A 55,590-nucleotide genomic window follows, 5' to 3' on the forward strand; every position below is an offset into this window, starting at 1 on the left:
CACGGACGAAGACTGAGGATGCAGCCGACGAAAGATGTATTTGTGATAATGTTTATTTATATGTATTTTTATATTCAGGAAGGTAGAGGTACCGACACTCCTAGCTGTGAGGTATGCATTAAGACTACAAGAACAACTAACCATATTTCCCAGACCCTAATTTGGCATTCACAATATGAGTGTAAAGGTGATGTGTCTAGGTGTAGATACTTAAATGTAGAGTATAGTGTATGCCATTTAGGGATAGGAGAACCTAAGTGCTTCAATCCAGAGTATCAACCCCGTACAATTTGGTTGACTCTCAGGAATGGAGATCCTCAGGGGACCCTAATAAATAAAACAGTGTTAGAATCCGTACATTCTTCGGGTGTTCTGCTATTTGATGCATGTAAAGCAATATCAAGTGGTAGAAAGCCGTGGAATGTATGTGGGGATCTTAGATGGGAGAGAACGTATGGGTCTAATGATAAATATATATGTCCCAGTAGTAAAAATAAGTATGTGAGTCCTAGATGCCCAAATAGGGATTATAATTTTTGCCCATATTGGTCTTGTGTGGGGTGGGCAACTTGGGGACAGACAGCAGACAAGGACATGATTGTGACTAAGTTGCCTACCAATCCATACTGTAAGTCTATGGAATGCATTCCAGTCCATATTCTTATAAATAATCCTGACCAATTCTTGGATAGATATGGTAATTTATTTGGGTTTCAAATATATGGGACGGGTTTAGACCCTGGGACAGTATTGTTTATAGGGATAGAGACCAATACGGTAACCTCCCAAACTCATCAGGTATTCCATTCGTTTTATGAAGAGATGAGTATAGATAATAAGATCCCCCATAACGCTAAAAACCTGTTCATAGATTTAATACTTCTGTAGGAGAGTTAACTTGTCTAGGGCAAAAAGCTTATGATGATGATACAAAGAATACAACTTGGTGGTCGGCTTCAAATGTCTCAGAACCATCTAACCCGTTTGCAAGATATGCCAATTTAAAGGACGTATGGTTTGATTTATCTATCACATCTAGTTGGAAAGCCCCAGCAAATTTGTACTGGATCTGTGGTAAGAAGGCCTATTCGGAGTTGCCACAGGACTGGGAAGGGGCATGTGTGTTAGGTATGCTCAAACCATCCTTCTTCTTGTTACCTATTGAAACAGGTGAGACTTTGGGTGTTAAAGTGTATGATGTGAATCATAGAAAGAAAAGGGGACCCATAGAGATAGGTGCCTGGGAAGATGATGAATGGCCTCCCCAGCGTATTATAGATTATTATGGGCCAGCCACGTGGGCAGAGGATGGTACCTTCGGATATAGAACCCCAATTTATATGTTCAACCGCATTATAAGATTACAGGCGGTGGTTGAGATTATTACTAACGAGACATCACAAGCGCTCAATCTTCTAGCGAAGCATAATACCAGGATGAGGACAGCGGTGTACCAAAATAGATTAGCCTTGGATTACCTTTTGGCAGTAGAGGGAGGTGTATGTGGGAAGTTTAACCTGAGCAATTGCTGTCTTCAAATAGATGACGAAGGGCAAGCAATAGCTGAGCTTACTAGCCATATGGTTAAACTAGCGCATGTGCCTACTCAGGTATGGAAAGGGTACAATCCAAGTGGTTGGTTTGGTAACTGGTATGAGCAGTTTGGAGGGCTTAAGGCATTGGTAGGCGGAGTCATACTGATTTTAATGTTGTGTCTACTCCTGCCATGTCTTATTCCCTTAGTAGTTAGGTCTGTGCAAAGCCTGATAGAAAATATAGCAGAAAGGAAGGCTGCAGCACAGATAATGGCTATATATAAATATGAGGCTCTAGATCAGGGAGAAGCAATGCAGGAAGAGGAGTGTTGAGGGATTCACATCATAAGAAAAGTCTGGTCTGGTTCATGGTAACCTGAGGTGTATGCAAACCAAGGTTAAGTGATGCCTCAAGTAATTGTGAAATATCAAGAGGCATCAAAGGGGGGAATGTGGTGGAATCTCAGTAAAAATAAATTTAGTAGGCCGAGATTACCACGTGGCATGTGTACGTGCATATGCTGTCGTATCGGTCGGTTGGTTGCACGTGGCAAGATACGATCAGTAGTGTACGGAGCATGTGCGAGAATACAGGATGTAGTATTCCCCTCCTCCATTATGCTGGACAAGCCATGCGGTCAAGCAGGAAGTTAATTCTTATTTGTTTTGATTGGTTAAGAGAATGTGCGGGTGGAGCTTAATATGGGAGGAGTTATGTGCCTATATAAGGAGCCTGCACTATTGTCCGGGGCTCAGAACTTGTTGTATTTTGGTGACATTAGTCCCTCTGAGTCCCGATCGGTGAACCGAATAAAGAATCTCTTCCTTCCTGAAGAAACCTGTGTCCATCTCTCTGTGCTTGGCTTCCGTCAGTTTCTCCGGTATCAATTTGACTGCACCCCACAGCCACCGCGTGCCAGCCAGAAATGTCGCTTTTTGGGGTCTTTGCAAAATATACAGACCCTCTGAAAGTAACAGATCCGTTTTAAGAAAGATAAGAAAAATAAAACACATTATTAGAGTTGGTTATCCCATTCCTCTAATTGACTCCTGAATGATAACTGCATGGTTTAACCTATTAGCCATGGATTAGCCATGGATTATTATGAAACAGGGTCTGCCCCAGATTTCCTTTGGTTCCCACGCCAATGACGGCCAGTGCTGAGTGACAGCATGCTGCACTCCCTGCTCGGGCAGGCCTGGCTGAGTAAGGCGGAAGGTGACACATTTCCCGCCTTAGATAGTATTTCCCCCCTCCTCCCCCTCCTTTTCGAGTGTTACTCCGCCCCCATCCCTGGCGGCTGGCGCGACCCCGCCACAGCGACACGCCCTTCTCTGTGGGTGCGCGAGCGCGCACCGCGGGGCCGCGCCCAGTCACAAGCGCGCGCGCGCGCTGAGCTCACCTGACTGACAGGGAGGAGGCGGAGGCGGCAGCGGCGGCCCTGCGAGATGACATAAACCCAAAAGGCTTTAATGGGAGGAGGAGGAGGCGTGGCAACCCGGAACCGGAAAGGGTGAGGAGGAGGAGGAGGAGGAGGAAGGAAGGAGGGGCCGGAGCACCGAGTAAAGGGTTGCCTGAAGACCGAAACAGGGAGCCGGCACTGGAAGGGGGAGAGTCCAGGCCCTAACACCTCATCAAAACACCCGGTAATTAAACTCGCCTCCTCTATAGCAACTGCACGTAACCTCACGCCATATGTACTGTGCTCGAGTCACGTGTGTTATATTTGCTGGGGAAATAATCTCACGGCGGGGGTTATAGCGCGGCCCGCGATGTGTTGGTGTAATAATAACGTTATAAACTAAATAACATAACACCCTCTATATAACCTGTTATATGACCAATTACTGATATAGCTAAACTCTATTACCTGTAATCAACATCCCTCTATATAACGTAAAGCTAATACTGCTAATATAACTCTATCTGTAATAAACATCCCTCTATATAACATAAAGCTAATACTGCTAATATAACTCTATCTGTAATAAACATCACTCTATATAACATAAAGCTAATACTGCTAATATAACTCTATCTGTAATAAACATCCCTCTATATAACATATACCTAATACCAATATAGTATAACTCTATCTGTAATAAACATCTCTCTATATAACATATACCTAATACTAATATAGTATAACTATCTGTAATCAACATCCCTCTATATAACATATACCTAATACTGCTAATATAACTCTATCTGTAATAAACATCTCTCTAATACCTCTTATGACATATTACTGATATAATTTAACTTTATCTGTAATCAACTTATCTTAACATATACCTAATACTAATATAATATAACTCTATTACCTGTAATAAACATCCCTCTATATAACACATACCTAATACTGTCTGCTAATATAACTCTATTATCTGTAATAGACATCTCCCTATATAACATACCTAATACTGCTAATATAGTATAACTGTATTATCTGTTATAATCTCTCTATATAACAAATACTGCTAATATAGTATAACTCTATTACCTGTAATAGGTATTCCTCTATATAACATACCTATATTACTGCTAATATAGTACAACTATGTTACCGCTAATAGGCATGCCTCCAGTATAAAGTATGCCAAGTACCCCTAGTAGGTGTACTTCTATTACCTTTAGTAGGCAAGCCCCTATTACTCAGAAAATAGCTCAACTTTATTACCTCTAATAGGCATGCATCTAGTATAGCATATACCTATTGGGGATCGATCGATTATCGGTCTGGCTGATATTATCGGTCGATATTCTGTATTTTCAGCAATATCAGTATCTGCCAATAAAGATACCGATATTGCCGATAATTCAGACCAGGACTGCCATCGGGGTCCTGGGGGGCCCAGCACAATCTTACTTATCTTTCCAGCAGCTCCCTTCCTCTCCCCTGTCTAAATCTCACGAGTCCCGCAGCCGTCCGAGTGTTGCCACGGGTTACCATGGCAACACTCCGCACGCAGGCTGCAAGATTTAGACAGGGGAGAGGAAGGGAGCTGCTGGGAAGGTAAGTAAGAGTGTGCTGGGCCCCCTAGCACTACCCCGGCCCCCCAGGGTATGCCGTTTCCCCCTCCCTGGCCAGGTAAGACGCACTACACACTGCATTCACTATACACACGCACTCTGCATTTATTATATACACACGCACTACACAAACACACACTCTGAATTAATTATATACACACTGCATTCACTATACACACACTGCATCCACTACACACATATATATTCTTGAAAATGTAAAAAATGCTGACTGTCATATATATATTTTGTGCATTTACCTTAATAAATAAATAATAAACATGTTCAGTTAACAGTAGATTTGTGTAGAAATACAGAATATCGGTAAGCTATTGGCCTAAAAGTTCAGATTATCGCTATTGGTATCGGCTCTAAAAAAAAAATCTATATCGTCGATCCCTACCTATTATTTCAAATGTGGAATATGTATTTTATAGCACACCTACATTGCCTGTTGTAGACAAACTACTGTTACTCCTAGTATAGTTTGTCCCTAACCTAAACAACACTATTTCCTCTAACATACTTATACACATTTCATATAGAATCCCTCTATTACTACTAGTATAACACAACTCAGTTTCCCTCAATATACTGTGCCTCTATTATTTATGACATATACCAATTTGCAGGAGCATAGCAAGCTCTAATTTAGATTAATACACCATGCCAATAATTTAAAGTGTTACCATGGATGTATCCCTAATATTATAATATCCATATTACACCTATAATTTAGCAAACCCTGTTAAAGATTGTTGGGAAATCTAGGTAAAGTAAATAATACATATTGCAAACAAATTGCTGGAAACACTGTAGTTATAATGCCGATAGTAACTTCCTGGTTAATGTTGGGCTAGGATCTTTACAATTGTTTTTTTTTTTTTTTTCAGTAGCAGAGAAACCGTTAACATAAATGTAGAACATGTTGTGAAGATCATGCAGGACACAGAGGAAGTTATGTAAAAATAGCAATTCTAGCACAACATGGAGTAGTCATCATGGGCTGCTGATTGCTCCACATTGTGCCCTTATCCTGTGTCCAATAAGATCCTGTTAGGGTCCCTTTGCCATCCACTGTGAAAAGTGGATGGCAAAGGGAATCTGTCATCTTGGAAACAGCTTGTAGTTTGCTTAGTTTTTACAACATACAGACCGATTTGCAGATTAGCCTCATGCAGGGCTTGACAAATTTATTTGGAATCTAGGAGCCAGCTAGAAAAGTTAGAAGCCAGAGAAATAAACGCCATAAATGCATTTTTAAAAGTGACACTATAGTCACCAGAACTACTACAGCTTAATCTAGTTGTTCTGAAGTCTATATCCTGTCCCTGAACGCTTTTAAATGTAAACACTGACTTTTCAGACAAAAGGCAGTGTTTACATTGCTGCCTGGTGACACCTCTAGCGACAGTCACTCAAATGGCCTCTAGAGGTGCTTCACACTGTGCAGCAATTACGTTAATGTTACTTATACGGATGCATCTCTATGAGAACTTAAATTGGCGCATTAGAATTTTGCTGTGCATGCACACTAGTCTCCCAATGCTTGCCTAAGGGGAAGCATTGGATTGTCTGAGATCGTCAAGATTGATGATCTTAGCCATGGAGGTGGGTCCAGTCATGGCGTCACCACATGGCGTGGGAAAAAAGGTAGAGTAAAAACATCTTTACCATGTGATTGGAGGGAACACACACACACCCACACCCACACCCACTGACGGACAGGCATACTCACTCACAAATAATAACTTTTTTTTATTTTTAACACCTAGTCTCCTTACCTTCTGGAGAGCTGAGGTGCAGCGGGGCTACTGTCATCTTCCTGCAGAGAAGGGAGATTAAAGCTCACTCTCGCCGCCGCACTAAGTCAGCCACCTGATATTACCGGAACATACTTTATTTGTAGAAATGTAAATTGAACCTGACAAATCAGAGCATCTATGGAATTTTTTTTTTTTTTTTTTTTTTTTAAATTGAACCTAAATCCGATTAGGATTGCTATTGCAATATTTTAATACTATGGTATTAAATGTACACATTTGTGCCATTACTATAATATGTACATACATGCATTTTTGATGGTCATGCATGTCGTATACATGTATAACCTACAATTTATACAAAGCAGCTTTATATCGGAGATTCAGTTGTTGTTCAATCATTGGTTAGGGTTTATAGCAGTATAATGTAGGAAAGTATCTTTGAATACACATCACTTCAAATGTTTAAGTGGGTAATCTACATCAGCAGAAGGCCTCACTGGGTTCCACTATTATATGATTACATATAGAGCTACAGTGGGCACAGGATCTCTAGAACCTGATAGTAGAATACAGGAAAAAAACATAATCTCAGACTGATTGGGATTTAAAGGGACACTATAGTCACCTGAACAACTTAAGCTTAATGAGGTTGTTCAGGTGAGAACTATAGCTCTCTGCAGCCTTTCTCATGTAAACACTGTATTTTCTGAGAAAATACAGTGTTTACATTGAAAGCTAGGAACACCTCCAGTTGCAGTCACTCAGAGTGAACCAGAGGGCCTTCTGAGTTGATGGAGGCATAATATGCCTCAATCCACTCTGATCTACTGTGCCCGAGCATCCTGTGATTCAGTATCTCCTCCCACTGCATGCAGACACTGAACTTTCCTCATAGAGATTCATTGATTCAATTCATCTCTATGAGGAAATGCTGATTGACCAGGCTGTGTTTGAATCATGCTGGCTCTGCCCCTGATCTGCCTCCTTGTCAGTCTCAGCCAATCCTATGGAGAAGCACTGTGATTGGATCAGGCTATCACATGTCAGCAGACTGCTTGTTTTTCCTGAGTCTAACAGCATGCAGACTTACAGCTTCTGGCTTGAATATACAGTAAGATTTTTACTATATTTATGGAGGCATGAGGGGCCCAGGGGGGCTAGATGGTCGTGTTAACACTATAGGGTCAGGCATACATGTAGTTGCACTGGTGACTATAGTGTCCCTTTAACATACCAATATTTTCATTGCACACATTAGTCCCTTTTATATTAATAGAGCACTCTTTAAATGCCACAGCCTGTGTGATTTTTTTTTTTTTATAATTGGGCATTCTTATAGATACTGAAGACACAACCTCTAATGGCTATTTCCAGCAGGACAGCGTGCCATGTCACAAAGAACATGGGCACTCAGGTTGGTTTCATATGCCCCTTCTCGATCTCTCCGCTCTGCCAGTGACTGCAGGACTTTTCACTGGCGGCTCTCTGCTCTGCCAGTGATTGCAGGACTTCTCACTGGCGGCTCCTTTCCTTTTGAATGCCCGGTCTACCCCCATCAGACTCTCCCCTAGTCTTCTAGCCATCTGTTCAGAAATGCTTATGGCCTCCCAGTGTAACTTCTGTGTCACATATGTCTCTTGCTCTCCTTAAGAGCCACACTCAACTTTCACCTCCAGTTCTGCTACTTTTCCACCTTGTTTGTTTGCTCTCCCCTTTGCTGCCCTTTTGTGTATTTATACCTCACCTCCTCTAGACTAAGCTCATTTGAGCATGGTCTTCATCTACCTATTGTTCCTGTATCATTTTGTAATTGTCTAGTTTGTTAAATCTCCCCCCATTCTGCGCTGTGGAATAAGTTGGTGCTACCATATATAAATATCATAATAATAATCATCATCATGAACATGTCAATTAGATCCACAAAGGACTCCTGCAGTCATTTGATGTCAGAAGTGACAGAATGGGAGATATGTCTCATGAATGTGTAGTCAACTAGTCTGCAGCAACTGCGTGATGGAGCCAGAATCTCCAAGGAATGTTTCTAAGAGCTATTGTTGAATCTATTTCACAAATAAATTAGGTTGTCCTGGGGCAAAGAAGTGTCTATAGAGTATGGGGAAGATGTAACTAATGGAAGGGTCAGACATCACATTGAAGCCTGGCATGTTGTGACTGGCTCTGTGTAGGGTCTCTAATCTCAAGATTGTGGTGTTACATTATTGTGCAGGAACTGTAATTTGTGGCTGTTGTACTTTTATTTGGTTTTGCTTCCAATGCTCTTTTGACTCATGTGCTCATGTGCTGACTCGTGCCCATCGATTTTGGAGGGTATAATGCCTGACAGGACTTTCCATGTTTAGGGGAGGCAGGGGATTTGTCTAGTAGTTATATTCCCATGTGAGGGTCCTTTGTGATCAGTATTGTTCTGCCTCGTGTTAGCTAGTGAGGGTGGCAGAACAATACGGTTGTAACTGGTTCATTTGTGCTGCTAGGCGTTCTTGCAGCATTGTTAGTTTAAATATGGGTCATTAATTCCTGGGGCTGACACCCTCTGAATGTGGGCTACTCGTTCTTGGCTATCTCCCTCTGTGATGGTGACTGGTTCAGATTCTGGGAGGAAACCGTGATCTGCTTTCATGTCTAGTAGCCACTGGACCTCTGGGTGGGTCTTGGGTGGAAATGTTGTTAACCTGCATACATCTTTGAATGGACCTTTTGGTAAACAGATAATTTATTTTCTTAACTTCTGGTTATCTGCGCAACCTGGTTGCCAGTGCTTTCAACCTTTGCTTAGCTGTTGCCAGTGCTCAATATCTGGCTTTGGAATACTTTACATGCTGACAATGGTCACCAAATAGATTTGGTAATTGAAGCTATATGTATCAAGTGGAAGTCTTTCTGATAGCGTGAAGTTGGTGTAGGGATTGCAAATGTAAACTGCGCTATTTCTGAGAAACAGCGCTGTTTTCATCTGCAGCGCTGCAAGGGCAGCATATGTGCTCCTAAATCACTTTATTAAATTGAAGTGACTTTGGTGTTTAGACTGTCCCTTTATGAACACGATAAATTGTAGTTGTAATGGAACTCCTGTACTCAGACTGTTTACGTTTGTTAAGCCAACTTCGTCAGCACTACCAGGGGGACTGAGGAGAGCTCCAGACCCCATTGCCAAAGCTGGACTGGTGTCTATGGGGACCTTTTCCACTGGACAAGGCCACAATGGTTATTGATCTTTTCTTCTTGATGCCTACTCTCTTAAACAGCAGCAGTGATACACACACACACACACACACACACACACACACACACACACACACACACACACACACACACACACACACACGTCAAGACTTAAAGGGACACTATAGGCACCCAGACCACTTCATCTCATTGAAGTGGTCTGGGTACAGTGCCCCTGTCCCCTTTAATTCTGCAATGTTTACTTTGCAGTGTTAAGACTGCTTCTAGTGGCTGTCCACTAGAGAGCCACTAGAGACGCTTCCTGCTGTTTCACAGAGTTTGATTCAGTGTAACAATGCTGGACGTTCTCAAGCTCTGCATGAGGATGTCCCGTGTCAGAGAACCCCCCCTAGCACCACTCTGTCAGGGCTGATACATGTTTATTAGATCTGTGATCAGTCCAGAGATTATATTTCCCCCTACTGTGTCTTCAGGCAAGGCATTAGGGAATCTAAGCCCCAAAATTCCCTTCCCTAACACAGCATCCATACACACAACATACATCTGTAGGCAGTTTGCCACCTCAGCTAACCATGATGCAAAAAGCATCTGGATCAGAGGAACTCACCCCAAATGACTTTAACCTTTTACAAGGTTGTGACTATGCTGCAATTTGGAAAGGGTTCATGGTCTGTGGGGAGGAAGCTTGCCAGGGGCAAAGTTGATTCCGTCACAATAGTAGTTGGACCATAGAATTTATTTTTTATTTTTTTTAGTTTTCACATACTTAGTGAAATAAAAAACAATCCTTATGTTTCTAAAGTCTGTACAGTTTGGCCTGTTAGTGCACGTCATGTACATTCTGTGTTGCATTCCACATGTCTTTTAAAATGTGAATATGCCTGCAGGCACAATGTTTTTTTTTTTTTTTTAAAGTACTGACAGCAGGTTGTTTTTCCTGCATCTTGCCTGTATATGTACATTTAATTACCCTACTTTATACGTAAGTAAAAGTAGAAAATAATTTTCTTTTTGTATAGTTGGCAGAGCTGAACGAATGATGGAGCTTCATGCTCCACTTCCTTAGTCAAGTCTGTCGGGGCTACGCTCTAGGAATGCTCACTCTCTCATAGATCAGTGTGCAAATGTATTACAGGCCTGGATTAACTGTATACCAAGCATAAAATTAGAGGAAAACAGAATAAAGACCAGAAGGGTCAGTAAATAAAGTGAAAAACTTTTACAATGACGTGGAATTACTGCATGGCTTGACAAATTTGTTTGGAATCTAGGACCCAGCTGAAAGTTAGTCCTTTTTTTTTTTTTTTTGAAACGAATATATATTTTAATTTTCAATGAGAAAAATGCAATTCTTGAATGGACACTACAGCTTAATGTAGTGGTTCTGTTTATACTCTGTCCCTGAAGAGTTTTCAATGTAAACACTGCCTTTTCACAGTCTGCATGGCTGCGCTGAATGTTCCCCATAGAAATTAATTGATTCAATTCATCTCTATGAGGAGATGCTGATTAGCACTTCTTGGTGTTTTGCTGCGCATGCGCAATATTCCCCTAATGTTTTCCTATGGGAAATCATTAGCTTAACTGAGATCATAAATATTGATGATCTCATTGATGATCTCAGCCATGGAGTCAGGACTAGCCATGGTAAAACAATCATGGTGTGAGTAAAAACACCTCTCATGCGATCAGAGGGGGGGCAGGCACAAATGCGCTCTGACAGATCCGCACGCACATTGTGTGAGTTACCCGTGGTGTTTTGGTGACAAGATCAGGTGGACGGAATTGGCAAAGATTGTCATTTGGGAAGGTGTTTAAGTGGTAACACCATTGAGATAACTTATTTATTTTGTTATATCCGCTCTAGCAGCAGAGTATTGTGATTCCGTGGTTATTGTGGTCGACTCAAATCTGAAAAAATATATTTATATTAATAATGCTAAACTACATGTGTTGCTATACAAAAATCTCTCTCATTCAATTTTAAATTTTTTTGGTTGTTTGGGAATTTATAAATGTATTTGGACTTGGTGGCACTTTAAGGCTAAAAAAAAAAAAAACTAGTCGCTAACTTTTTAGTTAGCCATTATAATTTCCTTTTATCTTTGAGCTGTGAATTATTCTTTACATTTGTGTATTTATTTGCACTTTCAAATCTATTTTCCTCCTACTTTCTGTATGTAAGATAGCAGTACTTCTCAATGAATAACTGCATTCACCCTGCTGGAGATGTATCTTGCAGAAACCAGAAAGTGTAGTTTTGAGAACATCTCGAACTCCTCTCTAGTATTCCTTAAAGGGGAATTTCTCTGAAAATTATACCATTTAATAAAACTTTGAAAATGACCAATCACTTAAGTTAAGTTAACCGAAAAACTGTACTTGTCTCAGTGTTCCCATTCCCCCTAACCATCTGCACAATAATTTTTAACTTTTAGTTCCCTGCTATGATCTTGGGTATAATTCAGCAGAGGATTTTTCTACCTGTACAGAAAATTAAGATGTAATCGATTGGGCTTCTGTTATTTAAATTCTTTCCGTTTGGTCCTTAAGTACTACGGAAATTTTGTACCTTTACCCCGGTCGGTCTTTTAGAAGGTCTTTACAACAAAACACAACCGACCAAGAACAAAGCCTTTCTTATTAGCAAACACTTTGACTTCTATTTATTATTGTTGTATACGCTTTCCAGTGAGATATTTTTTTTAATCTTTTAATATGTTGGGAAAAAGTAATTTTAGAAGTTTATCCGAAAATATTCAATCGATTGGAAATTTTATCCAATAGTAATAAAATGAGGCTTTTGTTGGACAATGATTACCCTAAATTTGTCAAACTAAAAATGGCGCATATATAATGTCATTATGGTGAAGGTTTTCTGTTTAGAATTAACAGCTATATGGTGTGCACTGCAAACATTTAAAGGGACTCTCCAGCCAAGCAGTTTTACTCACCTGGTTCCAGCGCCGGGAGCCTCGTAAAGCCGCGCCCACTATTTCGTCAAAATGACGAAATAGGCGGGCGCGAGCAGGGAGCAATCAGACGCTTCCATTTAGAAGCGTCATTGCTCCCTTGTGCGCATGCGCGGCTTTGCCACACATGCGCACATACTTCATGCCGCCCTCTGAAGTCCTGAGCACACTACCGCGCATGTGCGCGGTCGCGAGCTGAGCTGACAGCTCAGCTCGCAGTCTTTGCCCGCCCCCCTCTCCTCTGACAGGCTGGAAAGAGAAGGCGCGCAACACAGTGCCTTCTCTCTCCTGCACACGTCAGACGTATTTTCAAACGTCTGACGTGTACAGGGCCTTTTTAGGGCCCTGCATGATAGGAAGTCCCTCTAGTGGCCGTCTGAGTGACGGCCACTGGAGGTATTCCTATCAATCAATGTAAACACTGTATTTTCTCTGAAAATACAGTGTTTACATTAGATTGCCTGCAGGGAGCTATAGATCTCACTTGAACAAATACATTAAGCTGTAGTTGTTCAGGTGACTATAGTGTCCCTTTAAATAGAACTGCAGGGACTTATTTTTAAAGGGCACTCTAAAGCCTGTTATGGTTGTAACACTCTACAGGTGCTATCTCACAGTTCTGTGGCTGGTGGACCTTCATTTTGTGTCCGGCTGCACGAAAATTGTTTGTTTGGTACAGATCCAGGGATAGCGGCCTACTAGCTTCATAACGACTACAATGACTCTTTTGATTATGGGGTTTACCAACCCTAAGTTTTCTGTTCCTATTTCCACTGACCTTTTAAGATGGGCCTGTGACGAAGTGCCCTTCGCCACTTTGTCCTGGAGAGGCCTGCTTGCCTGCCTCCTACCCGCTGACTATGGCCCCTGGAAAACTGGTACATTTAAGGATTTATATTTGGGCTTGTTATACTGTATATTGCTGTTGCTGGCCCTTTTTAAAATCATCTAGGGAAAGATTGGGACTTTTGGGACTACTGTCCCTTTAAGACTGTGAAGCATATTCTAGTGTACTGCCTGTAATATTGTATATGTATTCATGTGTTAAGTTTAACCTGGGTGATATGTATGCAGCATTCATCTGATTGTTCGGTAGAATCACTCCATTCATTATATTGAGTGAAACTACCGAACAACCAGACCACCCAGGAATAAGTGTGCCTCCAATTACAGTTTGCAACAATGTTGCAAACGGGTAATTGCAATCAGTGTAATGTATTCTTTGTCCTCTGGGTGGCCGCCATTCGGGAAACAAACACGTGGCGGCGGCCATCTTAAACTACCGAACAGCGGTGTTTTGCCGTCGAGTGTCTGGAACTAAAATCGGACACTTGACTAGGCAAACACCGCTGAGACCTCCATACTTCCAGAAATTCGTATAGAAACTACCGAATGACCCGCCGTTCGGTAGAAAGAACCCCACAAACAAGGGAATTCATTCAAACCCTCTCCAGGCTCTATAACACAGGCAATTCGTCTGTTTTCATTCCCTTGTTTGTGACCGACCGCAGGGCCAAAATGCATGGAACTGTTTTCGGATACTTTACCCATGCGGTCGGTCAAATCTTTGGACTCCCATATCTCCCGAACCATTCATCCGAATGAACTGATTTTTGGACATGTTACCCTCCTGAATAAGAGCTATCCAGCGGTGCCGGATTTAAAGGTGTACCCCTTGGTTTTGGGGTACATCCAGAACTTGAGTAAAAATGTGGACATTTTAATTATGTTATGTGGTTATCTGAGGGGAGGAGACGTGGGGGTGTTACCATACGTATGATTGGTTGTTTTCATCCTCCCCCTGGGAGTGTCCTGTGTGTATTGGTTCCTAATAAAAAGCAGGCTGGGTGTTCCAGTCCTCAGTTCTTCTTGACCCTTCAAAACGTAGCCTCGTCTCGTTATTGGAGGGAATTGCTGTATCACACTGGGGATTGCTATGCTCTGCATATTCCCCTGAGCTCTTAATCACTTAGCTCTTGTAAGAGTTTGTTCCTGTTACGCTCTCCTGGAGGAGAGGTCTTCCCCATACGGTCCTGGAGGACAGAAGCCGATCCAGGGTGGACGGAAGACGGCGCGGCTCCAGTTAAGCTACGGCGGTTGTGGAGCCTGCGGTGGTTGTGGTGTCGTCTGCAGTGCTTGGAGTCCTCTGAGAGCGCTAGGAGCATCCATCAACGGAGGGTACTCGGTCGGAGTACACGGAGCTCCGTTACAGGGCCTATTCAAACGGAGTACACCAAGAAAACAGCCTCCCTAGATCTTTGGAAACTGTGTGCTGTGTCAAATCAAAATGCCAAAACATTGTACCTTCTACTTGTCTATTAGCAAAAATATCCTCATTGAAGTGGTCTGGGTACAGTGCCCCTGTCCCCTTTAATTCTGCAATGTTTACTTTGCAGTGTTAAGACTGCCTCTAGTGGCTGTCCACCAGAGAGCCACTAGAGGTGCTTCCTGCTGTTTCACGGAGTTTGATTCTGTGAAACAATGCTGGAGGTTCTCAAGCTGTGCATGACTAAGTCTCATGTTGAAAAACCCCATAGGGAAAGCATTATCAATGCTTGCCTAATGGTTGCGTGGTGCTTGCCGCACATGTGCATTTGATTCCCCCATTGGCTTATGTCGGTGGAGGAGAAGCTCGACTCGGCGCTGATGGACATAGGTGCTATAATTTGGTAAGTACAATTTTTTTTTTTTTTTTTAAATATATATATTTTTTTTATCCCTATAGATCACTGGGTGTAGCATGGCACAGAGGGTTCCTATTATGTTAGGAATACAGTTTTGTGTTCCTTTAACCCTTAAGGACACATGACGGAAATATTCCGTCATGATTCCATGTTATTCCAGAAGTTGTGTCCTTAAGGGGTTACAACTTTGATGACTTGCAGAGTTTAGTTTACAGAAGTGCCATGAACATTACATCTTTATTTAACAAAGGTCTGTATCATTCCATATCTGTTTGCCAGGATTTCGTTCTATGAAGTAATTCTTTTGATCTGCATTTCTGTATGCTGCAGCTGCAATTTATTTTTGGTTTACTTGGTCTTTATGCTGTTACAGTATGTATTCCAGTAAATAAAAAATAATCCATCTCTCCTCCTGTATAGTCCCAACGTTACCATGCTGCTATACACAAAGTAAAGACACCTGTTACATGTTGGACTTTATATTTCTTTATTGATTTCTAAAACTGGTGTGGCAAAGCCAGAGGTCTTCAGCACCTACCATTAGATATGTTTATTTTATGACTGTATGTATGCCAACAAACTCAGAAAAGGCTGATATGTCTTGGTCTTTTAACTTTTACTGTCCTCTGTACTCGTGAGATGATCTGACAGAGCCTTGCTGCTTTTTTCATTCAGTTATAAGGAAATAAGGTGAATATAAACTAGAGTATTCCCAGGGCAAGATGACTTAAATACCTCCTCATACAAATAGCCTACACACTAACACAAATAGAGTCCCCACAAACAAAACGACAATGACTCTGATGATCCACATACATGCGCTTAACCCCCCATGCAGTCTCATGCTTGCACACTCCACCAAACACACAATGTGACATATCACAAACCATTCCACAAGCAGCCCACATTCATTGGTTTCACACACTACCAAAAACTACTCATGAACATATAAAATATAACGGCCCACATGCACACAATGCTGCAAAGCATATGCAGTACCCATAAATAACACAAGCAGAACATACGCCAACATACACACTTCAATTTAAAAAAAATAGGACCGGCATGCTAAGGGACTTCAAAATCTTTTGGCACAGTACTAGTAAAAGATTGCCTACTCCTGCTCTAGAGCCTGTAGAGGGTAGAGCCTGCAGAGGGTTTGCTGGGCACCCGCACCTCTGCATCTAGAAGCTCTACCGGGTAATGCTCTTGGCCAATGAGCCTGCAGCTTAGTTCCTTGCTGGAGCGTCAGGCTGCAGAATATGTGGCAGTTGACCCTAAGCAAGTTGTCCAGCTGTTCTTAAATGGCTGTAACAAAACTGAGGTTATAACAAAAACTTTGAGAGGGAGCAAGGGCACTCCTGGCACCATAAAAACTACAGCAGGCCTTTTTTTAATCAGGTGTGTGGAAATTAAAAGAAAGTTACTTTTTGTCATGACAATGCTAAAGGAGCAGACGATACATTCCCTGATCCCCATGTAACATCCCCTGCCACTTACCCATAATAGTGCTAAGGGCAGCGCCAGGAGCTAGTATGTTCCGGGTCCTTACAATTTTAGGTAATTATATTTACCATGCATAACAGGTTGCCTATTGATCCATTTCGAGACACCGCCTATGGTTCATGTTGTGTTCTGTATTTTTATCATACTTTTAATTTTGGTATGTTTCAGCACTTTCTATACAGCTAACTGGCTTTGTTCTGATATTCCTGCATTTTTATACATTACTGTAACAGAGCCAGAAACCATCTCCCCACCCCCTCCACACAAACACACGCACATTTTTCTTTTGGCTTCCCCTTTATTGTCGGTGGTGTATTTTTTATTTTTTTTTCTTGTAATATATATTTATTTATTTATTACACGTGTAGACTTCTTACATTACATACTAGAGCAATTAAATATTAAATTGTCTTAAGCCAATGGTGTGCAAGGTAACTTCCATTTGTCAGGAAATAGGATACAATGTTGCCTTTGCGTAAGAATGTGTATATAAAAGGAAATTCCTGCCAGGATTTCCTACTGAAGAACGATTTACACTTTGTAAACCCCTTACACGGTTCTTGTTGCATTTAAGTCACTGGTGGCTAATTTTATAGCAATGCAGATGTTTGTGGACTTGAAACGGATCTGTCTTGTCCCAAACAACTTATGCATAATATTATTTATATTATAATGGCAGAAGATTCTGTATATACCTTGTGCTCGCAGTTTTGCTAGCAAATGTATAGGTTAGGAGAAAAACCTATTTAAAATTAGGTTTTCCTTCCACCCGTCATTCAAAGCCTCAGACTGACAAGGGAGAGCAGAAAAGACCTCCATCAGGAGGTCCCTCTGCTCTCCACCCATAGCAATCACAGTACATGCGCACTTTGTATTCCTATGAAAACTCCCTAGCCGTCATTTCTAGAGCTGACATGGGAGTATCCAAATGTTAGTGGTGTAACGTCACTGAGGAGATTTTCCTTGCTAGGGGAAGTGTCCCAAGCAGGGCAAATCAGAGTCCAGTCCAGGCGTAAGAGTAGATGCCGCTGGAAGCACCTCAAGTAGCAATCTGAGGAGTGGCCACTAGAGGTGTTCCTAGGCTGTAATATAAACACTGCCTTTATGCTGAAAAGACATTGTTTACTGCAAAAGGCCTGAATGGACTGAATATACTCACGAGAAGAACTACATTAAGCTGTAGTTTTTATGGCGAATATAGTGTCCCTTTAAAAGAAACCATAGCAATACAGGTTTTACTTAATTTATAGGTGATTTTGGTATTTCATTCACTTCTCTAATTTCTAGTTCAATAATGACTCATTATGTTTGTATCTGAACACAGAGTAAAGTCAACATTTGCTTGACCTGTCTTGTATTTTGTTACAAAACTAGGTAGATATTATGTTAGATAATTGGCACTACAGACTGAAAACGAGATTGCCAAATCTTGTGTTCTTATGCCTTGTTACATTGTAAGAATAGGAAGTAGTAATACTGGGGAGGAGTTTGAATCTCATCCACTCTGGGTTACAGTAAATTTGAGACTGAGTAGCTTACTTGGTCGATGCAGACTGTAGTAGTTAAATGTTGGAGTTGCAGGTTCAGTTTAAGACATAGACAACTTTGCATTTGTTTCCAAGATTGATATAATTGACTGAGCTATGTAAAACTAAAATACATTGTCAGCTTGACAAAAAAATGTCTGAAAAATTATTATTAAAGAATGGGTATTGTGGTTTGATATCTTGGGTATGACCTGTCAAATGAAAATGTTGGTATATCGTAAAGCTATATGGGATTTTCCAAACCTAGTAAGATGCTGCTTTGCTGGATATCTCACTAGTAAAGCACCCTATTTATACAAAGAGTGATATGTACATGTTTATTGCTCCTTGTCCCACTGGTGAGACATCACAGCAATTACCAGATTGGATCCCAACATGTTTGAATACCCTGGGAATTATTAAAAGTGATAGTATACCTTTAAAGGGACACTTCGGACACCTAAAACACTTCAGCTTGCCGAAATGCTTTATGTAAAGACTGTTTCAATTTACTCTTCAGTACAGTACTGTCTATTTAATGCTGGTTAGTATGGTGACCATGTTGCATCATCAAGTACTTTCTCAAGGGAGCAATAAGATGCATGTCAAAACTAAACTAGACTCTAGTCTCTAATTGTACCCTATATGAATACATTTCCCTAAGACCTAGAAAAAGCATATACCGTATTTTTTGCTCCATAAGACGCACCTCACCATAAGACGCACCTAGTTTTTAGAGTAAGAAACCCAGAAAAAAAATATTCTGAACAAACTGTCCCATAGTGTTTCTTACTATGGGACAGTTTGTACAGAATATTTTTTTTCCCCCCCTTCCATAGTCTTCTCCTCTCTCCCATAGTCTTCACTCACCCCCTCCCCATAGTCTTCATCCACCCCCTCCCCATAGTCTTCATCCACCCCCTCCCCATAGACTTCACCCACCCCCTCCCCTAGACTTCACCCACCCCCTCCCCATAGACTTCACCCACCCCCTCCCCATAGACTTCACCCACCCCCTCCCCATAGACTTCACCCACCCCCTCCCCATAGACTTCACCCACCCCCTCCCCATAGACTTCACCCACCCCCTCCCCATAGACTTCACCCACCCCCTCCCCATAGACTTCACCCACCCCCTCCCCATAGACTTCACCCACCCCCTCCCCATAGACTTCACCCACCCCCTCCCCATAGACTTCACCCACCCCCTCCCCATAGACTTCACCCACCCCCTCCCCATAGACTTCACCCACCCCCTCCCCATAGACTTCATCCACCCCCTCCCCATAGACTTCATCCACCCCCTCCCCATAGACTTCATCCACCCCCTCCCCATAGACTTCATCCACCCCCTCCCCATAGACTTCATCCACCCCCTCCCCATAGACTTCATCCACCCCCTCCCCATAGACTTCATCCACCCCCTCCCCATAGACTTCATCCACCCCCTCCCCATAGACTTCATCCACCCCCTCCCCATAGACTTCATCCACCCCCTCCCCATAGACTTCATCCACCCCCTCCCCATAGACTTCATCCACCCCCTCCCCATAGACTTCATCCACCCCCTCCCCATAGACTTCATCCTCCCCCTCCCCATAGACTTCATCCTCCCCCTCCCCATAGACTTCATCCTCCCCCTCCCCATAGACTTCATCTCCCCCCCTCCCCATAGACTTCATCTCCCCCCCTCCCCATAGACTTCATCTCCCCCCCTCCCCATAGACTTCATCTCCCCCCCTCCCCATAGACTTCATCTCCCCCCCTCCCCATAGACTTCATCTCCCCCCCTCCCCATAGACTTCATCTCCCCCCCTCCCCATAGACTTCATCTCCCCCCCTCCCCATAGACTTCATCTCCCCCCCTCCCCATAGACTTCACCCACCCCCTCCCCATAGACTTCACCCACCCCCTCCCCATAGACTTCACCCACCCCCTCCCCATAGACTTCACCCACCCCCTCCCCATAGACTTCACCCACCCCCTCCCCATAGACTTCACCCACCCCCTCCCCATAGACTTCACCCACCCCCTCCCCATAGACTTCACCCACCCCCTCCCCATAGACTTCACCCACCCCCTCCCCATAGACTTCACCCACCCCCTCCCCATAGACTTCATCCACCCCCTCCCCATAGACTTCATCTCCCCCCCTCCCCATAGACTTCATCTCCCCCCCTCCCCATAGACTTCATCTCCCCCCCTCCCCATAGACTTCATCTCCCCCCCTCCCCATAGACTTCATCTCCCCCCCTCCCCATAGACTTCATCTCCCCCCCTCCCCATAGACTTCATCTCCCCCCCTCCCCATAGACTTCATCTCCCCCCCCTCCCCATAGACTTCATCTCCCCCCCCTCCCCATAGACTTCATCTCCCCCCCCCTCCCCATAGACTTCATCTCCCCCCCCTCCCCATAGACTTCATCTCCCCCCCCCTCCCCATAGACTTCGTCCCCCTCCCTCCCCATAGACTTCGTCCCCCTCCCTCCCCATAGACTTCGTCCCCCTCCCTCCCCATAGACTTCGTCCCCCTCCCTCCCCATAGACTTCGTCCCCCTCCCTCCCCATAGACTTCGTCCCCCTCCCTCCCCATAGACTTCGTCCCCCTCCCTCCCCATAGACTTCGTCCCCCTCCCTCCCCATAGACTTCGTCCCCCTCCCTCCCCATAGACTTCGTCCCCCTCCCTCCCCATAGACTTCGTCCCCCTCCCTCCCCATAGACTTCGTCCCCCTCCCTCCCCATAGACTTCGTCCCCCTCCCTCCCCATAGACTTCGTCCCCCTCCCTCCCCATAGACTTCGTCCCCCTCCCTCCCCATAGACTTCGTCCCCCTCCCTCCCCATAGACTTCGTCCCCCTCCCTCCCCATAGACTTCGTCCCCCTCCCTCCCCATAGACTTCGTCCCCCTCCCTCCCCATAGACTTCGTCCCCCTCCCTCCCCATAGACTTCGTCCCCCTCCCTCCCCATAGACTTCGTCCCCCTCCCTCCCCATAGACTTCGTCCCCCTCCCTCCCCATAGACTTCGTCCCCCTCCCTCCCCATAGACTTCGTCCCCCTCCCTCCCCATAGACTTCGTCCCCCTCCCTCCCATACTGTCCCCCTCCCCTTGTCCCATAATTACTTACCTGTCTTGCAGCGTTGGCCGGCAGCACAGGGCGCACCGCGGTAGTGGAACTTGAATTTCATGTTCCGGTTTCCGGCGGGACTGAAAGGAAGTGCGCACTCAGCTTGTGCGCACTTCCTTTCAGTCCCGCCGGAAACCGGAACATGAAATTCAAGTTCCACTACCGCGGTGCGCCCTGTGCTACCGGCCAACGCTGCAAGACAGGTAAGTAAAGCTTCATATTCGCTCCATAAGACGCACAGACATTTCCCCTCACTTTTGAGGGGAAAAAAAGTGCGTCTTATGGAGCGAAAAATACGGTAAGTGGGGTGTTGATCTACTAAAATATAATACTAATCTTAGGATTAGTATTGGCTAGCACAAATCTTCTAAACAGTGAACAGATATGTTGGCTAGCGCTTTTCCACTAAACGTTCAAATTTAGGGTTAGAAGTTGCATCAAAGTTTGATGCTTGTCAGTATGATGCAGAGTAAGTGATGAGAACCGCACTCAGTTCCAACGGCCAAGGGTGCTCCAGAGGCTTGTCAGTATGATGACATGGATTGTGTAGTTTCACCAAATAGCAAATCTGGAAAGCAACCTAAGAGTCTTGTCAAAATTAGGACATGTCTCTAACGTGACCCTATAAATTCTCCTAAAACCTGGTATAGATGTAGGTTACTGCTGTACCCTGAAAATAAATATTGTCAGTGCTGCAGGTGCCTTGCTGTTTTGAGCAAACACTGCTGAACTAGGCTTGTTTTCTCATTGAATGATATCATTAGTCATGTGTACTGCAGATTCCTTGACCTCTTATTAGGAAAAATGTTACATGAATCAATATCGAATTTGTGTACTTGACTGTGTTGTGGACCATCCTTTCACCTGTCGAGGCTTGCATTTGCTGCATTCTAGACTAAAAGACACAAAATTTAAGGGACAACTGTCGCCTCAAAAATATTTACTATAATCATTTAATCAAATATTGAAAGATCTTTTTTAAGTAAAAAAAAAAAAAAAATAAACTAAAAAGAGACAGAGAGAGAAAGAAACTAATCTTCTACCTTTAGTATATGACAGGATTTTTCAGATATACACATGCACCTTTGGTCGGATAGTTCTTGAAAATCAACAATTTCTATGGTACTGCCTGCTCAGAAGCCAGGGAATACCATAGACACAGTTGGACTTTATATACTGTCCAACCATAGGTGCAGGTGTATGGCTGAAGGGTCATATTCTATACTAAAGGTAGGAAAGGGTTTATCTTTATTTTTATTTTGTAACTTATACTACTTTTAAGAAAAGAATATCTACTTCCTTTCAATACTTGGTGAAATAATTATTTGTAAAATATTTTCGAGGTGATATTTTTAAGAGTGGCAAATTGATGTAAAATTATACAAAAATATTTATTAACTAATCGGAAAATTGTAGTCAATTGAAGAATTCCCAAATTCAGACTAAAATAGCCTTGCTGTTGTTTATGGAAGAGTTGGAATGTGCATCCACATAACCTTTTTTTTCCTTCCTTATTGGTTTTATAATAAAATAATCTAGACTGTAAGCGCATTTGAACAGGGTCCTCATCTACCTATTGTTCCTGTGTTACTGTGTAATTGTCTCATGTACTGTAAATTTCCACCCCTTTTATAATATTGTAAAGCGTTGCGGAATTAGTTGGCGCTATATAAATTCTATAAATACAATAATAATGTAGATAATGTTGAATATCCTCTACATAATTTTCTATAATAGTTTTGCGTAGCCGTTCCTTTTATTGGTTAAATGCACACAGATATGTTATTGAAATTTATTTCTCCCATTTGTATTTATTTTCACCTAGGTCTGACTTCTCATACAGAAAGTATGTCTGATAACGGGGAGCTTGAGGATAAACCACCGGCTCCTCCAGTGCGCATGAGCAGTACAATATTCAGCTCAGGGACGAAAGACCCTTTATCCAGCAATCACAGTTTAAAACCTCTTCCTTTGATTCCAGAAGAGCGAAAACCACGGAACAAAATCATATCCATGTTTTCTGGCACAGAAAAGGGTGAGTTGTCTCATAATGAGGCATTCTATAAAATGCAGGATTAAATTCAGTAGTAAATAAAAGGGTTGTGTTTTGGTAAAATTCTTATGTCTGCTTAGACATTGTACTAATCAATATACACAAGACAGGGCATGTTCTCTCTGTGTATGTAATACAAACACTTGAAGTATCAACACGGGATAGTGTGCAGCATTGACAGCAGGGTTTACCAATTGGTAGGTTATAAACATTCATAATAACCAGGATCTTTGCATATGTAATATGTGCTGTGGGATTTTTTTTTTTTGGGGGGGATGGGGGGCGCGGGTGTTTTTTCCCCACCCGCATTTGCTGTACAATCTTTTCCTTTACTGTAGGGCTTAGGCAGGATTTGTTTCTGTGCAGGGCACCTAGTTTTGGATAAAGTTTAGATGCAAGCTTTTCTATGTGCAGGTCAAAAGATAGATTGGGGTCTAACATCATACCCAAGTATTTGAAAGAGTGGACTGCGGTCAGTGTGCCATTTGAATTTGTTTTGATGGATAGGTGGGAATTGTGTAATTTGTGTAATTTAGGTACTGTTCCAAAGATCATTGTGACAGTTTTGTCAGTGTTCAGGAAGAGTTTGTTTTTTGCGATCCACTTTTCTACCTCTGTAAACTGGTCTTGGAGCACAGCCTCAAGCTGCGGTAGATCGGAATTACTCGCATAGATTACCGTGTCATCTGCGTACATGTGTACATTTGAGGATTTGCAGACATTAGGCAGATCATTTATAAATAATGTAAATAGTAGGGGGCAGATAATGGAGTCGCTGTCAGAAATGGACACATATTGCGAGCGATCTGATACATAAGATCAAAACCAGTTTAGCGAATGATCACCAATACCTGAGTTTTTGAGTTTGTGCAGTAGAATGTCGTGGTCTACTGTGTCAAAGGCCTTAGCAAAATCAAGGAAAATAGCTCCAGTTAGGTCTCCTTGTTCCATGCCAGTTTGGATGTCATTGCAAACTTTTAAGAGGGCAGTTGTAGTGGAGTGATTCTGGCGAAAGCCCAATTGATCAGCGGTCAGATAGTTTGATTGTTGGTAATACTCACATAGTTGCGTATGGACAAATTTTTCTAAGATTTTTGACAATACTGGGAGCAATGATATAGGGCGATAGTTAGAAACCAAAGTAGTGTCACCACTTTTATGGATAGGCACTACTCTCGCAGTTTTCCAAAGTTTGGGTATGTATCCAGACACCAAGGATTCATTAGAGTTGCGACGGGTTTAGCAATTGCCGGCGCACTGAGCTTCAACAGCATTGCTGGGATTTGGTCAGGTCCGGACTGGTTTTTCATTTTTAGATTACTAAGATGTTTTTCAATTACACTAACAGGTTACAGGTCTAAAAATGAACTTGTCTATATTGGGACTTTGCAAATTTAGTGAGACCTGATCAACATTTGTAGTTTCAGGATGCGTGCCATTTATTAGCTTGCCAATAAGGGCAGTAGAGCATCTGACAAAATAATTGTTAAAGGCATTTGCTACATCTAAGGGAAGTTGCAGGGTTTGGTTATCCACTTTGACAGTGAAGGGTTGGGAGTGGATTTGGGGGAGTTTGTAGTTTATTTATGACTTTCCAAAAGTTTCTAGGGTTTGAGATGTTGTTCAGATTTTCATAGAAATATTGGGCCTTGGCCAATTTTGTCTGTTTTGTGCATATATTTCGCCATTGTCTATAGTGATCATTCATAGAGCCTGTACGCTTAAACTTTGATCACAAAGAATCCCGAAACTGGTACATTTGGATGAGGTCAGCTGTGATTCAGTTCATATGTGCTCCTTTTACCCTCACCTTACGCAGCGGGGCATGCAAATTCCAAATTTGTAGGAGTTCAGACTGAAAGAATTAAACAGCACAGTCTAGATCTGGGATAATGTTTAATCTGTGCCATGGGAGATTCTTGATGTCATTTAGAAAGGATTCAAGATTACATTTTTTGAAGGACCTAGTTATTTTAACCCTGGGAGAGGATTTAATAGCCTTTATTTTGCGCACACAGTACACTAAACAGTGATCACTGAAAGTGTTTGGGAGAACACCAGCCTCCTGGATTCTATCAGGAGAAGTGGAGAGAATCCAATCTAGCAGGGTATGGTTAAGGCTTTTAATGTTTATGCTAGTTGGGGAGGAGATTAATTGCGTTAGCTGCAAAGTCTTAAACAGCGTGCAAGAACTATTATTTTTAGGATTCAGCCAATCAATATTAAAATCTCCAAAGACCAACAGTGAAACCATAGCTCAAAACCCGAAAATTGAACTAAGGGGCTATGTCAGAAAGGGAATGCACAGGAGAGCTAGGTGGGCGGTAGATTCCTGCAACAATGATTGATTTACTGCACGGGAGATCAATTGTGCCAGAAAGGAAATCAAAGGTAGCAGGAGGACTAAGGTTTTGTAAAGGGGTCAATTTTATGGAATTGTCAACATAAATAACAATGCCTCCTCCTCTCTTTACTCTGTCATTTCTAAAACATGAATACCCCTGTATTGCAATGGCGGTGTCTGGTATTTTAGTCGTTAACCAAGATTCTGAGAGCACAATGATTTTTGGTTTGTAATGGAAACACCAGGCTTGCAGTGCATCCAGTTTAGGGAGTAAACTACGGATGTTGCAGTGCAAAAAAGAGAGGCCTTTTTAGTGGGGAGATTAGGACTAGAATTAGCTGGGGGACCAGGGTTAGACTCCACATCATTTGCAAGGGCAAGTAACATAAGGAATAGGAACATCATTTTTGTTTGGGCATATAGTGAATGGGATACTTTATAATTTTGTGAGGTGGGGGTAGGAGGGCTATTTTTTTATAACTCTCCACCAGCACTCAGCAGATAAGTTACAGGAACAGAGCATGCCATGCTGTATGATAATTTGTGTTCCAGTTTGAGGTGTGTGCTTATGCTGGTAGTGGTGTGAACAAAATTGGATTGAAAAAAGGCTTAAGAATATCAGTATGGTTATATTTGGATTCATGTTAGTGGTATGAGGTGTGTAGTTGAAAATGAAACAGAAATCGCGAAAAACAAAAATCAAATAAAAAGTATATAGTTTTGGTGTGTGGTATATCTATTTGTAGGGAGAGAGGGTATGTGTTCTATAGGGTTAAGAGATTGGAAGGGTGTGCTGATCAGTGTTTGCACCTGTCATTTCAGGAGATTGAAAGTTGTGTGGGAGACTATCTATAAATGAGGAATTAAGCAAGGGGTGGGAGGGAACTGAGTCTTCCAGAAGGCTACCTGTTTCAAATGGCCATGGAACAGCTGATGGAGCTCTGAGTTCTATGCTGGACTGAGTATATTTATTTTAAAACAACTTTTTTTTTTTTTTTTTTGATTCAAGAGTACAAGACAAAATGTCAAAATGCAGCATAGTACAAGATACAAAATAAAATGAGGTGCAGTTGTCAAGGGATGTAGTGGCAGTTTAGTGTACTAGAGGTGCTTCTGCTGCACTGACCAATTAAAACACTCACGTGATGCAGAAGCCTCTATAGGAAAGCATTGACAGTTTGAATGTGCCATGGCTGCAGTTATAGAAATGTAATTTAGAATGGCTAGGAGGCAAGTTCTAAAAGTAATTTAGGACCGCCAATTCAGGAGAAATACGAAATGCAATATGTAAAGTTTGAGGTGCATATGTTTTAAGAGCATTCCAAAATTGTTGAATAATTTCACAAGACCAAAAGTAGTGGAACAGATCCACCTTCTCTCAACCACTAATGAGGCCAGCAGTTTTAAACGAAACTGTCTGGGGTAGTGTAGGCATCATGATAAATCTCTTGGTAAGTTGAGGTAGCTAATATTTTAGAAATTCTGGCCTAGGTGGACAGTAAGGCATCCATATCTTAAATTGGAGAGTGTGTGAGCCGTTTTCCAGGGCCTGAACGATGAGGTGTACTCTGAATTGTACTCTGAACTGTTTGATATTACCGTATATACTAGAGTATAAGACGAGTTTTTCAGCACATTTTTTGTGCTGAAAAACCCCCACTCGTCTTATACTCGAGTCAGTTGTCTGTATTATGGCAATTTGCATTGCCATAATACAGACATGGACCGGGGGCTGTCAGGAAGCTGTAACTTACCTTCACAGCAGCTCCTGTCAGCTCCCTTCTCTCTTCTCCGGTGCGTGCAGCTCCCAGGTCAGCTCCCTCTGCAACTCTCGCGAGAGCCGCGGGGTCAGAGCGTTGCCACGGGTTACCGTGGCAACGCTCCGCGCGGCCGCGAGAGTTGCAGAGGGAGCTGACCTGGGAGCTGCACGCAACGGAGAAGAGAGAAGGGAGCTGACAGGAGCTGCTGTGAAGGTAAGTTACAGCTTCCTGACAGCCCCCTCCTACAGCCCATCCACTGGACCACCAGGGAGTGAGAGCCCCCCTCCCTGGCCAGCTAACAAGCAGGGAGGGGGGACGAAAAAATAAAAATAATAATAAAACAAAAAATAATTAAAATAATAACATAAAAATAATAATACAAATAATAATAAAATAAAAAAAATAGTTACCTAAAAAAAATAACATTTAAAAAAAATATTAAAATAATAATTAAATAATAAATAAAATGCCCACCCCCCACCAATGCTCTGCACGCACATACACACACTGCACTGCATTCATTATAAACACACTGCATTCACACACACTGCACTCATATACACACACTGCTCTGCATTCATTATACACACACTGCATACACACTGCACTCATACACACACACACACACTCATACACACACACTCATACACACACACTCATACACACACACTCATACACACACACTCATACACACACACTCATACACACACACTCATACACACACACTCATACACACACACTCATACACACACACTCATACACACACACTGCACTCATACACACACACACACTGCACTCATACACACACACACACTGCACTCATACACACACACACACTGCACTCATACACACACACACACTGCACTCATACACACACACACACTGCACTCATACACACACACACACTGCACTCATACACACACACACACTGCACTCATACACACACACACACTGCACTCATACACACACACACACTGCACTCATACACACACACACACTGCACTCATACACACACACACACTGCACTCATACACACACACACACTGCACTCATACACACACACACACTGCACTCATACACACACACACACTGCACTCATACACACACACACACTGCACTCATACACACACACACACTGCACTCATACACACACACACACTGCACTCATACACACACACACACTGCACTCATACACACACACACACTGCACTCATACACACACACACACTGCACTCATACACACACACACACTGCACTCATACACACACACACTGCACTCATACACACACACACTGCACTCATACACACACACACTGCACTCATACACACACACACTGCACTCATACACACACTCATATACACACACTGCATACACACTGCACTCATACATACACACTGCACTCATACATACACACTGCACTCATACACACACACTGCACTCATACACACACACACTGCACTCATACACACACACACTGCACTCATACACACACACACACTGCACTCATACACACACACACACACTGCACTCATACACACACACACACTGCACTCATACACACACACACACTGCACTCATACACACACACACACTGCACTCATACACACACACACACTGCACTCATACACACACACACACTGCACTCATACACACACACACACTGCACTCATACACACACACTGCACTCATACACACACACTGCACTCATACACACACACACTGCACTCATACACACACACACTGCACTCATACACACACACACTGCACTCATACACACACACACTGCACTCATACACACACACACTGCACTCATACACACACACTGCACTCATACACACACACTGCACTCATACACACACACTGCACTCATACACACACACTGCACTCATACACACACACTGCACTCATACACACACACTGCACTCATACACACACACACTGCATTCATACACACTGCACTCATACACACACACTGCACTCATACACACACACTGCACTCATACATACACACTGCACTGCATTCATTATACACACACTGCACTCATACACACACACACTGCACTCATACACACACACACTGCACTCATACACACACACACTGCACTCATACACACACACACTGCACTCATACACACACACACTGCACTCATACACACACACACTGCACTCCATTCATTATATACACACTGCACTCATACACACACTGCATACACACACACTGCATACACACACACTGCATACACACACACACACTGCATTAATTATATACACACACTGTAAATAAATATTCAGTTAATAAAAAATTTTTAGGATCTAATTTTATTTAGAAATTTTACCAGTAGCTGCTGCATTTCCCACCCTAGTCTTATACTCGAGTCAATAAGTTTTCCCAGTTTTTTGGGGTAAAATTAGGGGCCTCGGCTTATATTCGGGTCGGCTTATACTCGAGTATATACGGTACATAGTTGCATAGGCTTAATAAAACTGTCTTTTCTCACATCTGTTTTTGCTGTTAATCCAAAAGAATGCGTAAATACAGAGCACTTTCCAATTTTGCAAGAAACTAGGAAAAAATCTTTCTCGAGCCTAGAATGCCAGTTTGATATCTCATTGAATCAAGAAACTGTTAACCCACATATTAAATATTCTATCCCTGAATATTAGGCTTTTGTAATAATTGATCCAGTCACTGTTAAAAAAACAAAACAAAAAAAAAAAACCTCTGATAAAGTAATCTCTTCAGGCAGAGTATTGCACATATTTACTGTTCTTACTATGAAGAAACATTTCCCTTGCCTTAGCCTAAATATTCTTTCTTCCAGTCTAAATGGGATGACCTTGTGTCCTATGTAATGCCTTGTTTTATGAATAGATTTCTAGACAGTGGGGCCCCAAATTTGTTTGTATAATGTTTTAATAACCACTCTTAAGAGCTGTTTTTCCATTTTAATTTGTTAGCATTTCTTTATAACTAAAATCTGCCATTCCTCCTTTTCATTTTGTGTCTCGCCTCTGTACCTTTTCTTGTGCCACAGTATCCTTCTTTAGAACAAGAGCCCACAATTTCACAGCACAATCAAGGAGTGGTCTTTCCATTGACTTTTATAAAGGGGAAACATATTTATATCCAGTAACTTTTGTATTTGTCATTTTCCCTTATTCCCTAATTCATTTTTGGGATTAGTTGTATGTCTATTGTGCACCCCAAATTGCATCATTTTACCTTTATCTACATTAAATTGAATCCGCCAGGGAGCTGAAGGTAGCTGCTGGGAAGGTAAGTAAGCGCTTGCTGCTGCCCCCTCTGTACTTTCCATGCCACTGGATCACCAGGGAATGTCATATGCAGTGTGTGTGTTTCTGTAGGCATGTAATTTGGGGGGGGAGGGGGCATCTTTAAAAAAAAAAAAAATAAATAAAAAAAAAAATATATATATATATATATATATATATATATATATATATATATATATATATATATATATATATATATATATATATATATATTTAATATTGTTTTTTTTTTTTTAGTGTCTCTCCTCCCCCTACCCCCCTCCCTGCTTCTTACTTGGCCGGGGGGGAGGGGGACTAAAATATAATTAAATTAAAAATGCCCCCTCCCCCCAAATTACATACCTACAGAAACACACACACACTGCATTATATACACACACACTACACAAACACACTGTGTATATAATGCAGTTTGTTTGTGTAGTGTGTGTATAGAAAATGTAGTTTGTGTACATAATGCAGTGTGTTTGTGTAGTGTGTGTATAGAAAATGTAGTTTGTGTACATAATGCAGTGTGTTTGTGTAGTGTGTTTATATAATGCACTCTGCATTCATTATATACACACACACTACACAAACACACTGCATTATATATACACACTGCATTCACTATACACATACTGCACAAACACACTGCATTCACTTTACTCACACTACACACACTCTCTGCATTTATTATATACACACTACACAAATACACACTGCATCCACTACACACACTACACAAACACACAGAGCTCCCCTGTCTAAACACACTGCATCCACTATGTGTGGCATGTATATTTTGTGCATTTACCTTTAGAAATTGTTTATTTTTTCAAAATGGTAAATGTACAGAATATCGGTAAGTTATCGGCTATCTGCCTGAAAGTTCAGAGTATCGGTATCGGCTCTAAAAAAAAATCAATATCGGTTGATCCCTAGTTAAAACTATGGTGACCTGGCACCCAGACCACTTCATTGAGCTGAAGTGGTCTGGATGCCTATAGTTGTCCTTTAAGTACTTGAGGGTGGATTACCATCTGGCCCTGGGGATGTGTTTACATTAACTTTATTTAATTGCTGCAACACCTTGTCTTAAGTCATCCAATCACAGTATTTGTGCAAGTGTGCTTCAGTTTTTCTTTTGTGTTACGCAGATATTCAATTTATTGTGTTTTGTATTTTTCTTTTTTCTTCACAAAAGCATTTATGCCAGTCAATGAATTGTAAAGCTTCCATTATTTTATTGAAACTGACATTTTAAAAATTATATGAACCAAGCAATTAAAGCAAATGTGTTAAATATACGCCATGAAATCAGTTTAAAGGATCACTATAGTTTTCCTGACACTATATAACCCTTAGGAACCCCCTCGGCTCTGGTGACCTCTCCTCCCCCACCGACTTCAGCTCCCGAGTTGAGCGGCAAGTGCCGTGTGCGCGCGCATTCAAATTGTCCATAGGAAATCATTTCTCAATGCCTTCCTAGGGACGCTCTGGTTGCGAAAATCGCATCCAGCGCTGCAGAAGCGCCTCTAGCTGCTGTCAGGAAGACAGTCACTAGAGGTTTGATTAACCCTGCTGTGTAGACATAGCAGTTTCTCTGAAACTATGTTTACATCTGCAGGGTTAAAACCTGGGGGACCTGGCACCCAGACCACTTCATTGAGCTGAAGTGGTCTGGGTGACTATAGTGTCCGTTTCAGCATTAGCCAAGGAGCACACACACGCATGTACTTCGGAACGCAACAATGTATGATGATGCCTCTTTCCTCCCCCTCCCTCCCTCTTTTATGCTGTACCCCTTTATTAAAAAACAATAAACAGTTATACACAAAAATTCCCAGAACCTGTGAAAGTAATCACAACTAAAGGGGAAGTTATGGGGAAAGAAGCTTATGCTGTAGTTAAGCAAGTAGGAAGTTGATCAATAGGTGCTTTTAACATTGGCAAACAATGCTGATTTCTGGTCAACAACTTCTGAGAAATCTAGAAGGATGTTTACTACAATATTTATTGATCTGGTAACTACGTGTGTGTGTGTGTGTGTATATATAATTTTTTTTTTTAAATACAATGTTAAACAAAAATCTGCACACCAATCAAGCCATAAGACTTGCTTTTCCCACAGAAATCACAAATTTGCAGTGATGTTACTACCGCAAAGGATTCTGGGTGGGCATATGCAAATTAGTTTAACAAAGAATCACATTTTCTTCAGGTGGAAGGGGGTTTTCAATCAGTTTTTTTCCCTACCATAAATTTTTTGATATATATATATATATATATATATATATATATATATATATATATATATCTATCTATCAAAAAATTTATGGTAGGGAAAAAAACTGATTGAAAACTGATTGATATATATATAGAGAGAGAGAGAGATCTCATACACACAATTTTTAACCTTACCAGGCTTGAAGAGGAAATAATCAACAATTTGTTTTTCCACAGCAAGCAAGAAGAAAGACAAGGAGCGTCCTGAAATTTCACCGCCATCTGACTTTGAACATACTATACATGTGGGCTTCGATTCAGTTACTGGAGAATTTACAGTGAGTAACTCGTGGCTGCTAATAAGTAGGCATTATGACATTCAGGACCTCAGCCGATTGCACTGTGGTACAACAAAATAACTGCACTAGGCATTAATATAGAAGCTACTCTTTTGCAGAATTTGTGCTGGTGACCTACTATGCATTGCCACTTGGGGCACCTCCTATTTTCTGTACTACCTTTAGCAGCTAATACAGGGTGGACAACATATCCCATAATGCTCTTATAATGGATTACTATAGTGTCAGGAACAAACATGTATTCCTGACACTATAGTGGTAAAAAAACAATTTAAGTCCCCTCTTCACTTTGGGAGAAAAAAAGGTGATTTTTTTTCCAGCATTCGGCATAGTAAAGCATTGAGAGGCTATTGCATATGCCTTGCAAAACATACAGCCGCTGCCCTGCCATCCTGTCAGACTATATCAAGCTGAACTCCCAAAGCAGTGTGCACCTAGGCCTGCCTATCCCATCCCATCCCAGCATATGCCAGACAAGTCTCCCAAGTGGCGATGAAGTTGGAGGTACTGTGGGACCGCGAATGCGGCACAGAATCAGCCTACATACATCAGCCCTAGAGGACCTACCCTCGTGCCTGCCCGAGCTGCTGGCTCACAGCGCAAGATGTCGCTCCCTATTCCGGAGCCTTCATGATGGGGCCGCAAGGCTTGAAGACAGCCAGATTACAGCAGGACTATGCCAGACTCATAGAGGGTATCGGCTGAATTGAGCTCTCCCCTCAGCCTTCATATTGCAAACCTTAGTTAGAAATTTTTCTGAGCCTAATCTTGTGTTTATATCCTGACTATTATTTTTTTTTTTTCTGGGTCCTTACTATCAAACTACCCAAGGTGGGGGTCTATGGGGTGTTGATGTAGCAATACCAAGCTCAACACAATTCTTGCACACTAACCTTATTTAACCCTGAACTGGCAAGCTTAACTTGTTCTAACACGTAATATTTACTTTATTGTCAGTGTCACAATTGCCAGCACTCATCAGTTCTTGGTCACAGAGGGTTCCTTTCTTATGGCCGTCACATGACATAACTAACCTTCACTGATCCCTGTGACTTAGCCTTCTTACCATACTATTATAAAATGTGCAGATTCCCATTATGCCACACAAATGTATTACTATGTTTCATAATATTTGCATTAACAGTTGTGGCTCTGCAAGTCTGCTTGTATGCCTATGCACAACATAAAATAAAGAATAAAAAAAAAGTTCCCGCTTGTTGGATATCATGCCATACCTTTACCAACTTTAGGTTTCTCTTTTTTTAAAAAAATTATTTAGGGAATGCCAGAGCAGTGGGCACGTCTGCTACAAACCTCAAACATAACTAAGCTTGAACAGAAGAAAAACCCACAGGCTGTGCTGGACGTACTAAAATTCTATGATTCGAAGGATACTGCTAAGCAGAAATATCTGAGTTTCTCTGCCCCAGGTAAAATTATGCACAAATGGCAATTTTGCATGTAACCCTTGAAGGAGTGTATAGTTTGTGTAAACTCCCTGAAAACTTTTTTCATTTTTCTAAAATACTCTTTGTTGTAAGTACACTGTCCTACAAATGATGGGTATATTTTTAAGCCCATATTCCTATAGGTGGTCATTTTGATGATTAAATATTTGTAATTTTTAACTTTGTCTATAAGTCTTAAAAGTTATTTAAAGCTACACATACAGAGATAAACCACTTGTTGCTGGCAGAGTCATTAGCCAGTCCAGAGCATAGTTCTGGGCTGGCTATTGTCAATCTGGTGCAAAAATGCAAACTGATGCCAGCACACGCAGCATGTTTGTGACTAAGCCCCTCACTCCAGCGACATCGGTGTGTGTGACATCGGCCATAGAAGATCTGGCTGAGGTAATTAAAAAAAAAAAAAAAAAAATTATTTATTTTTAAGCCTTTTTAATTTTGTCACGGTGGGACAGTTTAGCACGGAAGAGGTTACTGCAAACAAAACCAGTGTGGTGTTTTTTTTTTTAAACACTGGTTTTTGGTTTAACAAAATATACAATTGAGTTGATGAAATTGCTTACAATTTAATGCTAGCCTTTTCTCTTTCTAGATAAAGATGGGATCCCTTCTGGTGTATCACCTGCTGTGAGTATTTTATTTCTAGTAATTGAACCCTTGAACGTTTTGTTTAAATATTAATTTGGGTGGTTTATTATTCGTATATAGATAACATTCACAAAAGTAGACACTTTAGTTTATTACCTTATGGTTATTCTACTCATGGTTTTAATTCTTTGTCATCATCTTGCATCTATAAATTAAACAGATTGGAAATATATGTTTGAGATGAACTGCCAGTGTGCTTGCTGCCTTGTATTATTTTTGCATTATTGTACATTTATTCTTTGTTTTGTGTGTGGTTCTTTGTTTGCGCTCTCGGTAACAAATCTTATTGACCAACTCCTTTTCAGCCTCATGCAAAGGGTTCGGAGCCTACAAGAGTGGCAACAGGCGATGATGATGATGATGAAGAGACTCCTCCTCCTATTATTGCTCCACGACCAGAACACACCAAATCGGTGAGTTGCTTAAGTAGAGCAAATTTCTAATATCTTGTATGTTTTTGAAAAGCTTAAGACTTGCATTACTACTACCACCAACATTAGTCACGTAAAAATTTCTTATTTTAAAAATGGCAATGTTTTCCGTATATTGTAATTGCAAATGCAGAAAGGGTGAATGACAAAGATGTGAAAACAAATATCTGGTAATGTCGATGGAAGCAAATCTACTCTACATGTTAAATTGAGTGAAACATCACATAAAGCTGCACTAAGCGTTTGTGGAGTGGACAGGCCTTTCCCTAACCATTACTGAAATAGAAACAAGCTTCCAGTAACTTTATGAGATTGTTGGAGGTGAGCTTAGCAGTTCATAATGCTTGTGGATTAATTTACCCCTTCTCGTCCGACAAAACAGTAGTTAACGACCTCGAAAGTACCTGGTACGTCCGCGGCCAATAGGCGCCATTTACTTACCTGGACCGGCAATCCCGGTCGGGAGGGACTGCCAGATAGCAGCTCTGGAACTCCAGGGCCATGTGATCACCATGATCAGATGGCCGCAATACTAGTCTATGCCGTCCGCCAGGCAGCTAAAATGTGGGTAAAAATTAATAAATAATAAAATAAAATAAATATATTGTATGTTTGTGTATATGTAGGTATGCATATACACCCAGTCTCCACTCATTCAAAAAATCATTGAAAACTCACTTCTCTCAGAAAGCATATCAATTAAACTGTTAGCAGGTTTGTATCCCCTACCCCCCATGACTCCTCTCCTGCAACTGTCAAAATTACCTACTAAGCCCTCAGTGAATACTTTTCTAACAACCTACTTCGTAACCCTACTTTTACCCTTTGTGTCACTATACCCCACTTCCTCTAGAATGTAATCTCATTGAGCAGGACCCTCCACCTCTCTGTTCATGTACGTCCAGTTGTTTGATTACAACTCCCCCACCACCTCAGGGTCCCCCTTCAGCCCCTTACCTTTTATCCAGCGCTGGGCTCAATCGGCGCTGGTGACCTCTCCCCCCTCGCAAGAGCCGCGAGCGCATTCAAACAGTCCATGGACATACTGCACGCTGAATGCTATTTTCAGGAAGGCAGCCACTAGAGGCTGGATTAACCCTGCTATGCAAGCATAGCAGTTTCTCTGAAACTACTATGTTCACATCTGAAGGGTTAAAACCTGTGGGACCTGGCACCCAGACCACTTCATTGAGCTGAAGTGGTCTGGGTGACTATACCTTTAATCCCTAAGGACCAAACTTCTGGAATAAAAGGGAATCATGACATGTCACACATGTTGTGTCCTTAAGGGGTTAACGTAAAATTGAACTATTTAATCCATTAAAAGTTGACATTTCAGCTTCCACATGGTAGCCCAGGAATGAGAATTACCCCCATGATGGCATACCCTTTGCAAAAAAAAGACAACCCAAGGTATTGCAAATGGGGTATGTTCAGTCTTTTTTAGTAGCTACTTGGTTACAAACACAGGCCAAAGTTAGCGTTCATGATTGTTTTTTGCATTTTTAACATACAAACAAATATAAATGCTAACTTTGGCCAGTGTTTGTGACTAAGTGGCTACTAAAAAAATACATCATACCCTATATTGAATACCCTGGATTGCCTACTTAAAAAAAGTGTACATGTGAGGTGTGAATCAGAGATTTATGACCGATAACAGTGTTACAATGTCACTATTGATACATTTTAAAAATATATATTTTGATACAGCAATGTCCTACTTGTATTTATAGCCCTATAACTTTCCAAAAAAAGCTAAGAACATGTTAACATTGGTTATTTCTAAACTCGGGACAAAATTTAGAAACTATTTAACAGTTTTCTGGTGGTTGTAGATGCGCAACTGATTTTGGGGGTCAAAGTTGGAAAAGGTGTGTTTTTAAATTTCTTTCATCATATTTTATAATTTTCTTTATAGTAAATGTTATATGATATGATGAAAATAATATCTATAGAAAGACCATTTAATGGCGAGAAAAACTGTATATAAAATGTGTGGGTATAGTAAATGAGTAAGAGGAAAATTACAGCTAAACACAAACTCCGCAGAAATGTAAAAACAGCCCTGGTCCTAAACGGTAAGAGAACTGAAAAACTGTCACTAAATGGTGGGTTTTCACTATAGGGTCAGGAATACATGTTTATGTTCCTGACCCTATAGTGATCCTTTAACCCCTTAAGGACACATGACATGTGTGACATGTCATGATTCCTTTTTATTCCAGAAGTTTGGTCCTTAAGGGGTTAATCTTTCCTGCAGGCTCTACGCCATGGAAAGATGCAACAAAATTATATTGTTACACAATTAAGAAACAAAATGTATCAAAAAGTCACACTCATGAAGTAGAGAGCTGTAAAATATGCTGCAGCTTCTTAGTCACTGCTTCAGATTTTTATATGGATCAAAATTTTAAAATACATAATTTGTTTTTTTCATTAATCATTTAGCCTGCTCATCCTAATATGTCAGATTTGTGCAGTTTCTCCTTGTCCTAATTGGCTTTTGGGAACAATATTGAGCCAAGGTTGATAATGGCAACTTTATTTATCAATAAATCCGTTCACCTAAGTCAGGCATAGGCAACCTTTGGCACTCCAGATGTTTTGGACTACAACTCCCATGATGCTTTACCAGCATTATGGGGGATGTAGTCCACATCTGGAGTGCCGAAGGTTGCCTATTCCTGACCTAGGTCATAGAAAACATAGAATGTGACGGCAGATAAGAACCATTCGGCCCATCTAGTCTGCCCAATTTTCTAAATACTTTCATTAGTCCCCAGCCTTATCTTATAGCTAGGATAGCCTTATGCCTGTCCCTATCCCATGCATGCTTAAACTCCCTCACTGTGTTAACCTCTACCACTTCAGCTGGAAGGCTATTCTATGCATCCACTACCCTCTCAGTAAAGTAATACTTCCTGATATTATTTTTAAACCTTTGCTCCTCTAATTTAAGACTGTCCTCTTGTTGTGGTAGTTTTGTCTCCTCCTTTACTGTGAAGATTCCCTTTATGTATTTAAATGTTTCTATCATATCCCCCCTGTCTTGTCTTTCCTCCAAGCTATACATATTAGGATCCTTTAAACTTTCCTTGTATGTTTTTTATCCTACAATCCATGAACCAGTTTAGTAGCCCTTCTCTGAATTCTTTCTAAAGTATCAATATCCTTCTGGAGATACGGTCTCCAGTACTGCGTACAATACTCCAAGTGAGGTCTCACCAGTGTTCTGTACAATGGCATGAGCACTTCCCTCTTTCTACTGCGAATACCTCCCCCTATACAACCAAGCATTCTGCTAGCATTTCCTGCTGCTCTATTACATTGTCTTCCTACCTTACAGTCATGTGAAATAATTACCTCCAAATCCCTTTCCTCAGATGTTGAGGTTAGGACTCTATCAAATATTCTGTTCTCTGCCCTTGGGTTTTACATCCAAGATGCATTATCTTGCACTTATCCACATTAAATGTCAGTTGCCACAACTCTGACCATTTTTCTAGTTTACCTTAATCATTTGCAATTTGGCTTATTCCTCCTGAAACATCAACCATGTTACATATCTTGGTATCATCAGCAAAAAGACATACCTTTCCATCAAGACCTTCTGCAATATCACTAATAAAAATATTAAAGAGAATGGGTCCAAGTACAGATCCCTGAGGTACTTCTCTGGTGACAAGATCATGCTTCAAATATGCTCCATTGACTACAACCCTCTGTTGACGGTCACTCAGCCACTGCCTTACCCATCAACAATATTGAAATCCAAACTTAAAGATTGCAGTTTGACGAGCTTTCTATGTGCAACAGTGTCAAAAGCCTCACTGAAATCTAAATAATGTCTACTGTGCCACCCTGATCTATTATTTTAGTTACCCCAGCAAAAAAAAGTTTAGTTTGGCATGATCTCCCTGAAGTAAACCCATATTGTCTCTGAAATCCATGTGATTTTAGATGTTCAACAATCTTATCCTTTAACATAATTTCCATCACTTTCCCCATTACTGAAGTAAGGCTTACTGGCCTATAGTTGCCCGACTCCTCCCTACTAACTTTCTTGTTAGTGGGCACAACATTCGCTAACTTCCAATCTTCCAATAGTAATGTTTTAATTTTTCAATTTCAAAGCGGTCTCCCTTATTTTCCTTACAGATGTATACCCGTTCTGTCATTGACCCAATACCACCTCCTGCTGGTGATGCAGACAGTTCAGCAAAGGGTGCAGACAGGCAGAAAAAGAAAACGAAGATGAGCGATGAAGAAATTATGGAGAAACTCAGTAAGTTCATATTCTATTCAGAATTCCGATTTTTGAATTTTTTTTTTCTTTTTTCAGTCTCCTATTCATTGTTCCAATTAGACAGTATCAGCCTTCATTGTAAAATCAACATTTGCTAAATTATTTAAATAAGCACTCAAGTAATATAACCACTACAAATTTCTGATGTCAAGCCATTTAAGCACAATTAACAACTTACCTGGATCCCCCCATGCACATTTCTTTTTTGTTTTTCTCTCGTCCCCAGCAGAAGTTGCAGGGATAGAGAGAACCTTTAGCACATTGAGATGTTGTGCACTAGATCTTTCCTGATGCTTTGCCAGCATTATGGCTGTAATCCTTATGGGAGATTGTCACATCATCTGGAGTGCAGAAAGTGGTTTATCCTTGCTCTAAAGAGAAGCTGGCTGTTGCAGGAATGCACTCTGCTGTTTCTTTCAGTCAATAATTGCATTCCTGCTTTGCTCTAAGCAGTGACAGCCAGCATAAGCAGCGAGGGTGATCTACAGGTAAGTTTTCAAATTGCTATGGTGCTCCATAAACACTAGAGTGGGTTGTAGTGCTGACAGGGGCTTGGAATGTTCCTTTAAATACAATAGTTTAACTGGCTTCTGCTGTTTTTAGGAACAATTGTAAGCATTGGGGATCCCAAGAAGAAATACACCCGATATGAAAAGATTGGTCAAGGGTGAGTAATCTCAAATCTTAAACTTTATTATTAGTAGTTATTTTAAATCATTTATCATAATCGAGTAACAATGTGGGGTTTTGCTATCCTTGTTTGTTTATTGTGCTTCTACATAATGCCCTTTTAAATATCGCTTTGACAATCCAGGTACCATAACCACAAAGTAGCACATGTAGTGGTTATGGTGTTTGAATTATTTGTTTAATATATTGCTGTGCAGCTTGGATTCCGTCAATCTCCTAGAAAAAAAACTAAGTTTGGTGATTGGGATATTGCCAAGTCTGATGTGGGTTGTACTTTATAAGATTTTCAAATTTTGTATTTTTTATTTTTTTTTATTTTGTGATATTCTTCAGTTTGTCTCTATGGAGATTTTTCATTAATTATTCAAAGATAGTGATACAGTATACATTTTCATCGTGTACACTAGATATTTACCCTGTGAGCATTATATTTCAGAAGGTTTTAAAACTTTTAACATTTTGTTTCCTCTAGTGCTTCTGGAACGGTCTTCACGGCAATAGATGTTGCAACTGGTCAAGAGGTAATGCAGTAGGAATGCTGTTGTCCTCTCTTTATTGGACTAGCATCTTACCCAAGTTCTAGAATTTTTAATAAACATGTAACCAATGCAATTTTAGCACTGTGTATACCTGAATGTTACTCTGAAAATTTGGTGGCACAAATGCCCCTGTGTCAAGTTAGTGTTGTTTTTTTTTTTTTTGACACATTGACTGCATTTTAAAGATTATAAATTCCTTGATAGTCATACATTACACATGAGAAAGGAGCTATTTCTTTGTATTCAGACTAATTTTCCAAACATCCAAGCAGCAGTCTTAACGAGTGGGATGTAGATGCCCATTTCTCACAGGACAGGTAGCATTGAAGAGGTTAAAAAACAAAATGCAGTCCCCACCCCCTGTCTCCTTCCCTCCTAGCCTTATAAAGGGAAACTCGACCCTGAGCTCCCCAGTATTTGCCTGTCCTCAAGAGAGACATGTCTGGTAGCAGAGCTATCTCTACCCTTTGCATAACTGGTGATTTTGGTGTTTTGGATAGCCGTGTCATGGGGTTGCTGCTCTTGGAGGGCTCTGTTTTGCTTTTTGAAGGATTGCTTAGCATGTGCGCTTGTCCTTCAATTATTATAGGATATGAACACACGACAGGCTCCTGTGTTTCACTCATTTATTATTCCGCCCAATCCGTGCCAGGTGACGGTAGAGGTGAAGGTGCGTCTGTACGCACAGCTGGGAGGCTCCAAAGAGCCTGTTATAGAGGTAGCATTTTCAGAAAATTCACTCATGAACACATAGCTTCATCACTTGTGGAAATCAGCAGGAGTTTGATTTTTGATTATGAAAAGTAAGCTGTTTATCTACTTTTTTTTTTTTTTTTAAATCTTCTTTATCTTCTGATTAGGTTGCTATTAAACAAATAAATCTTCAGAAGCAGCCCAAGAAAGAACTGATCATCAATGAAATTCTGGTGATGAAAGAACTGAAGAACCCAAACATTGTAAACTTTTTGGACAGGTACCATAAAATGCACCTTTGTATATGTAATGCTTATTCACATGTCAAGCTAATCCATCTTGTCACTGAACCTGTGAGACATATGTACTTCCCTTTTTACATGTGAAAAGGACAACGGCTATTACACTTTTACATCTCGTTTATTACATTTAATGAAAATCAATATTTTTTAAATTATGGTTTTGTTTGTTTTGTAATAGAAAATGTAACTTTTTATCTGGCTGACCAAAAGCTGCAAAAACTTGCCCACTGTAGTGATTGTTCTACATGAAACGGCGGCAGCCAGGCTAGTTAGGTTGAGCAGCCGTTGGACGGATAACAGTAGAGTCTGATGCAACACCTGAATGCATGTTCTAATCTTAAGAAAAACAGTATTGTGCTGATGACCCTTGAGGGGGATGAACTGGGCACAGCTGGAGGTATTTACAATTCTATCACGTGTTGACATAAAACGCTTGGTGCGAAAGAGCTGATTATTGTAATCGGAGACTAGAAAGTATGAAATTAAATTAAAAATGTTTGAGTGGATTTGTACATTCTGTTAATTTCTGTAACATGTGGCATGATGGCCATACCTGTCTGTCTTAATGCATTTTTAAGTAACACATTTCATTTCTTGTGCAGTTTCCTAGTGGGGGATGAACTGTTTGTTGTAATGGAATATCTAGCAGGTGGGTCTCTCACAGATGTAGTAACAGAAACCTGTATGGATGAAGCACAGATTGCAGCTGTGTGCCGGGAGGTGTGTACCACTATCTTGATTTTAACTTTGCGATTATTAAAAATCAATTAATTTTCAAAGCTGAAAAGGAAACTTTACCCTAACAGTGTTAAAACATGCTAACCTTATGAGTAAATGTCACATTTTGGGACGAGAGAGAGTTTACCTACCAGCGCTAAACAAAATGCATTAAAAACACGATGCGTACTGGAAGTCCCAAGATTCACAATTTCTGCTATGAACAGGAACACTGCCACTTTTGTTTAAAAATAAATAAAAAATTGAGATGTTTTACATGGGTGGTGTTTAAAATGACAGGAACACTGCACTCAGACTTTATTGAAGTGGTTTGAGTGACTTTAGTGGTCCTTTTAATACAAGCTTTTCACATGTCTTACACACCAATAGAGCAGTTCAGCTTTTAGTTGAATGCAGTGGCAGATCTGTTTGCAACTATCTTCATTAAAAAGTAGTAACTAGAAATTGCCTGGGTTCCATTTTCAACTTTTTTTCCAAGCCCACTATTTTCATCATAGTTATAAAAGAAAGCCAATAGTGTTAGAACAGCACATCTATACATGTTTAGGAAGTGATGTACTGATCCAGGGAAAATGAACCTACAGATTGGGAAGAAAGGGGGATATTTAATAAAATCGCGGAATACAATAAACGAGATTCTAAAACGTATTAATGTATCACCCATATTGTTAAATATTTGGCTGTGCCGTGCACAAAATGCATATGATGATTAAATTACTTTTTTCTAGTACTGGTCATTATTTTAATTATTATTTATTACGTTTAATTTTATTTGGGTGTTTTAGTATCTGATAAAATCCCAATATAAATATCATGAAAGTTGATGAAGTATATTTAATGGCACCTATATACTGTGAAATTACTGATGATGTGTAATGATTTGTCTCTATTTTTGTTGTAGTGTTTGCAAGCCCTAGAATTCCTCCATGCAAACCAGGTTATCCACAGGGATATCAAGAGTGACAATGTGCTTTTAGGAATGGATGGGTCCGTCAAACTTAGTGAGTATAGGTCTTCCTTGAATTGGAAAACTGAGTTGCAACATAAAATCTAGGAACCATATCTAATGACACAGGTTAACCAAATGTATTGTGCTAGAATTCTATGCTTTTGTGATTTCTTTCTTTATTCATTAATTTTCCCAAACGTTGTCAAAAGATAGGTATCTTACATCTAAGCAGATTGCTTTAAACCTTTTTTGGTGTATTGAGCAGTCAATCCTAAATCAAGTTGTAGTCATTTATGGGGTGGTTTAAAATGCATATATCCTAAGATGAAGGCACACTAAAGGTCAATGAAGTAAAGATTCAATATTATATAATATAATCACTTGGGAGTTACACAACGTGCACTACTGAATAGGATGAAGCAATAATGAATAGGATAAAAGGAAACTATTAGGATTACTTGTATCATGATTTTTGCAAGTGGTTATAGTGCTTGGAGTGTCCCTATATTCATGACCTAAACAATCTTTCTACAGCCGACTTTGGCTTCTGTGCACAGATCACCCCAGAACAGAGCAAGCGTAGCACGATGGTTGGTACCCCTTACTGGATGGCTCCTGAAGTAGTTACCAGGAAAGCATATGGTCCTAAAGTAGATATATGGTCTCTTGGTATCATGGCCATTGAGATGGTTGAAGGAGAGCCACCTTACCTCAATGAAAACCCTCTAAGGGTAAGTTGGTGTGCAACTATTGTCTCAAGTGATAATCTAAGTACATTTTGTTCATTGTCTATAAGCTTTTGATTTCTCTCACTAGGCATTGTATTTGATTGCTACTAATGGAACCCCAGAACTGCAGAATCCTGAAAAGCTGTCCCCTATATTCAGAGATTTCCTGAACCGCTCCCTGGAAATGGATGTGGAAAAGAGAGGATCAGCTAGAGAGCTCCTTCAGGTAAGTACAAATTAAATTTAAAAAAAATAATAATATTCAAATGGAAATACTTTGTTCCTGATTAATAGAGTTTAAGGCTGATCCTGGGGGGTGCACAGGGACAGTAGAAGTGTGCAGAGAGGAACAAGCCAGTGGCCTGTCACAGGAGATGGCCACCTTAGGTAGCCTCCGAAGCAGGTAGCCGCCACTATGGCAGAGTAGGCACCTGCTTAGCTGGACGGCAGGTGCCTACTCTTCCAAAATATATTGGTGGCAAGGGAGCGCTGATCTTACAATTCCTCACTGCTCCCTTGCGCGCCCTGCAATGATCCCGGGAGTCAAAATATGTAATCACTGAACAGCAATAAAGCCACTGGACCGTAGGGAGAGGATCCACACCGGTTTACCCAAAGTTAAAATTAAATTAATTTGTCACTGTGTGTCTGTCTTCAAAAAGGGGTGTATATTATAGATGGAGAGGTGGAGTCTTTGCCAATGAAGCATGCATGTCTGGACTGGACATTTGCAAAAGGGAGGGGTTGGTAAGATGACCATACCCACCTGGGGACACCCACAAATATTCTTCACCTAAGCGTTTGTGACCCTAAGATCGGCCCTGACCGTTACACCTTAAAGTTGTTTTTATGTCACATGACTTATTGCAAAAAAAAAAGTTTTAGTACTTGCCCATGTGGTGCTAGGTTTGTGGATTATAAAATTATTTTGATCAACTTATTTCTCGTTAAGCTTGAACAATTTTTAACTGAAAATTTTCTTCTCTTTTGTTTTGTTTGTTCTGCACATAGCACCCGTTTTTGAAACTCGCAAAACCACTGTCCAGCCTGACTCCTCTAATCCTGGCTGCAAAAGAAGCAATGAAAGGCAATCGTTAATGGACTGCCTGTTATCCTTTTACCCGTGGCCTTCTCACTTGCCCTACTACCTTTTTAACCACCTCAATATTCTTGAAGTGCCACTCCTACCCATGTCACATGGACCTCGGAGACAAGGGTAGGAATAAAAGTATCCTGTGAAGGAACAGATAAAATGCTATGTATTCTTCCCTTGCCGTGAAGATGAAAATACTGAATGTCATAAGAGAAGGAAACTGATCTCTCCAAATTTTGTGTGTGTTCCTTTCAGGAAAAGAACATTTCTTAAATTTGTGGCCTTTTCAAAATCCCTGAGATTTCTAGGGAATTGACTGCATTATGGAAATAGTTTTTGTATGTCTTCTCTTTTCCTTGGAGGGCATTGCTCTTTTTTTTTTTTTTTTCTTTTTTTCTGGCCTTTTCTTGATACTTGAATAACTTTCACGCAAGTGGTGAAGCCTTAATGTTCTTTCTCTGCTGACTCTTCAGATTCTACTTGCTCTTCGGGTGCCTGGATGTTTTCTTATAAAGGAAAGAGGTGCTTTATGCTGTCTATCAACTTATCATATGCTTATTGCAAAAGCAGGGCAAAAATGACAACTGATTTAAAGACAAGAAATGTAGCCAATGGTTTTCATGTCAGTGCTGCCAGCTATTATTTGAAAAGAAATATGTTGGATTTGCAGGCATGACAAATATTTCCACACAACCTGAAAAGTTCTCTTTTTCATTCTTTTTGTTTCTACTTTTATACAAAAGAGAAGTGGGTTCAGGGAGGGATGCAGAATGGATCTGATACCAGTTTTTGAAAATAGTGCTGTTAATGTTCTGTGTTGGCCAAAATGGTGGTGTGTGGGGGAGGGGGAAGATCATTAATGTACATAAAAAGGTGACTAATATTGAAATGTTACCAGTTTTCCCATGTGTCAAGTGCTCTTAGCACACTGATCTTTGTATTGTCTTTACAAAAGTTATTAGTTTTTGATTTCCTCCCCCTGCCCCCTTATACATCCATCTTTCTTTAATTTAATGGGATATAGTGCCAAAGTTAAATCTACGTTACAAGATACTCCCTCTCCCCTATAACTGATACCTGTATATTAATTTAACTACTTCAGAAATTTAGTTTAGAAACTATTTCTTTTTTTCTTCTCAAAATTGAAGTGCCTATTTTATCTTGTTCATTTTAAGTAATCGATATACCAATCTGCTAATGTTCTCTGTGTAATTGTTGGGTTAATTTGCACTTCCGTGCAACATCTGTGTAAAAAAACATTGTTTATAAAATAACTTGTAATACATACATTGCTTTTTAATACCATAGCAGTGATGTATCCCATACTTGTGTCAATGCAAATAAATCCAGCAATTTCTACTTGAGATAAGCATTTTCTTAAGCCTGTGATAACCAGCTAGTACTGCTTATTTACATTGGTTAGTTATCTGACAAATGTGTTTTCTTCATACATGTGAACAAAAGGGAATTGTCGTTCCATGTTGTATACCAGCTCCTTCTTATGTTTTGCTTTTCTATTCTCTAAAGAACTGGATCACTAACCAGCCGCATTTAGCAAATGTCACATATCGAAGAGGCTAGAGAATAGTATGTGTATACAGTTTGTGGAAAATTCAGTGTATTTTAAAAATCCAGGGCTCATGACTTGACTGGGAAAAAACAAAAAAGATTGCCTGCTGTGGTTCCCTTCATTGTGTTTTCATGCTAAAAGCAATAACTCATATGCCACAGTTTATATTTAATTAAACCAATGAATTGTAGAATATATCCGGTCTCTTGGCACTGAAGGAGTTAAAATAGCTCTGAACAGTTTCTTTACATTCTATTGGATGACATGGGCCCGATGCTAAACGGCATACATGCAGCAAAAATCTTTTCTTTTCTTTCTTTTTTTCCTTTCTACTTTACTGTTAGAGGCTACTGACTCAACCACTTTAGCTTTTTTTTTTTACGTACTTATGGTGTGGGTCTAATTGGTGTCCATTAATTTGGATGTCTTATCAGTGCATATGTAATCTGACCTGATTGATTACGAATGTGAACAGGTGCATGGATGTAATCTTTTCATGATTCTTTGAAAGTGCGATGTGTAGCACTGATATAGATGTAACTATTCAGTTACAAGGTTTTTTTTTTCTCTTTTTTTTTTTTTCTCCTTTACACACCACATCAGTATGGTCCATTCACACTTCAGACATTTTTGAGATGTTCTGAGAATTGCACATGTGGTTGACAATTTCTCAGAGCCTACATTATGCTATTTATTTTTACTGGGAGCTCTATCCTGTCTGTGTCCATTTATGATCCATAAAGTAAGTGCTTTGAATTGTAAACTGATTCAGAATACAATCTCTCTTATGAATATGATTTTGTTGGTACTTTACCAGCAAATTGTCAATGAGATTCAGACCCTGGTACTGTGTGGATACTGATCTATGACAAATCATACGGTATCTGAACAAGTCTAAGGACGGTTAGTACATTTATTTGAGTAAAATGTTAGAAGGCTTTGCCTCTCAAATTTGAGGTGTGTAAATAGCTAGTCTAATTGTTACAAGGCTGTACATAGTCGGCCTTTGATTTTTTTTTTTTCTCCCTGTAGGGTAAAGCATTAATTTGATATAGGGGATATGGTTAGTTTTATAATTTTTTTTCATTTTTGTACCCACATCTATTTCCTTATTATCCTTGAGAGAAACTAAATTTTCATTAACAGTGTGTATTGGTTTAGACATGCAAGTCATGCCATGTAAAACGGAGTGTCTCACTTAAATGTCAAATCTCTTTTTACAGCAGTTTCTCTAAGCCCTGTAATAGTCTGCACAGTGTGCAGGTCTGACTGTGTACTCAAGGTGTATGCTGTAACCACTCCAGCCTCCTCTATCTTGGAATCTACAGAACTATTTGTATTTCGTTTCTACCCCCCTCTCAGGTTTACCTTTGCCTTTAAATAGCCTTTTGCATGCAGATATTTCTTACTTCTTCTTGAAACCCCATCCAGCAGTTCTTTCTTTTTGCCCTTCTGTTTAATTTAATCCCATCTTTATTTAATTGTTAATTTTTACGGCAATAACTACTGAATCATTTGTGTGCGTCGTCTTTGCTTGGAATAAACGTTTTTGTTTTATTTTAATACCATTGTTTTTTGTGTTTTCTTTCGTATATGTGCATGATTTAAAATATATTCTAAAGCAGTTTGCGTTGTGTTTTTGTATTCATGTGTATATAAACTGAATGAACAAAAGTATTGGAATACAGCTCTTAATTATTGATTTTAGGTGTTTCAATCAGACCCATTGCCACAGGTGTATAAAATAAAGCACTTTTAGTGATGCAGTCTGCATTTTCAAACATTTTGTGAAAAAAAAGTACGGTAGTTCCAAATAGCTTGAATTCAAGCGTAGTACTGTGGTAGAATTCCACCTTTGCAATAAATCGGTTCGTGAAATTTCAATCCTGCTAGATATTGTACAGTCAACTGTAAGTGGTATTATTCGAAAGTGGAAGCCTTTAGGAACAGCAGTAACTCCACCACAAAGCGGAAGACCACTTAAAGGAGCACTATAGGGTCAGGAACACAAACATGTATTCCTGACCCTATAGGGTTAAAACCACCATCTAGGCCCACTGGTCCCCTCATGGCTCCCTAAATATAGTTAAATCTTACTTGTATTCTAGTCTGCAGCTGCTGTCTTTGTCCCTGTTTCCTTTAGACCTGCCTTCTGACATCAGCAGAAGTGGTAGCCTGATCCAATCACAATGCTTCCCCATAGGATTGGCTGAGACTGACAAGGAGGCAGGTCAGGGGCAGAGCCAGCACAATTCAAACACAGCACTGGCCAATCAGCATCTCCTCATAGAGATAATTTGAATCAATAAATCTCTGAGGAAAGTTGAGTGTGCATGCAGAGGGAGGAGACACAGAATGTTTGGATGCATTTTAGGCAGCCATGACCCAGGAAGGATCTCTAACAGATATCTAAGGAGTGGCCAGTGAAGTTATCACTAGGCTCTAATGTAAACACTGCATTTTTTTTCTGACATAAGCAGTGTTTACAGCAAAAAGCCTGATGGGAATGATTCTACTCACCGGAACAAATTCAATAAGCTGTAGTTGTTCTGGTGACTATAGTGTCCCTTTATAATCAGAGTGCTGAGGCGCATGGTCTGACTAATAGAGGAGACAAAATACACATAACAGAATTAAGCATAGGGAGGAAACCAGGCGAACGCATTCACGAAATAGACATCCCAGGTATAACTCAAACAAGCGACTGACACAGAGATCTAAATAACGAGCAATCCCTAAGAGGTGACTCACAAGACTGAGAAAGAGTTGTTAGGAGGAAACTTAGACAACCGTGAAGAAAGACCTAAAAATCCCCTATACCCAATAGAACAATTAGGAACCCACAATGCATTAGGGGGATAACCGAACAAACAGATCGAGACCTCCCCTTATGCAGTATTTTTAGACCCTTAACAACACAGCCTGTAGATGTGGATTTTGGGCACAGACATATGAGGAGGCGACACAAGGACAATCCCTCATAACCTATGTCCCTAGGGAAGTGAAGACGCAGTTTAGAAGAAGGGGAACTAGAGGAGTACACCTATATAAAAGAAAGAGACAGACACCGAAATGGAATTTTCAAAAGAGAGCTGATTCCAGGACAGGAGGAACTATTGGGTAGAGGACTGAAATTTACTCCTTCAAAACCACTTGACAAATTCAGTGTATATCTAGATCTGAATACGTTCAAAAGGAATTCTGTCTGTTTCTTTCTGAAACAACCAATGTTTAGAACTGAAGAACAAATCAAATATAGAGGTGTAATACTCCCTGGAGACAGCTCCACCTTCTTCCCACAATGCTGCAGCTCTGAGATGACTACATTTGAGAAGATGATGATGCGTGATGTCAATAAGATGGGGGGAAGAAAACGAATTCTCAGGAATATAACTTGAGCTTTTTTTAGAATTACAAGCAATGAAACCGTTAAGAGAGGATAGAACTATAGTCAATAAACCTGGCAATAAAGGCGGGGGGATTGTAATACTTGATATTGAGGATTATATAAAAGAGGCACTTAGACTACTTAAAATACAGTAGGTTCTATCATCTTTAACGAAGGATCCAACAAAATATATTAAATTGAGTTGTAATACATAAAAAAAAGGAAAAATGTAGGTATTTTAAATCCGAATTAGTATGTTTTCAAATGTACCTCTCCCCCAATATTCCTGTTTTGTTGTTGTTTTTTATTACCTCCCTAAGGTACACAAGAATAAAAATAAACCACCAGGAAAAAGCCGACGTCCACTCACTATACACTATTATTCCCCATGACAAGGGATGTCAAGCCACGATTTTTTTTTTTTTTTTTTTTAAATCACAAATCAATTTAATTATACAGTGGATTTTTACAAATAACTTTTTTTTGGTTGGGTAAGAATTTTTTTTTATTTTATTTTTTATTTTTTTAAACAAATTTGTGGGACAGCGATTGGCAGAAGGTTTGGGCCTAGCTATGCAGATTTATTCATGTCACTGTGGGAACATATATTTCTCCATAGTGACCAAAGATGGGTTGCGAATAGCATGGTATATCGCCATTACATAGACAACTTTTTTATATATATATATATATTTTTTTAACCTATTTAAATTTTAATGACGTGTATCGCATTAGTAAACGTGGACTTTTTAGACCTTAATATTTATGTAGATGGTAACTCAGTAACAACTTGAACTTTCTTCAAAAAGGTAGACCTCAACAGCTACATAGGGGAGAAGAGCTGCCACTTCTCTCAGTGGCTGTTGAATGTCTCTAAGGTACAACTTTTGCGCATCAAACACAACTGTACTGACGATGTAAAGTTTAAAGAACAGGCAAGTAGGATAATTATTTAAAAGAAATAGCATACCAGGATAAGTTATTACAGTCCGCCTATAATGAGGTAAGAAGTAAAGATAGAACTAAAGACATAGAACATCAGCACTTATTTGTGATTTTAATTGTAAAAGTAGATCATTAAAGAAAATTATCAGCAAATATTGGCCAATTAAAAAATAAATTAAAAAAAGACCCTATCTAAAACAGTATACTCTCCAAAAAAAAACACACCATAACCTATAGGGCTGGGCAAAATATACAATTTAGAATTTAGTGCAAAACCATATACCACATATGGGATTAAAAATAGATTTCATTTTTTTTTTTTTTTTTTAAACAAATCTAATGAATTTTACGGCTGTGGTTTATGTGGGGCATGTAAGAATTCAAACCGCAAAAAAACTAATTAAAGAACATAGTCACCCACAAGATTATTTTTTTTTTTTAATAAATTAAACAAATGATTACATGCCACTCCACCAGAGTAATCTATATGATCACCTGTCCTTGTGGTCTAGCATATATAGGCAGAGCCAAAAGGGTACTCCACACTAGAATCCAAGAACATGTGAGGAACATTAGAAATGGTTTTGAGAGAGGGTTTCCTTTTAATTTAATGGGACACTCCAGGCACCCAGACCACTTCTGCCCCTTGGAATGGTCTGGGTGCTGTGAACCTTTTGCACTTAGTGCTGCAATGTTTACATTATAGCTCTGTCTGCCTAGACAGCCACTGGGGGGCGGGCACTTCCGGGATCCAAATAAAAATGGGCATTCATAGAGCTTATGGAACTGGCTGGCAACTGCAAAAAAGGATGTAATTGGCAATTTAGCTGAGAAGCAAATAGATCTACTTGGAAAGGACCCCAGAGTTGATTAACCCCTTAAGGACCAAACTTCTGGAATAAAAAGGAATCATGACATGTCACACGTCATGTGTCCTTAAGGGGTTAAACCTTTGGGAAATCGAATGATCCAACTTTTAGTCGCTGTAATAGTGGAGAAACATTGAGTTCGAATCCGCTATCATGTTGGATTGACCTGGAAGATATTCTGCATATAGCATAATGTCTCGATCTAGACAGAATACCAAACATCTTTTGCAAGTTCCACCAATTCTTTGGATTTCCTGCCTCTCCATCTATTTATGTATTTGACTGCTGATATGTTGTCCATCTTTAGGAAAACACAGCAGTGAGTCTTGTCTTTGAAACTTTTTAAAGCAAAGAAACCCATGAGTAGCTACAGGCAATTGTGTGTAGAGATGGCTCTTTAGGTGAGCATTTTCCTCCTGTGGAAGATGCTCTATAGTGAGCTCCCGAACTGCATCCAATTCTATTACAAGGTCGGGAAGAGATGTGTTTTAGCCACCAGCGAAGTTTGTCTCTTGTGTCTGGGATTAGAGTGATTTAATCAGAATATCTTAAACCCTCTCGCAAATGTAGTAGGGGAGCAGTAAATATCGTTCGATTTTTTTTTTTTTTTTTTTACTCCATTTGGTATTCCCTATCTCCTCTTGTGTGTCGTATCCCCCATTTTTCCCCTTTGTGTGCCATACACCTCCTTGTCTGTCTCTCACAATCCTCCAGCCCGTGTGTGTGTGTCTGTCTCTCTCAGCCCTTTGTGTGGCTTATTTCTCCAGCCCCTTTGTATTTTACTTCCCAACAGTCCTTTGTGTGTTCTTTATGGTTGTGCTGCCTTATGATTCTGCAGCTGACCAAAACTGATAAGGGGTAGCAGGATTTTTAGATTTAGCAGTTTAAACATTACATAAAGTTCATATAACTGACTTTATTGTGGAGTCTTGCTTGGTTGTCGTTGCAGACATTATAGCTTTGGACAATGCCTTGCTAACAGACTCATCTATCAAAGTTTGAGAATGTTCCTCATCGAGGAGTTCACAATCACTGGGTATCTCAGAATGAGAAAATTATTCAGTACTCTTACCAGTTTGGGGGTTGGGGGTTTTAATGCCACAGTGGAATGGAACATTTTTAAAGAATTTAAAAGGCATAAATTGCCAGTTAAAAATAATATAAATTGTAGAAAATAACTAAGGAACATTCAATAGAAAATTGTATGGAAAACGAGTATGGAGACAGCTGGTGTAAAGGAGAAGTGAATTGGCAATATTTCCTTTCAGAATCACCTGAGGACGGACGGGTAAGAACAGCTGTTTTTGTGGAGACCTCAAGGGTGAAGGGGAGTAAGAGAAAAAAACAGGCACAGTAAAACATTTTTTCCTTGCATTCAACTTGTTTGTTCAATTTAATTTGTGCTGTTAAGATTAAGGGAAATGCAAAATTAAAATAATGGCAACATTTTACTTAAAAAAATAAATAAAACAAAAATTACAGGGGGAGGACGAGGGAGGTTGGTTATCTGCCTTTAAATGCTTAAAAGCATACAAATATACAAAGCAACAGATACCAATTGAGCAGAGAGTACCTGGGCAACTTAAGTGCAGAAGCACCTGGTTTATATAAGTTCCTATCTGATTCGGAGGCTTCCTGCGGCCTGTGCTTTCAATCTGGGTAGAAGATGTGGACGGTTTCCTTACAAACGGCTTGTTCATGGTTTGGGTCCTATTCCTCCCCCCCCTGAGCTGGTGGAAGTATTCCTGGTCCACACTGGGCTACATACCTTTAATCTGTGGAGAATTTTTCTGGCTGTGGTGGTGAGGAACGGAGTTTGGCAAGATGGCGGATGCATGGGTGACAATGGCACAGGACCTGGCGTCATGCAGAGCAGATTTCTCTACCCGACATCTCCACACCATGGCAAAACTGAAGGCAACCTCTGACAGCTTTTGGGCTGCATTGGAGGGTAGCAGGAAGCTGGCGACCCCCTGATACAGCCCCAATAGAGGCATCACAGGGTGAGGCCTGTGAGGCCCTTCGCAAGCAACTCAGCTAAGCAGGCCACCACAAGCATGCCAAAACAAAGGGCCATCCATGTCCAACCTCAGCATACCAGCTACAGAAGTGGCGGACCACAGGTAACAAGCGTCAAAGAATACGCAAGACGCATCAGGCCGCCTACATTGACCTGGATTGGAAGTCATTGGCCTCCAGGGCTTATCAAGCTTACAATGAGATGCTGACTGCCATTGGCGTTTGGGCTGCAGCTCCACTTTAACACCGCTGTGCAACCTCCCTAGGCGGATGGCGCAAACATGTGAGACATTTGCCCTGTTTAGGTGTTGGCTAACTGCTATTTATCCCCCCTCATGGGCTTGCATACCATGCAGATAGTGAGCCCTTACTCTTGAAGGTGCAGATTATTCCACAGTTGGTACCCAGCGGTCTCCAAGCGACATCTCAACAATGAACCACATTTTGTTTAATTATACTATACCTTCCATGTCTACATAGTCTTCACTGCTTCACATTCTTAGTGCAGTTCAGCATTTTAGTGGAGGCCTAGCTTGAGGTTAAAATTAGGTTAATTTCTAAAATGTGTATGTTAACCTACTACTGAATACTTATTCTTCCTGGCCCTATATAGTTACATATGCAAACTAGGTTAGTTCCTGACATTAGACATGGAAGCTTAGCTTGAAACTTCTAATTTAAAAAAAAAAAAAATGGTGCACTTTTCTCGAATGCCATATCACTGTTATTCTGATGGTTATGCTGTGCTTGTTTATGCTGTTGAGGCATTGCAAGTTGTCTTTGTATTTTTATCATGCACTGCAAGAATAAAGAAGGATTTAAATATATATATATTTTTTTTTAAAG

The 55,590-nt window shown here is 40.5% G+C and overlaps 1 protein-coding gene across 2 annotated transcripts; it reads left to right on the top strand.

The window, feature by feature from the left end:
• The first annotated feature begins 3,074 nt into the window (after positions 1 to 3,074).
• PAK2 (p21 (RAC1) activated kinase 2) lies at positions 3,075 to 47,885 on the top strand. 2 transcript variants are annotated; one of them, XM_063442269.1, is made up of 15 exons: positions 3,075 to 3,182; positions 23,174 to 23,383; positions 33,246 to 33,346; positions 34,647 to 34,797; positions 35,426 to 35,460; positions 35,787 to 35,894; positions 40,074 to 40,200; positions 40,825 to 40,888; positions 41,384 to 41,432; positions 42,311 to 42,423; positions 43,048 to 43,165; positions 44,085 to 44,184; positions 44,667 to 44,863; positions 44,949 to 45,086; positions 45,872 to 47,885. In XM_063442269.1, the coding sequence occupies exons 2-15, from the start codon at positions 23,197 to 23,199 to the stop codon at positions 45,956 to 45,958; spliced, it is 1,575 nt and encodes a 524-aa protein (XP_063298339.1). In that variant the 5' UTR covers positions 3,075 to 3,182; positions 23,174 to 23,196; the 3' UTR covers positions 45,959 to 47,885. The 2 variants fall into 2 exon arrangements, with proteins under 2 accessions (XP_063298339.1, XP_063298340.1); XM_063442270.1 differs by lacking the exon at positions 3,075 to 3,182 and adding an exon at positions 10,627 to 10,728.
• Positions 47,886 to 55,590: the final 7,705 nt, after the last annotated feature.

This window comes from Pelobates fuscus, chromosome 2 (genome assembly GCF_036172605.1).
Source record: "Pelobates fuscus isolate aPelFus1 chromosome 2, aPelFus1.pri, whole genome shotgun sequence".
In the NCBI taxonomy this organism is placed as follows: domain Eukaryota; kingdom Metazoa; phylum Chordata; class Amphibia; order Anura; family Pelobatidae; genus Pelobates; species Pelobates fuscus.

Bases quoted from the DNA above. Each gene is read 5' to 3' on its own strand.
- PAK2 (XM_063442269.1), top strand. From the start codon at position 23,197: ATGTCTGATAACGGGGAGCTTGAGGATAAACCACCGGCTCCTCCAGTG. The intron at 35,895-40,073 runs GTGAGTTGCTTA...TTTTCCTTACAG, and splicing joins GACCAGAACACACCAAATCG to ATGTATACCCGTTCTGTCAT. The intron at 45,087-45,871 runs GTAAGTACAAAT...TTCTGCACATAG, and splicing joins CAGCTAGAGAGCTCCTTCAG to CACCCGTTTTTGAAACTCGC.